Source organism: Euprymna scolopes, chromosome 21 (assembly GCF_053919585.1).
Source record: "Euprymna scolopes isolate OS-2025 chromosome 21, ASM5391958v1, whole genome shotgun sequence".
In the NCBI taxonomy this organism is placed as follows: domain Eukaryota; kingdom Metazoa; phylum Mollusca; class Cephalopoda; order Sepiida; family Sepiolidae; genus Euprymna; species Euprymna scolopes.
Genome location: NC_136502.1, coordinates 98769470 through 98833718, shown reverse-complemented (window position 1 = coordinate 98833718; position 64249 = coordinate 98769470). Strand labels below are relative to the sequence as shown.

The following is a 64249-nucleotide window of genomic DNA, read 5'->3' as shown; positions in this document are numbered from 1 at the left end:
AAAACTAAAAAAAAAAACTATAAAATACTAGCAGTTCAGCCCGATTTTGTTTGGGCCATATGTACTGTTCATAACTTGATGCGCATATATATATATTAAAAATTTGACTCATGTCCAAGAAACCTAAATCTAAAATTTCAAGTGTTTAGACTAAAAATTGGCGGAAGAGTTTGGTAGAGTCTACCAAAGGCAACTCTTTCAACTTTCAGCCAAATTTTCGCCCCAAAACTGATTAAAAAGCTTGTTGCATATCTGAATACCCTCTATGTAAAATTTCAAAATTTTAGACTAAAAATTGACTGAATAGTTTGCTAGAGACCGTAAAGGTCAAATCTTTTGTACTTTGATTCCTTGGCGGACAAATTTTCAGCCAAAAACCGATTAAAAAGCTTGCCCTATGTCTGAATACACTTTATGTAAAATTTCAAATGTTTAGACCAAAATTTGCCTGAGTAATTTGGTAGAGACCACAGATCAAATTTTTTCAAACTTTGACCCCAATTCTGACTCCATAACATTTATTGTTTTGGGCTCAAATCAAATTAAAAAGTTGGATCCATGTCCAAGTAACCTACGTCTAAGTGTTAGACCCAAAATATGCGGAGGAGTTTGGTAGATTTTTCAAAGGTCAAATCGTTGAATTTTAACCCCTTGACAACCAAATTTCTGTCCGAAAGCCAATTAAAAAGATTTTGCCAAATCTCAATGTCCCTTATATCAAATCTCGAGTCTGTAGACTGAAAATTGACAGAGTAGTTTGGTAGGGAAATGTACACACACAATTTCACTTTTATAGATATATAGATAGAAAAAACTATAAAAACAGTATAAAATATATAAAATTATTTTAAAAAACTATAAAATATTAAAAATACTATAAAATAGCTAAAAACATATACTATAAAATATATAAAATTATAAAAAAAACTATAAAAACACTAAAAATATATAAAATTATTTAAAAAACCATAAAAAAACTATAAAATAGATTTAAAAAAAAACTATGAAGTATATAAAAATTAAGAAAAAACTATAGAATATTAAAAAACCTCTTAAAAAACAATAAAAATTTGTTTTTTAATGTCTATATGCCTAAATACATTTCAAAATCCAAGGCAAAGTTTCATGGCCATCATGAAAATGTCAAAAGTTTCTACAGTTGACCTTGTAGATGACCTTTGGTGTGTGCCATTGTTGTTTTTCCACTAAATATTCAGACCAATCAGTTGACCACGGTCTACTTTTACAGAAGATGAAAATGTCACTTGCCACTCCTTCAATTTTATTATTTCTCTATTTAAATTAAATGAAAAAACAAAACAAAACTAAAAAAAAACTTAAGTGTAATCGCTATTTGCTTATTTCCGATAAAAGTAAATTGACCCCAGAAAATTCTGGGATGGAACTGGATTTTGAAAACCAACAACAGATATAGTAAAAAAAAAAAAAAAAATATTGACTCATTTTTATTGCAAACTAGCAGGGAGACTCAATGTTGCTCGGGATTAAATGTTTCATTTCTATTACTTTTATTGTCATTGAAATTGGTGAAATCACCCAATTGTCAATACATATCGATTGATTATCTACTCTAGTCAGGGACCCACCTCAATGCACTGGGAAGAAGTGCACATACCTCCCTGCAGTGACTTAGTTCACAATATATTGTAGTTTAGAGAATCTACTGTTGATTTTATAAAATTATTTATTTGCTTGAAATAAAGTTTAAAATGATAAAGTCAAATATCTTGGTTCACATGTTCTCTAAACAGAAATACTCATTTCAAACTCACCTGTCTTATCAAAGAACCTACTGTTGATTTTATACACTGGACCCTTCTGCTTTTGCAGCGATAAAACTTCTTAAATACACTCGTCATGTTAGGCTTTATAGAAGCATTCTTTGGTTAAAATCAAACTGTTCCTTCTTTAATCAGATTTTTTTGATTATCAATACTTATCGAAGGCATTCTGATACAAAACCTATCCAAGAACGCTCCCAGACACATGAAGTAAATTTGTGTGACATTTCAAAAATATCGGACCAGCCATTTTGCAGTCCATAGCAAACAACCTCACACACAGACAAAATGCCTTTTATATCTCTGTCTATATCTATATTTTATTTATATTGTTACGACTTTGCTATCTCCACTGGGGACTGTAGAGATAGGATCGCAACAATAATAAAAAAAATAATTTTTCCTGGGATTAAAAAAAATAAATATGGGAAAGGATTATCCAAATTCTTCAGAGACAACGGTAAAATACAAGACAGAAAAACACAACCGAAATAACAAACAAAAGGCCGATGGGAATTATGAATGAAAGTTTATTTATAACAACACAAAATAAAAAAAATGTAAAAAAAAAAAAAAAAAAAAATGCAATTGTTTTGATAGTTTAAAATGTAATGCATGAAAGAAAATAAAGTCTTTATCGAGAGAGAATGTTCAAATTAAATATATGCCAAACCTAAATACGACATTTTCGTACTGGTCATTGTTGTCTACTCAGTTCAAAACAAGAGAGAGAGAGAGAGAGAGAGAGAGAGAGAGAGAGAGAGATTTTCACTCACTGTCTTAGTGTCTTTACTTTTTTCTTCTTCTTATCCGATTTTCTTCCGAAAAAACTGGCTCCAAAATATCTTGAGTAAACGCCTTTTCAATATTCATCGAATTCTTTTCCGTTTCATCCGGCTTCCTTTTGCAGAAACTTATTCCAAATACATCAGGTGGACTCTTTTCCAATGTTTATTAAGCGCGCCATCCTCGGCTTTATTAACCGCAATGCTATATTACTGCTAATATTACAACTGTTCGCAGTATCGCCATTAACGACTGCTTCGCTCTGTAGCGAGGGGCAGACTCCGTTTTTTTGTCTTTCGTAAGCGCACAGGTTAAAACGCCCCCTCTCTCCATATATATATTTTCACCTCCCCCTCTCTATACAACCTGCCAGCGTTCGCTAGCTGGTTTCTTTCTTTTTTTCTTTCCTTCTCCTCTACTGTCAGCGCTTGTTAGCTATTCTCTTTCTTTTCTACTTTTGTCCACTCTCTATATATCTCTTCACATCCTCTCTCGTTGGGATTATTTTTGACTGAGCGCAGACGACAACAAAATTGATGAAAATAAAACAAACAAACTCCTATTCTCTCTCGATTTCGAACAACATATAAAAAAAAATAATTAATTACATTTTTTTTACTAAAAATGTAACAATATCTATTATACAGGGTGGCCCACTTAAAGGTAGCTCGATCTCTCTAATCTTTCTCTTAACGACCAACTGACACCACAAGACAAAATGCAATTCTTTTTCCAACAAGATGGTGCTACATGTCACACGTCTCACTGACATGAGTTCATGACATGTTTATGAAAGAGAACAATAATCAAAGGTTTATGACCACCGCGTTCCATCATGTAATTTTTATCATTGGGGGACTTAAAAACAAAAAGAATAAATATAATCCTCCGAATCTAGCCCAACTAAAGGAGAACATTACCAATGCTATCAGGAGAATCACCAGAGATCTACAGGCAGTATCTGCAAGCGTTAAGAGTGCCCATAAATTTATAGATGTCAACGGGGTGCACTTACATCATCTTTTATAACTCTACAGGTAATTTAAACAATAAAAGAATGTTTCTCCTCTCTACTACATTTTCTCAGCTTTTTTTGTAAGAGTTTGTTCTGCAACGGCTGGGCTGATTTTTATGAAATTTCACACAAATGTACGGCCAATGATGGAGTACTGTTGCCACATCTGGGCAGGAGCTACTAGAAGCAGCTTATCCTGTCTTGACAGAGTTCAAAATAGACTTTGTAGCTTAGTGGGGGATGCCCTTTTCTCTTCCCTGCAACCTCTTTCCCACAGAAGAGCCTGTCTTTGCTTCATCGTTATTTTCATGGCAAGTGCTCGTCTGAGCTTCAATCTATGGTTCCTCTGCCTCGCCAAACTTTCACGAAAAACACTCGTCCAGCCAAAACCACTATCAATAATTTCCCATACTCTTTATCTGTGCCTAAACCTAAACGTAGATTCCATGAACAAAGCTTCTTTCTTAGACCTGAACTCTCCTCCGTTTGCCTGCTTTCCAGCTGACTATAATTTGATTGTCTTCAAGTCCAATGTAAACAAGTTCTTGATGAACTGTCCCCCTAAGTAATCCAATTTACAAAATTTCCACCACTTATGATTACTACACTATAATCCCATAACTAATGGATACCCAGTAACCCTTATCCTCGAGTGGCCTCTGGGCCTTGATTAGTGGTGACTCCTTTGTAAAAAAATAAATAAAATGTATCTGGCAGTGCTACATTTAAGAAGTTTTATTATCTTTGATAAGACAGGGGCACATCCAAAATGAAGTTTCCTCCTGGTGCGAAGTGGTGGGTCCCCAAAACTCATCTATCAATCTCTCCGTTATTAATTTAATTGCATATCCGCCACACGGTTGTTATTGCAGTATTAATGTGTAATCAATAGCTTGTCCTTGTATTACTCTGTCTGGCTATAATTTTAATTACAAACTAGCGGGATCTATAGAAATTCCATAGGGGACTTGTTCATATGTAATATATTGATGTTGGCATTCTGTAGATGCTTAGCGTAAATGGAGATGCTCTGATATTGTCGTAGCTCTTTTGTTAAAACTGCAAAAGTATTTATCTAAGCTAGCAGGGACACCCAGCGTAGCCTGGTCGTAAAGTATGCTTAAATATATTTTAATTCTTGCAGATTTCATATGTATTATTATCGAGTTAATGTTCTATCAATTTTTATATATTTTAAAGTTGCGATTTCCAAAATAAAAGAACATATCCATATGACTTGGGTGCATCAGCTTGAATCAAAACTGAAACCTATGAAAAAAAAAAAAAAATATATATATATATATATATATAACTGGAATTACTTCAGTCATAATTGCAATTGAAACTGAAACCAAAACTTATGAAGAATTCTTGGTAAAATTATTTATTACAAGAAATGGAAGTCCATGACAATTAAATGACAGTCACTCGGATGTAAGTGTGAAACACAAAATAAATAACACACACGCGATTCTATTAATATGTATATAGATGAAATGGACAGAGTATTTTGTCCTGAAAGATTCAACACTGTATGATAAGTTTGGTTGGTTTGCATCATGAATCAAATTAAATTGGTTTGTTTTAACCAATGCTTCCACTATATTTCCATCTGCATTATTTTAATGTATTAGGATTTAAAATTTATTTTCATCTTTTCACCCAGAAAAAAAATTACAAGCATTGGAAACTTATATTATTTAATTGGAATTCATTATTGCGATGAGTATTATTTAGTTATTGCAGACTTTTTTTTTTTCTAGTTGTTTCACGACGTTTCGGCCAACTATTCCTCTGGCCTTCGTCAGGTGGTAACCGTGATGGAATAGGAACTCCGAATCTCCTAACTGCATCCTCAGCAATTACTGCCTTCCATAGTTGTTGTCGTCGCCTCACCAAGTAAGCCTCTGACTGGTTTTGGGTAGGATTAAAACCGCTATCTCCAGACAATGCTCACCTGGAACTGTAGAGATTCAATGTTTATCCACTGCACCACCTCGAACAGGCTCAAACCTGTAACGCTAAGAGGAAAAGGAGGTGAAAAAAAAAAGCAAACAATTTAGTCGTCTTGCCCACACAATTTGTGATGTCAGTCCTTTGAAATAATGTCTTTTATATATATGTTGAGATTGCAAGGCATGAAAAACTTTGTAAAAAAATGGTCCAGCTGACAGTGAAAGAATTTGTGTTTTTGACCAATTTTTGGATATTTATTGTCCGAGAGATGGATTTTCCTTACGATACTGATTTTGTCTGTTCGTTGTGGTCAAAAGTTTTTTTGGAGACATACAAACACATTTTACCTTTTATATAAATAGTTATTGACTTTGGTTAAATTTATTTATTTTTTTCAGAAAGTGCATATTAGTAAGCAAAATTAAAATGAGAGATCTATCAGATTTTGAAAGAGGACAGATTGTTGGTGTCCAAACGACAGATGCTATTGTAATGTAAGAGGGTGAGATGGTGGCTGCATGGAGAGGAACTCTCTTGCAGGTGATGACAGCCTATGAAACAAAGGAAAACAAAATTGTGTAAGAAAGTTGAGACTGTCTGAAAGAGATCATAGATGTAAGAATTATGAGGAAATGGCACAAAATCACGGCACCCAAAATTATAGCAAAGCTTAACACTAATCTTGTTTCAACAAAAACTGTGTTTGGCACAAGCTTCACAAGATTAAGAGGTCTGCTATAAGAAAACGACTGCTCCAAGATGTTTTCATTATTTTTCCCCAATCCCTGGCCATATTAAAGCTTTAATTTTTTCTGAACAAATTTTTGCCGAACACAGAGCTGGCAACTAATTCAATTTTATACAAAAGTCATTCAAAAGTAATTTGTATTTATTCCACCAGAAGGGATGAGAAGGAAATGAAAATTGCATTATTATGATGACTGAATTATGCAAATCATGACCTAAAAGTTTCAACTCTGTTGCAGATATTGACGGTGTGAGACTAAGAAAGCAATCCTTGTCATGGACGTGCATCAGAAGCGGAGATGCATCAATGAATTCCTGGCAAAAGTGCATTGAGAATGGTGGTGGCTATGTAGAAAAATATATTCTGGAGCACAAAAGGTAACTCACTTCAATGGTACCACTCCCATCTTCGTAACTCTTCAACTTGGAGTAAAAAAATAAATAAATAAATAAAGCTTTACTTTTGGAACAACCTTCATCTGTATTTTATTACCTAAATAATTACATCCAATTATAACTAAAGGGATATTTTCCGTGGAGTTATTAAAGTTTGCACATGTCAATCGGAGGAGACTGTAGAAGGAAAAAAAACAAAAAAAAACACACACACACACAATTAAGAAACTAAAATTTTATTTTCATGGGGGGGAAAAAAAAAAAAAAAAAAAATCCAATCAATGAATTTGTATTCATCCTGCAATTTTTTTTTTTCAAATCAACAGAGATGACCAATCAATCACCAAGTACACTGACCTTTCAATGCCAATAATCAGTTTTTTTTTGGTTGTTTTTTTGAATAGTGTATACACTCAAGAAATACTGCTTTTTTTTTTTTTAAATTTCTTTTTGGCTTAAGAGGACAAATGATAGATTGATTACTGGCTTTTATGGTATGTTAAGTCATTTTACTCTGAAATCATAATCTGAAGAGATTTTTTGACATACAGCATGGGGTCTTCTGAAATAGCAACTCAGGAGGATAAATGAATCATAATCGACCTCGGTCTAAACATTCTAGCCAGAAAATTATTTTCTGAAAACTTAGTCTTCAAAATCACTTTTGAATGTCAAAACTTACCATATAAGCACCGTTGGAAATGTTAAAAGTAATGGCTGCCATAGGAATTTCTTTGTCGTCTTTAAATTAACAGATGAAAAAGAAAATGTAGACGAAAATTAAGCATCATGGTTCATTTGTGCTGCCAAGCTAAAAGGAGCTGCATATTCAAAAGGAAACACTATTCTAGAACAGAACCCCTATTTTTAAAAAATTTTTAATTAAGTTTTTTTAGCCTACTCATATCCATGGCAGTAAGAAATATTTCTCTTCTTTTGCAAATGATCGATGCAGCAAAAGTCTGTTTATTAAGAATTTATTGCAAAATCATTGCTTATTTTATTTATATATCAGATGATTTGATATTTTGCCATACCTTAATGGATATCGTTTCAGAATCTTTAAAAAAAAAAAAAAAAAAAAAAACAACAACAAAAAAAACTAATTTTATGAAATCCATCATATGATGGCAAGGTACTGTTATTTTTAAAATTTTTATTTTTAGCATGCCTCATATTTTGAAAATATGACAAATATCTGTGTAATCAGAAGACAAAATAGAAAATTGTGGCTCTTGTCCATAATTCCTCCTATATTAAAAAATTAAAAGCAAAAATAAAGAAAAATCTGTATGATGTACTTACTGTGATGAAAGAAAAATGTCATATTTCTAAAATCAAGTAGTTGGATTTCTATGTAGAAATCAAACTTTGAGTATCAGCGAAGTGACAGTCTCACCCGACATCCAAAATGTGTCAAAAAGGGAGATAACTTAACTCATACTGATAAGATTTCTTGTAATGCATGCAAATTACCATTAATTGCTAAAATAATTTCCTTTATTATAACAATAAAACTACTTGATCAATGTACATAATTTTTAGAATATGACATTTTTGTTTCATCACCTATTGTGGATAGATTTTTTAAAAAAATTTAATTTTGTCTTTTTTATATAGGGGGAATTCTGGCCAAGATACTAGAGATACAATCTTGATTGCTAATATATTTGTATGTATAAACTCGTGAAGTTAAATTAACCCGTTTATGTAAGATACCTCAGTGGTCAGGCATGCAACTCATCAACTCCAGGCACCAAGCCTAATATATTAGACTGTCATATATTTTTGTAGCACCATAAAAAGTTCTAAAGAAAGTAAAATTTACTTCCATTTTTCAGTAAACATAAAATGTCATGGAAACTGTGCATCGAAGTAATAAGATGCGAGACACCAAAGTTTGCAAAATGTAATTTCCAAAATACCATGCGTTTTTGCTCATGTGTAATCAAACTATTAAGTTGATTACATTTTGTACATGTAATAATAGGTCTCGTTACATTTTGTACATGTAATAATAGGTCTCGTTACATTTTGTACATGTAATAATAGGTCTCGTTACATTTTGTACATGTAATAATAGGTCTCGTTACATTTTGTACATGTAATTATAGGTCTCGTTACATTTTGTACATGTAATAATAGGTCTCGTTACATTTTGTACATGTAATAATAGGTCTCGTTACATTTTGTACATGTAATAATAGGTCTCGTTACATTTTGTACATGTAATAATAGGTCTCGTTACATTTTGTACATGTAATAATAGGTCTTGTTACATTTTGTACATGTAATAATAGGTCTTGTTACATTTTGTACATGTAATAATAGGTCTTGTTACATTTTGTACATGTAATAATAGGTCTTGTTACATTTTGTACATGTAATAATAGGTCTTGTTACATTTTGTACATGTAATAATAGGTCTTGTTACATTTTGTACATGTAATAATAGGTCTTGTTACATTTTGTACATGTAATAATAGGTCTTGTTACATTTTGTACATGTAATAATAGGTCTTGTTACATTTTGTACATGTAATAATAGGTCTTATTACATTTTGTACATGTAATAATAGGTCTTATTACATTTTGTACATGTAATAATAGGTCTTATTACATTTTGTACATGTAATAATAGGTCTTATTACATTTTGTACATGCTCATGTGTAATCAAACTATTAAGTTTATTACATTTTGTGCAGGAAAAGAAAAAGTTTGTATTATTTTGATTCATCAGATTACTGTTCTCATCTTGATTGTTATTTTCACGTTTTGGTTGATGTAATCTCCAACCTTGTTTGGCTGCATTTTGTTGAACTTAGTCGCCTGCATTGAGGATTGAACCATGAACATCTAGAAGAGTGAAACTTACAACTTTATCTACTACACCATAGTGTGTAGCACTCAAAATACAATTGCAAATTACTTAGGATTTCTACCCAGTCATGGCTGATGGAATGAGAGTATACGATTGAACCCTATAGATTAAATAATGGGCTCTGTTCGAAATTGCGTGTAGATTCAAGTTCAACAGAAAGACTTCCAAGGTTTATCTTGTTCAACTCTGGAATCTTTCTGTTGAACTTGGCAATCTGCACAGAATTTCTAACAGAAACCTTTATTTAATCCATGGGGGTAGCATGTTCTCGTTCTGTCAGTCAGTACTGGGTAGAAGTCCTTAGTAATTCGCAATTACTTGCTGAGAATTGAACTTTCAGGCGAGTAACTTTACAACTGAATTTTACCAAATACTTTATCCACTATGCCATGGGTCCTTGCAGTGGATAAATTACTTGATAAAATTCAGTTGTAAAGGGTTCCGTTTGAAATTCTGTGCAGTTTCCGGAGCTTGACAAGATACACTTGAAGAAAATCAAAGATTACATCGACCAAAGCATTGTGCAAATAACTCAAGATAAGAACAATAGTTCGAAGAATCGAAATAATATGAATAATCAATTTTCATCTAAAAATTTAAAAACATAGAAAGTAAAAGGAAAGGTAATTCTTTTGCCAGCAAACTACTGCAGGGTGTCCAAAAAGTCACTGAACGGTTTTGAACTAGATTATTTTTGATGATATCTTTCTGTAATTTTAACGCAATCTAAGACATTGGAAATTATTTAAAAAGAAAAAAAAAAAAAAAAAAATGAATGCAAAATTCAAACAATCTTGTTCCTGATGCTTTCCTTCAATTTTTGCAGTGACTTTTTGGACACCCTAAACCCTGCAAGAATTGAAGGAAAACATCAGGAACAAAATAAGGGAGGTAAATTGCAATCCAGAGATTCTGCAATCGATCATGAATAATGTTTTGGAAAGAGCAAAGCTGAAAAAGAACACTTAAAAGGCATTATTTTTCATCAGATTGTTTAAATTTTGTATGTTTTAAAAATTTTTGTCCCCAAATATCTTGGATTGTGTTAAAATTACAAAAAGATATAAAAAATAAATCTATTTAAATTCAAAACCCTTCGGTGACTTTTTGGACACCCTGTACTTGGTGTTACTATTTTTATGCAAACAAGTATAAATTTTCCAGAGAAACCTTATTCTTTCTCACGACAGATATAAACTATGATTAAGGCAGTAATGTTTCCCTACACAAATATAGCCCAGTTAATCCCTTGACACAATATACAAATGCCAAACAAAATGTTTTTTTTTTGTTTTTGTGTTTTTTTACAAAGTAGTCACCACTTATCAAGGCCCGGAAGCCACTCTGGGATAAGGGTTATTGAGTGTACAGAACGTTAGTGTTAGAGAGTTGAACTGCCAAACAAAATATGTGTACAAAGTATGTAAATATTGTTCGTTTAAAAAACAAAAACAAACTTGAAAACTATTATCCTCATCTTTTTTTAGTTGCTTCACGATGTTTCGACCAACTATTCCTCTGTCCTTCGTCAGGTGGTAATCGCGACGGGATAGGAACTCTGAATCTCTCGACTGCATTCACTGCCTTCCATAGTTGTCGTCTCATGTTTTGGCCAAGTAAGACGGCAACAACTACGGAAGGCAGTAATTGCAGTGAATGTCAATGGAATATTAAATTAAATTCACAAGTGATCTGCAGTTGTATGTATATCATGGTCAGGGGAGATGATGACGTTAAGTTTTTGCCTTTCTTGAAAGGAAGTTTCGATGTCCTCTTACATACAGCACCCATCTGGTACTGACGAGGCTCAACGTTGCTTACCTTCAGTGATCTAATGAAAACAGGTGTTCAACATGATAATGCCTTAATACAATAAAGATGATCTGGAAAGAGGGTAGGAGAAAGTCTGAGTGAAAGAAGTTGTGATGCAAAGAAAGAGTTGTAAGATAAGTGAATATATCCGTGTTATTTTTTTATAAGTTTGTTTCCATACTTATCCATAATTCCATGAGCTACACATTCCACCTTGTTTGAAGTTTATCTCTGTCTACATAAGCAAAATTATTCCAATTAAACTTATTGCATAGGTATTCTGCTTCCTTAAAACACTGTTTTGTACAACTTCCAAACAATCATATTCACCAAAAGATATTCGTAATATGAGGCATGGTAAAAAAAAAAAAAAAAAAAAAAAAAAATTTTTGAAATAAAAGAGAAATTTTTCTTTTTTTAAATAATAATAAAAACAATTATAATTTAAAAAAATTTTATGCAGCTTTAAAGACACCAACCACAGCCGGCCGAACCGTTCGCTGGTGGAGTTTATAACCTAACTTGGTGAGTACTGCCACAGTCCCGGCCTCTTTGCTATCTGTGGGCACCTCGAACATTGCCTCGTGCAAGTAGGGATCAAACTTTTCCCCCTCGGTGGGAATGATCTGTTGAATGCCGTGTTTGTTGAAGACTTTCTGAAGCTGTGATTCCGTCATGGTGAGGCCTTCGAAAAGATTCTTTAAGTGCTCATTTTTGCTGAGCTCTTCCTTTGGGACCGATTCCGTTGCTTTGGTGAGAACATCCGCCACTTCAAGAAGGTCACGACAGAAGCCTTGAATACTGAACAATTTCGCATCGCCGATCTGTTTGTTCATTCGCATCCGAACGTTCTCCGTTTCAGCCAAGGCTAATAAGTACTTGTCCTGAGGGAATAATAAAAAGAATATATATATCAGTTTTCGTGAAAAACTACAAACCAAAGTCTGCAGTCTAATCTATTTTTTTTGTTTGAATCATTACACTTCATAACAATATTCGGTTCTTGTCCAGAATTCCCCCACATTATATATATATATATATATATATATATATATATATATATATATATTTTTTTTTTTGAGTAAAACGATTCATAATATTCATAATTTTGAATTAAAAATCAGTTTCAAAAAGGAAAACAAACAAAATCCACTAGATTGTACAATCGTTTCAGAAACGCTGTTCATTTTATTTAAATTGACAATGAATATCGACAATTATTTGACAAAAGTTTTGTCCTTTAAAAACAAAGTCTCCTCATCAGCAAAAATACGGGAGGGGGAGAAGTTAAAAACATTAAAATAAAATAGAATTTTAGTCGCGTGTAAGGCAGATATTCCTTTTTTATCTCCATTATAAAAACTGTTTTTAATTTGAGTAAATATCTCTTTGCATGCTGTTATATTTTGTCTATATTTTAATGGTGTTTTTATATTTTAATGGTGTTTTTATCAATACTTAAAAATAATTTAATAGTATTTATTTCAATTTTATTTTTAATATTTTGATACAAATTTTCACTGAACATAAAGAATACAATTTTTTCAAAACATTTTCCATATTTTCAAGGTGATAAAAGAAATAAGGCCTTTTCAAAACAAGTCAAAATTCAAGGACTTTTCAAGCTTGTGTGAATCATATTACTTACACACACACAGCATTGCTCGGTTGTAAAATGCACTTAAATATGATATTTTGATTATTTTGATTAATGCAGATTTCGTATTTATTATATTAGACCCAATATATAGTAATGATTTAAAAAGATTAAAGACTTGTTCGTCACTACCGAGAATCAAAATCAAAATGTTTAGCATACGATTTACTTTTTCCTTTGACATAATGCTGAGGTATGAAGACATGTTTGCTACAAGGCTAAAAATTAAACCATGAACCAATAGCTATTACGTTACGCATGCATATTCATGTCAGCGTTCAACTTTCACCTAGCAAATTCCACTTTCTTTATTTTCAGATTTTCGCTGGCTAAAATCCAAATTTAAAGTTTTGCATGGGTTCGAATACCTTATATATTAAGTTTCATGTCTGTAGACCAAAACCTGACAGAGGAATTTGGCAGGCAAAATTTTGAAAATAAATATATGTAGAACCTTTATATGCAAATATTACGCAAGTATAAATCATGTAGAATATCTGCATGAATATAATTACACATAATAGTTAACTAAAGATGATCAGCTCATAAAAACTGAAAAAATAGGGAATTAATTAAAATGAATGTTTAAATGAATATGCAAATTAGTTAGATCTTTTGCAGATGAATGCAATTCCGCAACCAATATATAATAAAGTTGTATTTTCTTTTTAAATAAATAGAAAAAAAAAGATTTTTAATATGAATATCAATCACACAAAAAAAAAAAAAAAAAAAAAAAAAAAAAAAAAATTTATAGGCGTGTGTGTGTGTGTATATATATTATATAATTTCCTGTCAAACAAAAAAAAAATTAGTGAACAAAACAAAGTGCTGGATGAACCCATTTGAAATATTTGTGGGAATTGAGAAAGAAAATACAGGATGACACAAAAAGAATAGTCATGGCCTAAACTTGAATAATTTTTGAAATAATCAATTCTTTTTATTTTTTCAGATATACCAAAAATAATTAATGTTTTAAAAATCTAACAAATTTGCCCTTCAATATGCCATGGACTCCTGAAAGACAAAATAAAAAAAAAAAAAAAAAAAAAAGAAAAATGAAGAAGAAAGACATTTGAGGCATATTATACAGCTCAATTGCAATTCAAAGAATAGTTTAGATGTGAATTTCCTGTTCGTTCAATGATCTACAGATGGGTCAACAAATTCAGAACTCATGAGACTGTGCTACCAACAAACAATCACACTGTGGATGACCAAAATCAGCAAGGATACCACACAACATTGCTGCAGTTAGAGACTGTTGTTCACAGTCCAAGCAAGTCTGTACAAAGTCAGGAGCTTGGAATCAACCGGGAGTCTGAGTAAAATTTTGATCGCAGATCTCTACCTATATCCTTAAATTAAACAAAAGCTTACACCTATGGACATGAGGAAGCAAGTGATCAGATCCCAGTGGTTTACGCTGTGCCAGACTTCTCGACAATGTCTGGTTTTCGAACAAAGCACATTTTCTGCTGTCAGTTCATGTCATACCATCTTCTGGGGTAACACACCCCCTGAATACTGTCTGCAAAGACCATTACACACTCTGAAATGCATTGCCTAGGTCGCCATCTCCAAACATAGCATCATTCTGGTTTGAAGACAACAATGAGTGGCATGTGACAATCAACAAGTGATATGACCAGGTGCTTGGCAAGTTCTGGACAGTACGAAGAAAGGTTATGAGGGTCCTCCAGTTTTTTCAGCAGGATGGTGCCACCCTCACACCTCAAACGAATCACTGACATGGCTACAGCAGCGTTTCCCTAACTGACTGATCAACTGCAGGTGTGACCCAGAATGGTCGCCACATTCACTGGACTCACCCTCCCTCCCTAGATTTTTAAATCTGTGGGGATAACTTAAGGACAGGGTATATGGCAACAATCCCCAGACTATCCTTGACCTGACCTGACCATGACCTTACCCGAAGGCAGCAATCACAGAAACAATAAGAGCGATTTCAAGGGAGGAACGTGGGAGGGTCATCAAGAACTTTGCCTGTCAGATCCAAATGTACCTACAGCACCAAGGAGCTTATTTGGAGCACATTTTTTGAGGACCAGTGAATCAAAGAGTTTTTTGTGATACAGATTTTGGAGATGTCTCTACATAAGCTTCAATTAATATAACTGAAGTTTTGTGCCAATCTAAATAAAATGTTGGAAGTTATTTGATTTTTGGTGATGACCGGTTTGTTTTTGTTGTGTTACTCTGTAATAAATTACACCTTTACCCTCTTTGCCTTACATCTATTTCCAAAGTTAACAGAAAAACACCAAGTGCATACGTTGAATGGGAAGAAACAGGAAAATGGAAATCCTTTGATGAAACAAAAATAATCTAACTCCTCTACCCCAATCATGAACTGCTTGATGTCTTAGCCATTACAGCAAAATCAACATTTTCAGAGGGGAAACCAGCCCCACCCCCCTCCCCCAATAATTGGCAATATTATCCATTTGGCACATCACGCACCAATACCGTAACTTCTTTTCCAGAAAATCTAGAAACTGATGCTCGTTCTAATTTGATTACATTTTTTTATTTACTTTTTTACTTGGTAATCACCACTTATCAAGGCCCAAAAGCCACTCAAGGATAAGGGTTAAGGAATGTAAGGTGGTAGTGTAGTAATTGTTAATGGTGTAGATTGGGTAGAATTTGATTATCTATAGGGACAGCTCAACAAGAACTTGTTTACATTGGATTTGAAGGCTACCATGTTGTATTCAAATGGGAAGCAGACCAGCAGAACAGTGTTCCAAAGGCTGGCAGTTCTGGGAAAGAAGCTTCGTTCATGGAATCTGTATTTAGATTCAGGCAGAATTAGAGAGTGGGGGAAATTGTATATAGCGGTTGTAGATAGTCAAGTGTTTTTTTTTTTATGAAAGTTTTGGCGAGGGGAACCATAGATTGGAGCTCAGTCTCGCACTTGTCATGAAAATAAAGTTTGTTATTTACCTTCATACTTTTCAAATCTTTGTTCAGTTTTTCTTTCTCTTCCAACCACGCTTTCGTATCGATGACGGATTCTCCTTCTTCCTTCGTTTCAGTTTGGTCAGTTTTGTTAGTCTCTGTGGCTGCGGACATCAGGCGGATCGGTCTAGAAAAAAAAAAAAAAGAAAAAAAACAAAACAAAACTTATTCGTGGATCACAATAGTCAGCAACCATTCTTTTTTCAAACATTTAAATATTAATTAGTGATTTACCTGGCGCGGATGGAGAAATATTGCCAGATGAACGATTGAGAAAATTCAGAACATAAGTTTCATTCAATAATAGTATACCTTTCTAGATGTACCCGTTTTCATACATGTGTGCACCAAAAAGTAAAATAACTGTCTTTATTTTTAATGTTCATACAGGTTATGGATGGGTTATTAGTTGTCTAATCCATCCATAGCCTGTATGAACATTAAAAATGAGATCTTTAAACAATGTCCCCATAAAAGGAAATTCCTCCTCGCCAAATGGCCCAACAATAACTTAACCAACATGCACCCAAATTAATACGAAGTCACCTATATACCATACGCACCCTTTAATCTGGACCCACCTACCAATCCTCTTCTAAATTATATCTTAGCTCATTTCTCATTACCTAACCTCCTTACCATATCACAATACAATCATAATACTTGACCTAACACGTAGTATCTGCCCCCCCTCATTTTTGAAAAAAAACATATATAGAGTAGTTTATATTCAAATTGCTCAAACCTTCCTAACCTTTCCATTTCCCCTACCTGACGATGTAAATTAGAACTCCTTTCTTAATCTAAGTTTCAGATTTGCTTACGTATCAAATAATCGCTCTACCCCCCCTCTCAGGTATTGTTATATTTATTATTATTGGCTCGCAAGGAGCTTTCATACAGGTCATCAATGATCTGATTGAAGACAGCTTGTGGTGTTCCCTGGAAACTGAGTGACAACAAGTCTCCCCAGATTTTCCAGTACTCTCTACCTCTTTCAATAACATTTGCAAATAAATTTGCATTATTGCAACAGCTGCTTACCATTGATTTCTTGTTGGCAGCGACCATCGATCTTTACTGGAATTTGAGTGGCAATAAGCCTCCCCCAAGGTCCAAATTCTCTTCGCACTTATACAGTGGAGGTCTGGTTAGTGCTCACCTTGTTGGCCTTTACTTCCTGGAATGTGCACTAACCAGACCTCCACTGTATTGTTATTATTCTTATTAGTAGTAATAGCATTCTTATGTTTAAGATATATATATATATATCTTTTATTTTTTAAATATTTTTTTATTATATATATATGATGGACTCTCCGTCGATTTTCGACGTATGAGACTCCGACAATTGACCTGAAGGTCTAGAACTCAGCGTGTCGACATTCACTTAGACGTATGCGGCACTTTAGTCCTGCTAGAGACTTGCAATGGCGACCGCAGTGGTGACAGACATATAAATGCGAGAATTTAGCTCCACACTGCTCAGTATTATTTTTTGACTTGACTCTCGCTTCTTTTAGTTTCGATGCAAAACGCCGAGAATTCCTTGATTTTTCTGTCACACATTTCTATCCACTTTCTTCTGTCTTTTGCAGTTAGCTCAATGTTGTTATATTCAATATTTAGAACCTGCAAATTAGACTTTATTTTGTCTTTGTAACGCAACCATGGTCGTCCCACGTTTCGACGGCCTCTGTCTAATTGGTCATACAGGAGTTGCTTCGGTATCCTATCATCATCCATATATATATATATACACACACACACACACACACACAAATAATCGTTCATCACCAAAAATAGTAACCTAATTTAAAAAATATTGAATGTAGATTTATAAAAAAAAGATTAAATTGTTTGCATCCAAATTTTATAAAAAATAAACCATGCAAATAAAGTTCTGCAAAATTGAATGGTATTTCACTAAATGTATCCATTTTTGCACTTTAAAACTTAATGATTTGTGATATCTATTAAAGTTTGCTCCTGAAAAGGAATACTAGAATTGTAAATTTCGAAGTTGCCATCACAAATTTCCTTGTTGAAATAAAACAAACTTTTCCATTCAGCTCATCTGTCAAAAGTATATTTCATATATACTTTATTAATGTATTAAGCAATTTAAATTAATTAGAAAACACACACATATATATATAACAATGCATGCATGTGTGCACACACACTACGTTATTAATACTATCAGAAAAGAAACTTCAAAGCTGGTAAAATAAATTAGGTGATGATTATTACTGTATTGAAAAAATAATAAAATAAAGGAAAATTAGTTATTAATAATCCAAGGGAGATGACTCTAGGTTTCTCAGAACAAGTACACAAAATTTGTTTTCTGGAAAATAAAACAGCTAATTTTCACATTGAAATATGACACTAAATACTAAGGCTTTAAAAAAAAATATATTTTGGTGGTATCTTATTTTTCACACGCGCGTGTGTGTGTGTGGCAGTTGTTAAAGCAGAGGTTAACTTTGGTAACATTAAATGTGACCTTTGACTTCATTCTACTACAGACTGGAGGTCATGTTTTAAGGATTTATCATGTACAGGCATTTGATTTGCTCTCCTTTATCAAAGGCTGGAAGGAGGGGGAGAGGCACACTCAAGGATAAAGGTTAAAAAACGATGGGTGGAATGGGAACAAAATTAGAAGGAATTGATTATCCAAGAAGATGGTTCAAAAAGTGTTTGTTTACATTAAACTTGAAGATTATCATGTTGTAGTCGTTTGGGAAGCAGATTCATAGTATCTTGTTCCACAAATGGGATGTTCAAGAAAAGAAACTTTGTTCATGAAAGTTGTTTTTCTTTTTTTTTAAATTAGAAAGAGAAATGTAGATGTACCTATTTACAATGCCTCCCCATGGGACAGAGTTAGACACCAGGGTCGTTTTTTAACGTGGAGAAAAGGTACAAAAATAAAAAATTGTCTCGGTCGTGAAGGACTGATCCTTCACCGAAAGAGAACAAGAAATGGGAGTGCAGCATCTGAAGAACAGATGCTACACTTTGATCTTGTTTATATATTTTATTGCTTTTAAAATTTTGTAAATACAATTAAGTAAAAAAAAAAACAAAAGATTTTCAAACAACAAAATTAGGCACAAGGCCCTACAAGAAATTGGGGAGGGGAAGGGTTCAGGGTCTTTGTGACTAAAGTGATTAAAAAGTAATAAATGTAGACTTTGGAGTCTTACTCTTGACTGGCAACATTTACCAAAATACCTCATTCACTCTATGGATCTTAAACTAACTAATAAATCCCCAGCCTTTAAGAATCAAAACCATATTTACAATTTATAAACAGTTGTCTGTGTGTTTGTGTATGCATTTTTTTTTTTTTTATTAAATTTTGTGTGTGCATGTGTGAAAAAATAAAGTTCAATTTCATTAGAAAAATAAAAAGATTTTGAATTAGGAGAAAGATTGCTCGTGGAGAGGGGAAAACTAATTAAAAGTGTTCATATCAAAAACAAAAAATAAATCCTACTGGGTTGTTAGTGAGACCCCCCTGTACAAATCTAGGTGACTAGACCCCCACTGTTTTCCGGGGAACCGAAAACAAGCAGGGCGATCCCTAATGGGGAATGGGGAGAATATCTTAATGGAAGTGGGAGAAAACAAAGCAACGGGTGGAGGGGGGTTGGAAGGTGACCTCTGCGTAGGGGAGTGACCGGGGATGTTGAAAAAGCAAGGATGTGGCACAAAGGGGATGGGCAGACTCAGAGGTTCTCTAGTACCAAAAAATAAAATCAGGAACAGGATCTCATTTGTACCACCAGTCAAGAGTCTTCTTAAAATGACTTGGCTAGAACCTAAGCGGGATGGGTTCCGAAGGACCCAGCACTGCCCGTGCCATGCTTAAGGAGAAAACACGTATTGAAACTTGGCTCCTCGACGGATGCACAAACTAGTGCTGTGCACCCACCTCTTGTCAAATTCCACTCTAGGCAACCTCCTCCAATCGCATCTGATCTTTACTTTAAGCAAATGTTTAAAGTAAACGATCAGATCCCGATCTGGAACAGATGTCCCTTCGCGGACCAACTTGAGGCGCGTGATCCAAATCACCATGCGCGCTACTGCCAGGATCGCCAGGACAACCATTCTTTCCTCCCTGGGGAACAGCGGCTCCATGTTGTACACAAAATAACCTTCGTCGAGATCGAGCGGACATTCGGCATTGATGCGAGCCGTTACCCCCTCGACGTACTCCAATGAGGGCTGGATCCGGCTGCAACTAAAAAACGCGTGCCCGATCGTTTCAGGCTCGCGTTCGTCACAGCGCGGACAGAAGCCCCTCGTATGTTCTTTATACCGGCAGAGTTCGTCGAGAAGGGGCAGCGCGTTACGGACCAGTTGCCAGGTGAGGGAAAATTCCGAGTTGTTCAGAATCTCCCGTCCCGGCGCCCAACTCCAATGAGAACGGACAACTTTCATCGACCATCCCATCCGCCTACAAAGTGGATCCTTCGCGGTCCCCTCCACTAGCTCCGGATATAGTTTCTTTCTTGGCTGATCGAGGACACTGGTTCCCGGCAAAGCTCTAAGAGCGGTCTGGCATTCGGAGAAGAACTTAGACTCCCCCCTCGGTCTACGACGACCTTCTACCGAGGGGTTGGGTTTGAGATTGGGAAACGAGTTCTCAACCACAGGGACCCAAGGAGCATCTTCTTACAGCGAATGACCCAGGAAAGCAAATCTCTCGGCATTTCTATGACACAAGAGACTGGGCTGACCCAGGCCTCCCTCGCTCGGACTCTGGACACAGACCTCTCTGCAGACATAATGCTTACCATCGTTCCACAATAGTGAATCGAGGCGCCCTTACAAGCGGGTTTCTGCAGGGAGAGGAAGTACAGACAATCGGTAAAGACGTATGTAGCACACGCCTCCGCCCGACCCTTCAAGGACAATTTCCTTCCAATCCAAGTCTTCACCGACGATTTGACCTTGCCATATACTTCCGACCAATTCTTTTCCAGCTGACGTCCCGGTCCAAACCAGACACTGAGAATACGGACCAGTCCATCGGTCCAGCTGAAAATACCTGGAAGCGAGTTTACCCCGGTCCAGGCCCCCAGACTTGCTGCGGTTGAAGATGGCCCCTGTGACTTCTTCGTATCGAGCGAGCGCCTCGACCACCGCTTGAACGTCCGTGTGGCAAGACACGAACACGGTGACGTCATTAGCGAACGCGGAAACCCTGGCTCGTGTGCCTCCAGGGAGGGCTATTCCGCGCAGGACTGGTGTAGCCGCCTCGTCCCTTAACTTGCGAAGGAGGGGTTCCAACGCCAGGACGTACAACAGAGGCGACAGCGGACAACCCTGACGCACCGACCGAGAGACAGCGAATGACTACGACAGCTTACCGTTGATCTGCACCGCTACCGTCGGCCTATCATACAGGACAAAGATCCACTTGCGGAAGTCCGGATTAAATCCGGCGGCCTCTAGCACAGCTCCCAGGAACCGATGGTCAATCCTATCGAATGCCTTGGACTGATCTAAACTGATCAGCGCGGCTTCGGCGTCGTCTTCTGTCCCCTCTATTATCGAGCGTATCAAATGCAAATTGTCTTGAATCGATCTCCTCTTCACAGCATAAGTCTGGTCTGGTTCGATCAAGTCAGTGATGACAACCTGCAAACGATTCGCAAGAATCTTTGCCAAAATCTTTAACTCTGTGTTTAGCAGAGTCAAGGGCCTAAAATCGTCGAAATTTTCCACCCCACCATGCCGTTGACCTTTCCTCAGCAATAAAGGCCAAGTAGAAAATGTAGATGTAAATAGACAAGTTCTTGCTGTGAGTGTTTTACATGAAGTGGATCAGGGACTGGAGTTCACTTGAACGCCTACCATGTACTTCATGATAGTAGCGAGTGGTTAGTAACACTTCTCCTGTGTGACAAAAAGACTAAGGATGAGAATAAATCATCTCCCACTAGATTGCAAAGTTGATTTTGTACTTTGTCAAGACTAGCAAATCTCCCAAATATAAAAGATTTTTATCAATGCTCTTTGAAGTGCTGCTCTAAACAGTTGTGCCGTCTTCATATGAATGATCTCAGAATATAATTTGGAAGCTAATTTATGAAGATCAAGAAGAGGGTTATACAAACTTCTGGATTATTGTTCTAGGAAAGAAACTGCTTATGGAAGTTACATTTGGTTTGGTTTTTGGTATAGAGAGAGAACTTTTAGTTCTCTGCTGTGGTTGTAGCTAGACGAGTTGTTGCTATGAATGTTTTACTCCTATAAAATGGAAAATTCCATGTAAGGTTAGTTAAGCAAGAAGATAAAATTTTCCATTAGAAGTCACATTAGTAATGAGCTACATGTAAAGGAAGTTGAATCATGGGAAAAAGTATGTGGCAAAGACCGTAAATTGGTGTATCGTCTGGATGAATGATCGTGAAATATACTTGGGAAGCAAATTCAGGAAAAGCTCATTGTGGTTTATTCAGCATGTTATGCTTGTTGATATCTGAAGACCAAGTTTGAGAATTGATATCCAATTTTTAAATCTGAAAAATTTGTTAATTTATTGCAATCAAGGTTGGATTTTTTGCTCTTATAAATCCATATTTATTTATTATTTGATCTTCCATTTATAAGACCAAAATATCCAACCTTGATCACTCTTCAGGGCCAGTGGCGCATTAGATAGAGACATTGGTTTGAGGTAAGAATTGTCTGAAGATAGCGGTTTCAATCCTACCCAAAGCCGGTCAGAGGCTTACTTGGCCAAAAACGTGGTGAGACGACAACAACTATGGAAGGCAGTAATTGCTGAGAATGCAGTTAGGAGATTCGAAGTTCCTATCCTGTCGTGGTGACCACCTGACGAAGACCAGAGGAATAGTTGGGTTAAAACATTGCGAAACAACAACTAAGAAAGATGAGGATAATAGTCCGCAATAAAATTAATAATACTCATCTCAATAACGAATTCCAATTAAAATAATATATATACTGAAAAATTGTATTCGCCAATATTTTTTTTAAAAAATGGAGTGTTGTAAAATAATTCCTTCGATTTGTATTATTCGAACTACTGTTCTCATCGCGAGTGTTATCTGGCAATGTTTTGGCTGATATACAATGAAGAAGGTCGAAGGTTATATCTTGTCAAACTCTGGAATAGTCAGAAGTCTTAAGTAATTTGTAATTATATTCTTGTTATGGCTCACAGAGTGTCACAACTGAATTTTACCAACTACTTACATAGTGTCACAAATCCTGCGAACAATCCTGGTATGAATTCTGGAACCTATCCTTATTTTGAGGTGTACAATTTTACTGCTCATAACATATGTTTTATTGTCAATCCTTATCTAATTCAGAAACATTTCTTCAAAGGAAAATAGTAATACTACTATTAGGTTGAGAAGAAAATTCTTGCGGAATTTTTAATTTTGATTTCAAATAAATTTTAATTATGATACCTTTACATTACATAAAGAGCGTTTTTCACTATCTAATCATTTAAATTACAATCGTTTTAAAACAATTATGTCTTTTCAGAACGTCAAATACAAAACGGAAAAAAGCAAATTTGCACAATTTTCTTATTTCAATTCAAGCTAGGTCAGAAAGCTGTTGAAACAGCCCATAATATCAAAGTATTTGGCCCAGGAACCACTACTGAACGCATAGCACAATGGTGATTTAAGAAATTTAATGGCGGTGATGAGTCTTGAAAATGATGAGTGTAGTGGTCGGCCATCGGTTGTTGACAACGATCAATTAAGAGCCTTAATCGAAGCCAATCCACGTACAACTGTTTGAGAACTTACTTCTGAATTAGATATAACGTATACAACAATTTCTAACCACTTGAGAGATTGGAAAGACAAAAAAAAACCCTTATAAATGGGAGTCTCACGACTTGAACGGCAGCCAAAAGAAATGCTGTTTAAAGTGTCATCTTCCATTCCTTTAAGCAACAAGAATGACCCATTTCTTGACTGGGTTGTGACTTGCGACAAAAAGTGGGTTCTTTATGACAACTGGCGATGCTCAGTGGTTAGATGCTCATGAAACTTCCGAAGTCTGAGTTGCAGCAAAAGAAGCTCATGCTAACTGTTTGGTCGTCTGTAACGGATCTCATCCAATAGTTTTTTGAATGCAGTCAAAACCATTATGGTGATGAAGTACTGTCAACAAATTGATGAAATGCATCAGAAACCTTGACAACACCCAGCATTAGTCAACAGAAAAGGCCCAATTATCCTCTATAACAATGTTCGACTGCACGTTGCCAAATCGACCCTGCAGAAGTTGAACAAATTGGGCTACGAAACTGCCTCATCCACCACACTCTCCAGACCTCTCACCTACCAACTACCCCTTTTTCAAGCATCTTGACTACTGTCTGCATGAGAAATGTTTAAAAAACCCAAGCGATATCAAAAACGTCTTCAGCAACTTCGTCGCCACCTGACTGCAAGATTTTTTACATTACTGGCATAAATACACTTGTTTTGCGTTGGCAAAAAGGTGTTGATTCCGATAGTGCTTATTTCGATCCATAAATTTGAGCTGAGATATGTTCCATTGAATTTAAAAGTTAAAAACCTGAAAGAACTTATTGTAAACTTGGTATCATAGATTTGCTTGAGAGAAAGCAAAGTCAGGAGATTAGCTTTTTTATTTTTATTTTTTTATTAAACGCATGGAGTTAAAAAACAAAAAACAAGGAGAACAAAACAGATCATGTATGTCATATGAAAGAGGAGCACAATATTACAGTGAGAGAGGAGGAAAGTGATAGACAGGATCGTGAAGAGAGATGAATGACCTGATTAGTTGAATGTAGGTTGCAGCTAAATAGTTTTTCTCTTCAAATTTCATGAATATTTTATATGCGACGAAAATATATAGGAAAAAAAAAAAAAAAATATATATATATATATATATATATATATATAAAAAGGCACTTATGTAGGTGTGTGAGTTTGTTTCCTATGGACTTCAAAATGGCCCTGACGATTTATTTTAAAATTTCACATACATGGACTTTATGTGGGAGTGTTCTTAAATAGGTTTTGTATAGCAATGCCTCTGATAAGTATCGAAAATCAACAAATGCAAAACTTCGATTTAAGTAGGAACAGTTAGATTTTGACCAAAGTTAACATCCTTAATCAACCTAACCTCACAACTGAATCTGAAATGAAAAGTTTTATCACCACACAAGCAGAAGGGCCCCCACATATAAAATCGGTAATAGGTTCTTTGATAAGACAGAGAGGAGGTTTGAAATAAATGTTTTTATTTAGAGCACAAGTGAACCATGATACTTGACTTTTACATTTCAAACTTAAATTCACGAACAGTAAGTTCTCTACAGCACAATGTAGACTATAATGTATTGTTGTCTACATCTCTGCAGGGAGGCATGTGCGGTTTCCTTCCTGTGCACCACGGTGGGCCCACAACTAGAGCAGACAATCAATTCGATTGAGAGAAAAAAAAAAAAATGGTGATTTCACCAAATTCGATGACAAAAGTATTGCAAGTGTGAAACATTCATTGATTCTCATTCAATCCCGGATAACATTGGGTATTCCTGCTAGTAATTTTACTCAAATTATCCAGGTTGAACCAGCTTCTTCCAAAGGAGGAAGTTTCATAGGAGTATAAAATTCACACGCAGTCCCCAGTCAGGGGGAGATGATGATGATAGGTTTTTTGCAGCTCTTGTAGGAAGATATCGACACCCTACATACAGCACCGATATTCCCAAATGGTCACCTATCTAGTACCGGGTCGGTACAAAAGTAAATTTTTTAAACTAAAAGTTATAAAGACCACGAGTTGCACCATTACGACGAGCACCCTTTTATGTTGCAGTACTTATTTTCTACATTCTCAATGCACTTCTGCCAAAAATTAAATGATGGATCTCTGCTTCCGACGCACATTTATGACAAAGTTTGCTTTCTTAGAGTCTCGTACCATCAATATCTGAAACAGTGATGAAACTTTCAGGTCATGAATGCATAAGTTCGGTCTTCATAATAATGCAATTTGGAATCCTCTCTGACCCTAAAGAATAGTAAACATTAATTTCTTCTAAACCGTTTCGTAAATAGTTGTGTGAATTAGGCAGGCAAAGTGTCTTGTGAATTTCACACTGCTATGAAATACCTTCCAAAGGACACTTCTTTGCCCGTCTAATTCACACAACTATTTTCTCCATTTTCCTCCACTACTTTCTGTGTGAGCAATGCTTTAAAAACCCTATCGATATCAAAAACGTATTCAGCGACTGCATCGCCACCAGACTGCAAGATTTTTTGGTTACTGGCATAAATACACTTTGCGTTGGCAAAAGCGTGTTGATTCTGATGGCACTTATTTCGATCAATATTTTTTTGTTTGAGCAGAGACATGTTTATTTGAATTTAAAAGTTAAAAACCGTTAGAACTTTCTTGCCAACTTAGTATTAGAGATTTGTTTGAGAGAAAGCAAAGCTATGGGATTAACCGAAGGAAGAATTTTCATAGGAGTATAAAATTCACAAGCAGTCCCCAGTCGCATGTATATCCCTGTTAGAGGAGATGACGTTAGGTTTTTGCAGCTCTAGGTGTCGACGTAGAACATTAACTCTATAATAATATCTATGAACTCTACAAGAATTAAAATATCATATTTAAGTGTACTTTGTGACCGGACTTTGCTGGGCATTCGTGCTAGCTTCGATAAATACTTTTACGGTTTTAACAAAAGATCTACAATAATATCAGAGAGCCTCCATCTACACTGAACATCTACAGAATGCCAACATCAATATATTACATATGAGTCCCCTGTGGAATTTCCACAGGTTCCACTAGTATAAATGAATAAATTAGAAAAGGTTGTTTTTCATTCATCACTCTTCTATTACCATCAAAACGATTACTCTTATTTAACTCAAAAAATATATTTATATATTGTAAAGATGAAAGGCCTAAAAACACGTCTTTGCCTGCCTAATTCGAATAAATATTTTCTAAACAATTTATAAGAAATTAATGCTTGGTATTCTTTATTTGTAATTTTATTGTCTTATTTTTTTTCAATATATATGCAATAGTTTTGTTGATATTAACAGTACTTAAAGTGATTTAATAATAAAAATAAAGGATAAATTATTAAACCTTTCGGGAGATATTCACAGAAGGTAATTTAAATTTAACTAGCAAGAAAGATATAAAAGGCATAAGCAAGTGTTCAGAAAGAGACCCCCCCCCCAATTAGAAATGCCATATACAGAAAAAGGGTGAATGACTTCTCCCTCCCATTAGCGAACGATGTCATTTTTTATCATTTTTAAATTCAATGGAAAAATTCTAAGCTCAAAAGGAGCTCAGGCGAATTGATTTCCTCTTTTCAGTTCTGTATTTAAAAGACTACCAAAATGTTAAGATTTATTTCTATGAATAAATGCAAAAGTTTTTATCTTATGTTTACAATTGATTGCTGATGCAATTCTCTATCTATATAAGAGTCAGGTACGTCCAAGGATGGAGTACTGTTGCCACATCTGGGCAGGAGCTGCTAGAAAGGACTTATCCTGCCTTGATAGAGTTCAAAATAAACTTCGTAGTCTTGTGGGGGATGACCTTTTCTCTTCCCTGCAACCTCTTTCTCACAGAAGAGATGTTGTGAGTTTGCTTTATCGTTATTTTCATGACAGGTGCTCGGCTGAGCTCCATTCTATGCCCCCCCCCCTCGCCAAACTTTCACAATAAACACCCGTCTAGCAGAAAACACTATCACTAGCCCCCCCCTCTTTATCTATGCCTAAACCTAAGCGTAGATTCCATGAGCAAAGCTTCTTTCTTAGAATTGCACGCCTATGGAATTGTCTTCCGTTTTTCTGCTTTCCAACTGACTACAATATGGTTGTCTTCAAGTCTAACGTAAACAAGTTTTTGATGAGCCGTTCCATATAAGTTAACAAATTTACCGAATCTCCATTACTAACGGTTACTATATTGTCCAATTTCTACTGTACACTCTTTAACCCTTATCCTCGAGTGACCTCTTGGCCCTGATAAGCGGTGAATTAAACCTCGTAGTAAAAGAAACTATTCACACAAATGCATTCAGCATGTAAAAAAGTTGATAGAACCCCATCTTTCATTAACATCAGGGGGTTGCCAAACTATGGCCCACGGGGCAAATCTGACCCGCAATGTCTATTCATTCGGCCCACTGACGGTACTTGTATTTGCTTGATGAAACGTATGAAACTTTGATAAAATTTCAATTTGAATATTATGTTTAGAATATTATGTCTATCAATGTTTAGAACTAGGAGATGTTCATGCTTGCAGAGATCTCCTGATTGCTTTATTCTTTAAATTAGGCATCTCATTTCTCCCAGCAAGTATTGAATAGAAGGATTATGCGGTCCGCATCTGTCAATCTTTCAGTTATCCGACCTGTAGTAAAAAATGTTTGGTGACCACTGATTAACGCCATGATCCGCATCAACTCTAATTCACAACTTCGATGTTTTCTCTTAGCTGTCAAACACTCGACCGATACAACATGGCTTCCAAGGTTGGACAGAGAGAGAGGACACAGTGCTGCACAGATCAATTCTTTTTACAGTTCAAACAAATGTGCTGACACTTGTCAGTAGTTTCTTCTACAACATTTAATTCTGCCTTTATATTTTAAAAACTACAGGCTTCAAATATTTAAAATAGTGAAATTTGTGAAGTGATTGCAAGCTGGCAAAGTCAGCCAGTATATGTATATACTATTGAAACTTTGTCTCCTTGCACACTGGCTAACATCAAAGGATTGATGTCATCAATTCAAACAAGTTGAATTTATGACATAAATGCGGAAGTAACAAAAAAGACATCCATTAAAACAGAAAATAAACTAAAATATAGTCAGGTTTATTATTATTATTTCTAATTAGTTTTAGTTATCTTGCATTTTATTTTTTTCAATAAATATTCAATTAATAGAAAATTAAAAAATAATTCAATACATAGTTATGAAACTTACATATCGGAAATATTTTCCAAATATTTATGAAAACCTTTTCAGAATGTATAAATATTTACTTACTTAACTTTGATGAACTTATGGGAGTCGGTTTGTCAAAATGATTATAATTTTAAATTTTAAATTAGTTTCCTATCATAATAATATAACAGCTGAAAGGCTTTAAAATCACTTAAAAAAACAAAACAAAACAAAAAAAAAAAACAAAAAAGAAAACATTTTAATCATTATTAATGAAAATAGACAGCATGTATCAACAGCCAGAATTGTTGAATTATGAAAATGATTTTGAAGTCTTTAAACCGTCAACTACTAATTAAATTCTCAAAGAAATCTGAAAGTCAAAATATCAGGTTTGTATCATTTGTACATCTAAAAATCCAAGGCCCCTCCTTCCCTCCATCCATTTTATCAAAGAACATGCAAACAAAACTAAAACATTGGTTCCTATTTTTTAAATGATGAAATTAAAGAAAAAAAGGAAGATGATGAAATAGTAGCATTTTGTTTCCTATAAATGAAATGTAGGTGGATGGAAGGGGGCGCCTTTTATGGGTTGGTTCTTTAAAGAGGTGTGAAAAAAATTTACAGCTGGGGGTGTTAGGTCTATTATAGTTTAATGGGGTTAGTACATGGCAATACTTATACTTTAGGGGAATTCTTTGAAAAACGAAGTTTGGCACCATTTCAAAACAACTGCGTCTTGTTTACCTGCTGACTGGTGCATAATGGTCGATTATTTCAGGGGAACTGTGTCAAAATTTATCTATTTCACATTCATAGACAAAATTGATTGATCTAAAATTCTATTTTCAGTACAGAAATAAAATTGTAATTTACTTAAAAGTTCATTTTATTTGCTTTTTGTTATAATGCAGTCAGTTTACGGATAGTTCAGGGTCATTGCACTTGATATTTCAAAGGCATTCTGGTCTTTAATATTAACTTAAGGGTTATGATATTGATAGTGAAGTTCTTGACATCATTAGTTTTTTTTCTTTCTGATCAAATCAAAGATTATGAGTTCTCTTTTCCTAACAACGCTAACGTTCGTTCCTCCTGGCTATTTTTTGCCCAACTTTTTTCTTTTTTTTTTCCCCTAGCATGTGGTGGAGATATGAAAAAGTACCTCAAATTGTTATAAACTAGAACTAATTTGGTTTAAGATTGTTTCAATGGCAGCCATCTTAAAGCTGAAAAGTTCAAGATAACCAAAATGATTTATTTATTTTTAGTAAATTTGTAAATTACATTCCATTGACCTCAAAATATAGAAAAGTACCTTTTTTTTTTTAAAAATTGCATTTTCACCCCAAACAAGGCATAGTGCTACTGATGTAGGGGGCTACTATCTGGGACATAAATTGCAACGACACTATGTAGAGAGTTGAGCAGCAAGATATCTTCACATTACACTTGAATTTCTGCATGTCGGTACAGTCTGAGAAACAGGAACCCGAAAGTGAATTCCAAAGTCTAGTAGTTCTGGGGAAGAAACTATTGGAGTAGAAGGCTTTCTGGCATCTGGGGATCTCTACCCTGTAGGTGTGGGACTTTGCTGCTTGTCAGGGGTATTTATGTCATGGGCGGGGTATACAAGGGCTTGTAGTTCGTCATAGCATCTACCATTAAAATACTTGTAAAACAGGCAGAGGGATACATTTCACCAATGGAACAGAGGCTGAAGCCCAACTGACAGTTCAGGACCAATTAGGTTAGCGATTCTCTTTTGAACTCTGTCCAGAAGTGAACTATTAGCAGGTGCACCAGCCCAAATGTGACAATACTCCATACATGGTTGGATAGTGGCCTTGTAGAGGTACAGGATACTCACAGGCATAAGTAACTTTCTGGCACGGTAGAGAGAGCCCACCCTCCTCACAACAAACGTGGCAATGCCTTTGATGTATCTGTTCCCTAGGGGATGTCAAATCCTGGTGAAAGTGAACAAACGGCTTAACATGTAAATTTGAGTTCTGCTCCATGCAAAAAAAAAAAAAAAAAAAAAATTACCATTGCCCCTCCTCCCCATTTAGTTCCAAAAGTCCCCAAGGCCTTAACATTTAAATTTGAGTTCAGCACCATACAAAACTGCTAAATAGACATATACAGAAAATTTTGGACAAATATGGTAAAATAGTCCCAAAAATGGTGTGCTTTTATTAGCCCTAAAAGAGCCCCTGGAGCACACCCAAGAGTTATCGCAAAGTATAGACAAACAAAATTAAATAGAAATCAGTTAGTTACAACTTTTCAGAAAGTTTTATAAAGATCCAAGACATCAAGCATAAAAGTGTCAATTTTAGCCATTTTAACCTAAAAGGCAACCCTTAGGGCGACAACTGGAGTTTTCCCGGAAAATCGGTTCTGTTACTTTTTTACTCATATCAGTTTTAATGTTTGTACAAGATTAAAAAAAAAAAAGGAAAAAAAAAAAAAAAAAAAATCCAAGGCGTAGTTATTGAAAAAAAAGTGTAGATGGACGAACGGACAAAGGTGAATTTACAGGTATACCCTCCTTTTGTCGGGGGACCAAAAATTAACATCTCTGCTGACTCTAATCTGGCGTTGCTTTTCACTATCAGATCAGTTGAAATATGTGACTAATCTAGAAGTTGACCGTCGGGTTCAGTTGTAGATTAGGGTGCAAAATGGCTCATTTCGTTTAATCCTGTTAAAACTCGGCTTGTGGCTTTGAATCAGGAGTGTTCCTTTTCTTCTAAAGATTTTCATGGATGGCCCTGCTCATGAGACTTCAAATCTTTCTTGGAGTTCACATATTAGATCCACTGCTCTTTCCGCTTCTCATAAAGTCGGTTCTCTCTATTGTTCTAAACATACTCTCACACCTAAAGCTATTCTTTCTCTATAAGTAAATCTATCAGACCATGTATGATGTGCTATTGTCAACATTTTAACTTTTGTCCGAATGTCACGACCTGTGCGACTAAGATAATCAGGTTAAAGAGAAGATCTATTTATGTCTAAGCAAGCAGATACCTCTAGAAGACTGTCATTAATGTTCAACAACACATAGGACTGGAACTTAACATTATACATTTAAATTTAATAGCCTAATTAAAATTCTCTCAAAGTGCCCTTCTTAGCATTAAAGAGGCTACAGTTCAGGTGTTTGATCACTCCTAAAAGAGTAAGTCTCCACCTTGTTCTGTCCCTAACTAGGCGTGGTCATGTAACACAGAGTTGATTGTTAATCCGACAGGGATTTAGTCTCCACTTTTGGTCTTTTCCATTCAATCATTCTATATGTCCACCTGTAGTCTGTCGATCTTGAAAGGTAACCCTGCCTATCAATGTTTTCTCGTTTGTTTGGTGAAAATAATGTCATTTACTCCAGCTGGCTGTCTGATACAGGCGTTTCCTTTTTTTGTGTACAAAAATGCAAAGCATACGGCAATCCATTTTGCATCGTACAATTCTTAGATTTGTTTTTATCATTTCATGATTAAGTGCTGATTTTGTGACCATATGGCATGACAGAAATGATGTATTCATTGAACAGTTTAGGTTTAATGTTTATAATGAACACCATCTCTACTTTGGCATGCACACACTACTGCCACGAGACATTTTTTTTATACTTCCCCAAAAAAGTTGATCCAAAAACAAAATTTTATGAGAAAAATATAATCAATTTCATAAACAAATGAAAAAGATTAGCTATTGAAAAAACGATAAGTTTTTTTTTTTTTTTTTTTTTTTTTTTTTTGCTAAAAAAGGTTGTGAAATCGTTCTTTTTTAGCTAGACTCCTTCGATTTGTTTATAAAGATGGCGGCTATATTTTTCCTGAAGCGGTTTTATGTGTACGAGGAGACTAATTATAACAATTTTTTTAAAAAGATATTTGTTTTTGAATATTCAAGTTATGGAATAATGTAAGTGTGGCTTGACAAAGGCTTTTTTTTTTGTACAAAACTGTCAGCTGCAAAATGAACAGATTTTTTTTTCATTTTGTGGTCCAATTGTATTTTATTTTAAAATAAGGAAACGGACAAAAAAGGGATAACCCAATTTTTTTTCATTTCTTTAGTGCTTGTTAAGATATAGTTGACAGATCGATTTTTTAAATATGTGGTGTTAAGAAAAACAAAAAACAAAAACAGTATTTACTTAATTTTCATGCCGGAAACAGTAATATCTCCAAAAATTACAAAAATTCATCAAGTACAAAATTATTTATAGTTAAAAGTATTTTTTATAGAAAATTGGGAAAAATTGCATTTTCCTTAAATGTAAACAACCTGAAGATTGTGAATACAGGGAACATACTTATCTCTTTTTGCCACTTTAATGACTGACGTATTTAGATCATAGCGATAGATTTTTCTTGGTGCTCGTTAAGATAGTATCAACAGATAGAGTTTTTAAATATGCCGTTTTAAGCAAAAACAAGGTAATGTTGAGCGAGTCCTTACCATGGGTGTGATTTGGCCCAAGGAAATAGTTTGCATCGAATTCGGACAGCAAAACATCGAACCAGAAATGAAAATATGAAACAAAACATTTCGTACCCCCCCCCCGCATTTTTCTTAGTTATTTATTATTGAAATGAAACAAAATAGCTTTGTTTTTTTTGTTTTTTTAAGTAAAAGGTGCAGTACTTTTCCACCCTCCAAAAATCCTTTAAAATTACTACTTATTATGTTATCAGGTTTTCGGGTGGGGTGGGGTGCTGAAAACGAAAATAATGTTTAAAATTCGAGGAAAGAAATAATTTCTAAGATATGAAGAAATTATAGTTTCCAAAAGTGTAGTCGAAAATCTATAAAAGTGGTCATTTTCAAGAAAATTGTGGAGTTGGACCAAATGTAAAAATTTACCACTTATTTAATTCTATGTGTGAGGTTTGAAATTTACATATTGCAACGCAATTATTAAAAAAAATTCACTTTAACTTTACATTTTTTTTGTTTGTTGTTTTCAAATATTTTGTAGCACTTATTTTTAATTATTTTATTGTAGGACATGTGAGGTTTGAAATTTACATATTACAATTATTAAAAAAAAAAGAAAAAAAAAAGTTTTGTTAGGAAAGAAAAAAAAGCAGTGAAAAAAATGAAGATATTGACAGAAATACATTGAAATATTTATCTCACCTATTTTTGCTCCAAAAATAAGACAACGTACAACAAAGGCCTACGTTAAAATTGAACACAAATTTTATTAATTCCTCAGTTGCAAAAAAGGAATGCCCATTTAGCCCATGAAAAAGAGCTGTTAATCTCGAAAGGCGATAGTCTTATCTTCATCACGAACTGGATGCTGGTTCATCTGTCTTTGAAGATCAGAGATTACAATCGTTTGAAGGGGGTTGGAATGATGCCTTCTGATGAAAGGATTCAATTCTCGTTTTGAGTCGACATTACAGAAGTTCAGAATTAATTTATTTATTGTGGATTATTATCCTCATCTTTCTTAGTTGTTTCACAACGTTTCAGCCAACCATTCCTTTGGCCTTCGTCATGTGGTAACCACGACGGGATAGGAAATCCGAATCTTTTTTAATGCCATCCATAGTTGTTGTCGTTTCACCACATGTTTGGCCAAATAAGCCTTTGGCCGGCTTTGGGTAGGATTGAAACTGCTATCTTCAGACAATTCTCATCTGGAACCATAGAGATTCAACGTCTATCCACTGCGCCGAAGGGCAATCAAGGTTGGATTTTTTTGGTCTTATAAATCCATGTTTATTGATTATCTGATCTTCCATGGTCGGATCTGTACCGAATGGTATTTATATTATTTTAATTGGAATTCATTATTGAGATGAGCATTATTTATTAACTTATTTTATTGTGGACTATTATCCTCATCTTTCTAAGTTGTTGTTTCATGATGTTTTGAAAACTACTAAAGATGAGGATAATAGTTTGCAATAAATTAATAATACTCATCTCAGTAACGAATTCCAATTAAATATATATTCATAATGTTCATTGAAAGGAACAAGTCCTAAATAACAGGTCAACAATTCAGACCTTAAAGTCTCTGGAAGGCACAACTGAGCCTAATCATTTAGGCTTAAAATTGAAGTCTCAAGGAGACGAAGGTTAGAGCCGCCCAAAATACCTCATGCTGAGGAGGAGTTCCATAGGTGTGTTCTTCTCGGCTGCTTTCTGGAACTAGGTTCCATCCTTCTTGTTTGGCTGTCTTAGTGGAACTCTAAAAAGGAAGTAACATAAAAAAATAAAAAAAAAAAAAAAAACGCCAAGTGAATCGCGCCACAGTGAATAAAATCGATCAATCTGATTGGTAATGGTCTAAAACAAATACAGTGGATTGCTTGTTTGCTGTAATTTTGGAATTTCTGACAGCATAAAACAAAATTATTTTATGCATTTCTGTCAATATCTTCATTTAAAACAATTAAACAAAAACGAAAATTCGACAAACCAAAAGATTAAAATATTTAGCAGCAATTATTATCCAAAATATTAGGTGATTTAAAAAAAGAAAAAAAAGTTTTGTTTCATTTCCTTAGAGAAGGATTCCATGTTTTCGTTCATGAATCAACTTCCGTTCGCAAATAGAACTATTTTACATCTCGGAGCCAGGTAAGGACTGTCGACATTACCAAAAACATTACGTACTTAATCGTCATGCTGCAAATAGTAATATATAAAAAATTACGAAAATTCGAGTAGAAAGTTAGGCACTTCTGTATGACATTAGCACCAGAGACGAGTTATCGACCCCTGTTCTTAGAAAGAGAACTGCCATCTAGCGGCCATATGAACCTCATTTATAAACAAGTGTTTACGATAACGCAAAAATATAACGAAATAAACACAAATATGAAAATCAAAACAGTGTATAAAATATGTATCAAAATATAATTTTAATGTATTAATATAGTTTTTTTTTTCAATGAGCGATTCAACTGAAAATAAAATAAATATAAATACATGAAATTTTTTTTTTTTTTTACAGTAAGGTTGTATAAAAATGTAGCAAAATATAATTTTAAAAATATGAAACATTTATAGACGTTAAAGAATATTTTTATTATTTTTTTTTTTTTGTACAGAAAGATTATATAAAAATATAATTTTGGTTTGCATTAACTTTTAGAAAAGGAACAGTTATCGATCCCTGGCAAGCGACATCTCTCGGCGGTTCTTGAAACTAAAATATACACATTCGCCTCATGTAGAAGTGCCCTTTTCTAGTTAAAAGCAATTTTTACGAAAAACTGAGTAAAATCGAATTTTTCTTAGACGTTTTAAAATAAGCAGTAGGAGGCTGAAAACAAGGGACATAATTCTTAAAAGAATATTTTAGATTACTTGAGCGATACACTTTTTTGGGCACTTTTTACTGAGTGTGGACCCAAGCAAAAATTTTTTTTTTGCTTGGGTACGCATGCGCGCAATCGTAAGTCTGCGGCCAAAAAAAAAAGTCAAATACACATTGAACACATTGACCTCAACAGCGATTTTCTGTAGATGTACCAACAAGTTGAGATTTTTTTTTTATCCAAAGTGAAAGGAATGTGAAATGATATTTTTTAAGTGAAAGAATTGTGAAATGAAATTTGTAAGAAATGTGAAAGTCAAATTTGGAGTCTTGAAAAAAGTTCTGAGAGATAAAATCGCTGTTGAGGTCAATGTGTATTTGACTGCACTTCCGGTTTTTTGGCCTTTTTTTTTCCGCAGACTTACAATGGGTACTTGTGCAGTTTGGCCACCACGAGGAATACAAACTTAAAATATATTAAACTGTTTCTTCTTCATTAAATTGATAGATGAAGTATAGTTAATCCCCACCTACCTCATGTTAAATAACACAAAAGTAAACTTTGTGACACAACAGAAAATAAGCTTTTAATTTATAGCTTTAGCAGTATTTGGCGAGTTCCGAGAGATAAAATCGCTGTTGAGGTCAATGTGTTCAATGTGTATTTGACTTTTTTTTTGGCCGCAGACTTACGATTGCGCGCATGCGTACTTAAGCAAAAAAAAAATTTTTGTGCTTGGGTCCACACTCGGTAAAAAGTGCCCTTTTTTGTACTAAAAACAATAGTTCTACTCGAATTTTCGTAATTTTTTGATACATCACTATTTTCGACATGACAATTAAGTCAGTACTTTTGTTTTTTCTTAAAACCACATTTTTAAATTTTTAAAAGATCGATCAGTCTTAAAAAAAAAAAAAAAAATCACGGGGTGAACAAAGTTTAATGTATTTATTTGCTTCCCCGCCAAAGCAAATTAGGCACAAGGCCGTTTTTAATGTGGGGTCAAAACCAGCTCCCCTAAAAGTAGGCAAAAAGGGGGCACTCTGGTTACCAAAAATAATGATTGTCCCAGTATAGAGGGTACAAATTATCTTAAGTGCAGCACTGCAAGTGCAACATCTGCAGAACAGATACTACACTTAGTAAAGTTTCAGATTAGGTCCACCGCAACAAATTTCTTTCTAAATGACGACTTTTTACGACTATGCTGAATACGAAAATCGCATTGAAATTTTGCAGAAATAAGTAGCTATCGAGATTAAAAGTATTACGCATTGTATTTTTGGTGGCCATCTTTTACGCACGTGCGCGCGCCATAAACAAATCTACTAATTTATGACTGACACTACACGCGCGTAAGAAAACATGGCCGCCAAAGAATACAATGCATAATATAACTCTTTATATCTCGATAACTACTTATCTCTGCAAAATTTCAATGCAATTTACGTATTCAGCATAGTCGAAAACCCATAAAAGTTGTCATTTAAAAGAAAATTGTGGAGGTGGAGGTGGACCTAATCTAAAAAAATACCCTATACTTTGATCCCGACCCGAAGGCCAAGAACAACAGGGTATTTATTTGCTCCCCCACCGAGCAAATTAGGCACAAGGCCGATTTTTATGTGAGGAGTGAAGGGGAAATGGGGACCAACTCCCCGGGGAGTAGGTGAGGTGAGGTGATGTGACCTGTATCAAAATTTTTGTAGGAATTTTTGACACCCCTAACACGAAACTACGAATAAAATATAAAAAACTCGTAATTTCTTTTAAAAGTGGGTTGTTTATTTTCTTTATGGATTATACTTCTGAAATAAACTATTAAAGTTGTTTTAAAAGTAATAGTAATGTTTTTTTAAACTAATGAATTTTACGAACTCAATATTTTTCAATTTTTAAACTTTAAAAATCTAACAAAGTTTTTCTATTGAGTCTATTTTTACGATATTTTCAGGGTCAATGTGAAATTTTATGCTCTTTCCAATAAACCGAATATAATATTTTAGACAAACGTTTTTTTTTTAAATTCACGCCCCCCCCCCATTTTCTAGTGTCTATTAAAAAGTAAATAATTTACTCAAAGTTTTATATATCACAAATTGAAGAGAAAAGGTCAATAAATATATTCAAATTTAAAACAAAATAAAAAGTAGTGTTTTTTTAGAAATTTACCTGTAAAGTTCGAAGTTTAAAAACTTTTTTTTTAAAACCACGTTGTTTGTTTTTTTTTTAATGAAACCTTGGTCCTTGCTCCTTTAATTGAAAAAAAAAAAAAAAAAAAAATAGGGCTTGAATTACATTTTTCGAGTAGTTATAAGCTTGGAAAGATAGGGGGTCGAATAATTCACGGCTCCCATTTTTAAATGTCTATTAAAAAGTAAATTAATTTACTCACCAAAGTATTATATATCACAAATTGAAGAGAAAAGGTCAATAAATATATTAAAATTTAAAACAAAAAAAGTAGTGTTTTTTTTTAGAAATTTACCTGTAAAGTCCGAAGTTTATAACCTTTTAAAAAAAAAAAAAAACCTTTTTTGTTTTTGCTTTTTTTAATGAAACGTTGGTCCTTGCCCCTTTGAAAAAAAATTAGGGCTTGAATTACATTTTTCGAGGAGTTATGTCTGAAAAGACGGGGTGGAATTATTCACTATTTTTCACGAAATTTGACATACCTAGTGACCTGCTGGATAGTGACAATTGGTATGAAGGGTTGCCCCTACATTGACCAAGGTCATATGTGGGGTTGCCCCCACATATGGTCTTTGCTTGCAGTATCTGCCGGAACAGATATCTACACTTTGATCCCGGCCCGAAGGGCAAGAACAGCAAAAAGGAAAGCAAGTTTAAGATAATCGTAGAAATCCACTTTAATCTAATTTGTGTGGTTGAAATTGAAATAGGCCGGTCGTTATTATGTTGTTTACATGTGTTTTTGTTATATAATTTAAACTCCAGGTCAAGATCACAGTGTAGTATTCTGATGTCACACTTCACCTTTTCTATCCTCGGTCAGGCTGAAACAATTTTTTATATTTTTGTTCCTATCCAGAATGCACCTATTTTTTTTTTTGGGGGGGGGGGGCTGAATTTTACCCCCACATTAAAAATCGACCTTGTGTCTAACTGGGTTCGTGGGGAGAGAAGTCAATAGGAACATTACGGATTTCAAATCAAATTAGGAATAAAATGAGTGGATGGTTGTGGACAAATAGAGAGGAAAAACGTGGTTTCCACTTTGTAGCCAAGTAAAGTTCCTTTTCAAACGAAGGTCAAATCCGGAAACTCCAAGAGAGAAGTTTCCATGCTTACGCAGAATAATTAAAAAGAAATTATTTTGAAGCGGTTAAAGTTTATCAAGTAGTTTAGTCTGATTTTCTAAAGAGTTGTTGACGCATTAATTTGTCTGAATTTTATAGATTTGTTTTTAATATTGGTGCTAATGCACTTACTGATCCGCGCATTTTTTTATTTTTAAATCGTATTTCCAAGTTTAATTAACGTTTTGGTATTATTATACAAACACCGTGACAGCGAATTAGTAAAATCTTTTACGTAGTATTCTGTTACGTTTCGGTGTGCTGAACACGAATCTGAAAACTGGGTTAGGGTTAGGGTACATTTTTTTCTACTAATTCGCTGTCACGGTATTTGTATAAATTTACCAAAGTTTTTTGTTTTTTTATTCAATTATAAGGTTAAAGTACAGAATAGGTACAAAACACCCTCGCCATGTTAAGAATGGCTTTTTAAATAACGTTATTATTGCCGCACGGATCAATGAGTGCACTGCAGTACTACAGTGCAGTAGTACCTTAATATTTTGTAAATATTTATCGTGAAACTTGAATTTAACTTTAAACTTAAAAAAAAAAAAAAAAAAAAAAAAAAATTGTGCATAAGCACCTTTTGTTTTCCTTTGTGAAAAGTATTAAAATGATTTTTAATTAGTTTTATATCACCCCCCCAAAAAAAAATGTGGTTTTAATAATCAGAAAAAATATTTCGTAAAACTTCAAGAAAAAAACAAAAACAAAAAAAAAAACAATGTAGTAACAAAAGTATATAAGCACCCAAATACACGTTATAAAAAGGCAAGAGAAGTTACTCTTCTACCTATCTGGAAAAGTTTTTACTTTCTAAATAACGCTATTATTTCAGCATGGTAAATTCTCTGCATAATTATCAAATAAAAACAATCGAATATACGGATAAAAGTTATCAAAATTTCCACCACGTGTGTCACCAACGTGAATGAAAGGATAATAGACAAAAAAATTCCAAGTTTAAGAATACCTCCCCAAAAAATGAAAAAAAAAATGACGGTTTAAACTGTTTTTTAATTCAACAATTCAGTATAACCTATATTTTATAAACAAATAAATCAATTTTGTCTCCCAAATCTTTTTTGAAAGATTCATGACATGACAAAAAAACAAAATATGAACTACGTACTATAAAGTAACCGGTCACAATATGGGGGATCGGTTTACAATATAATCCTATATACAAAATGATCACTCACTTCTCAACAGTGTTACATCATCTTACACGTTAAAATCAGATGGATTATGAAATCGATTTTGGGACAAAATTTTACGTTTTTGCAAGTTCATTATTTAAAGACTCATGGGGTACCTGGAGTTGTTGACGGAACCAAGTCGAAAACGGCAAAAGTTCCATATCACAGCAGGCCGGCTTCGGCTAATCCAAGTGGAGAGCGCCATTTTGAAATAAATAAGACCTTTGAAGGTCAAATTAAAAAAAATAGCTGACGTCACATAGCAAGAAAGATAACTCTTCAGTCCTAAACTTTATTTGAAGGAAATTGTTTCCCTTAGAGCAAATGGATTGTATAATTACTAACTTGCCCTTTCCGTAAGACTTGCTCGCCTAAGGGGCGTAACTCTATTTTACTAAGAACATTCGAGTAACTGCAAGAAAAATGGAGTGATTCTTTTTTGGGACGCCAGGTTGCCAGCTCGCCAAAAAGTACACCACGGGCAAAATTTCATTCCGTCTTAAAAACAACATCTTATTTTTACACTTTTATCTCGCGAATAAACATGAAATTATATATTGAAAACTGTGTTTATATTATTTTTAATATCCAACAACGGAGTTGAAGTCAATGATTTAAATTTTAAAACAAAACTAATTTTTTTTGATAAATCTCTGTTTGGCGTACTCATGAATTATTTTTTTTTTAAAGAATAAAATTGAATAAAGTTTATTTTTACAAGAATGTTTAGAATAAGCGAATAAGCATAAAAATATATATGAAAACCCGCGTTTATTATTTTTAAAAAATCAAAATTATACACAGCGTATGAGGGTGGTCTCTTTTTTTTTTCCTGAACGAAACAATTGTGTTTGGCGTACTCCTGAGTTATTTTTTCTAAAGAATAAAATTGAATAAAGTTTATTTTTACAAGAATGTTCAGACATTTACCTAGCGAATAAGTATAAAAATATATATAAAAAACGCGCTTATTATTTTAAAAAAATCGAAATTATACACAGCATATGAAGGTGGCTTCTTTTTTTTTTCCTGAACGAAAATTGTTGCGGGATTGGTATTATAGAAGGAAAAGGGAAATGTGTTTTCATCTCACGTTCGGGTCACTATCGTTTGTTCGCGTGTGGGAAAAGAAGTGAGTGATGTAGTGGAAAATGGGAACGATAGTCCAGCGTGTAGACACAGAAAAATATAGTGGGTTAAGCAGTACGCCATGTTAGCAGTCAGCTACGCGAAGGTATTCTCAGGGACAAGTTGTATATGTAGAGCGAGAAAGAGTGAGAATGTGTACGTACGGTCTGTTTGCCCCACATAGTAGCGAGTGGTGTGAGGCTGGTCTGAAAAGGAAGATGCTGCTTATTGCTCTTTCTTTTATACTTGTTTCCGGTGGTCTTTTGCGCATGTGTGGATTTCCATTGAAAGGAAGTGACGTCGTCCATGCGTGCGTGTATGTGAGTACATGTGTGTACGTTAGCGTGTGTGTATATACACGTGAATGTGAGTGTATGTACGCGAACGTGAATATATGTACGTGTGTGGATGTGGGCGCGTATGTTTGTGTGTGTGTATGTATATGACAAGTAATATAGCTTGAAATGTGAATGTGTGAGACTAGGAAAGGCTCGCGCAAAGTGACTTTGTTTGTTAAAATTGTGTTTGGCGTACTCTTGAATTATTTTTTCTAAAGAATAAAATTGAATAAAATTTATTTTTACAATGATCTTTATACATTTATCCCACGAATAAATATAAAAATATATATAAAAATGAACGAAAGTTATTTTTACAATTTTTCACCTCTGACAGAACAGAAGATGAACATAGCTCAGGGCAAGTTGTGAGGAAAAGATCAAGGAGACTTGTATACTGACCGTCAGTATCGGGCATACGGGTGGGTTCGTGAAAAATCTGAGTGAGGTCATAAGTAATGGAGAAATTGTGACAGAACCTCCTCTCATCATCGATCTTGTTTGAGTGACCTTGGGTCTAACTCTGCCATCGTGAGGAGGCATATAAATAGGAACACCAACAGACATCAAACTAGCATCACCAGCGAAAATACTTTTTTGCAAGACCCCTTGCCAGCCAAATTTTCGGCCAAAAACAGATTAAAAAGCTTACCCTATGTCTGCATACACTTTATGTAAAATTTCAAATGTTTAGACCAAAAATTGGTTGAGTAATTTGATAGAGACCGCAGAGGTCAATTTTTTAAAAACTTTGACCCCAATTTTGACCCCCTTTACATTTATTGTTTTGGGCGCAAATCGAATTAAAAAGTTTGATCCATGTCCAAGTAACCTACATCTAAAATTTCAAATGTTTAGACCCAAAATTGGCAGAGGAGTTTGGTAGAGAATCAATACCCTTTATGTCAAATCTCGACACTGTAGACTGGAAATTGATAGAGTAGTTTGGTAGGGAAATGTACACACACAGACAATTTCACTTTTATAGATATATAGATTAGCGGATGGGTGCCCTGCCTTGCGTAGTCGTAAAATACGCTTAAATATATTTTAATTCATGCAGATTTCATATTTATTATTACAGAACCAATTCTCTATTGAATATTATATTGTACCTAATATATAGTACTGATTTCAAAAGATTTAAAAAATTGACTTTGGTGCCATCAGCTAAAATCGAAACTAAAACATGTAGCACTCCAGTTGTGTTCCCTACTGTTTAAGCTATCGACAAATAAATAAAAAAAGATTTAAAATTAAACCACTTCAAACTATGAATGAATTTGCACATGTGCAAAAGTAATAGAAATATGTCGGGAAATTGAAATGAACATTTTGCATTTCAACTTGCCAACATATTTCTTTACACATTATTCATCCATCCAAACAAAGATTTTACTCGTTATAAACCAACCTTGGTGTATGGTTACTATTTCCGCTGAGATTTCAGTGTTATGTGATCAATAGTTTAAGAGTATATTGGTTAAATATTTACAGACAGACAAACAGATACATCTGATGTTTTATTTATATAGATTACTTGTTATTATATAGTATTACTTTAGTGCACTTGTTTTGTTTTTAACTAAAAGTTATGCAAAACGTTGACATTGTTGGATTAGGTCGTTTTGAATTGTCCTTCCTCCCTCAAAAGAGCTCTTAAAAAATGAAACCCAAAAAATTGTGTGAAGAAAAACATGCACACGTTCAAAAAGAAATCTTCATGGTGTCAAAGAAGAAAAACAAAAGAAAAAAAAACAAAAATTAATATAAAAGACTCTCAGACAACGTATAGATGTAATGTGGCTGTTACTACTTTTTAATTATGTCGCTACAGTTCAAGCCTCTCTCAATCCCAAACACTGTCTGATATTTGTGACAACAGTCATGGAAACAAGTGTGTGACACTTAAACTTGAAACCTGACCGATAGGAAACGAAAAGGTGACAGATGCAAATTAAGACGTGGTCGAGTTTGAGCATATAAAAAGCCAGTATTTCTTTCATTGGCGAGAAATTTTTTTGGCTAACTCAGAGTCATTTTGTACGTACAATTAATTTGCGTGTCAGTGGGAAAAAAAGAACGACAGATTTTTTTTGTATGGTCAATTCACATGCGAGTTGGAAAAAAAAAACAGTACAGTCAATTCACCTGTAAGTCAGAAAAAAAGAATGGTGAATTTTTTTTTTTTTTTGTGCGGTCAGTTCACTTGTAAGTCAGAAAAAAAAAAAACAGTTATGTTCAATTCACTTGTAAGTCGGAAAAAAAGAATAGCGGATTTTTTTATATTTTTTGTACAGTCAATTCGTGTGTAAGTGGGAAAAAAGAATGACAATTTATTTTTTTTTTTTGTGCCTGAAACAGTATTTGGCAATTGAAAATTTCCAATTTCAACACTACAGTACTACTGCAAAGGAAGAAATAGAATCCGAATCAGCATGAAATGCATTTATGCGTATTTCTTCTAAAACGATACATTTCATTATACTTCTAAAGTCTTTTTGCACACACATATGCTTTTTAAAAGTCTCTGTTACCGCCACCTCACGCAAATGCTAGTCAGCACTTTCTCGCTCTCAACTTTCATATGTCTGTCTTGTTTGGCATGCAACTTGCTTCTTTTCTTAACCACGTGATGTATTTTTTTCCTTTTCTTGTGATGCAAGTTCATGCACAGTTGCTAATTTGCATATGTGCTTTAATGGCTGCTCCTAATATTTTTGCAAGCCAGCTATCCTACAACAGCTGCTGATTTTCTCACATGCACTTATATGCGCTCAGTTATATAGATACAGTTCATTTTTGTTCATAAAAGGGTGGTCTCCCTTGGATAAAAAAGAACTTATGTAATTTTTAACCATGCATTTTAGCGTTATTTGTGTATTATAATGTAGTGAGCAATAACGCGACACTCAATTTGATTGGATAATCCCAGAAATTGCCGAAACAGTTTACGAAAAGGAAATGAGTTAGAAAATATACTAAATAAAAAATTATCATGTTTCAGGACTATCTCTTATAGAGACGAGATTTTTTTTTCTTGCTTAAGATTGTTTCACTGTTCAACGGATTATTTTAATGTCTCAAATTATCTCTTGCAAAAAATGCTCCTTTTTTTTTTTTTGCTTAGTTAGTACTTGTTATTCCCCTTAGATAATCGTCTCGTATTTCATAAGTGACCCAGGCGAGGATTGCAAGGTGTAGTTTCTTAATATAGTATCGCCTCCGTTCAGTCTCGATAGACAATGGATACCCCTTGTAAGGGTGATTGTGTGTGTAAGTGTAACTGTGTCAAGTCAACCCAACAGCAAAACTAACAAGTACGTAGATTCGACACAAGATACCTTCACACAGAGACTATGCACGTAAGTACACCTTTGAATATAGACATTAATTTGGTCCATACGATTTTGCGAAGGGTTCTTATATCCTTTATCTCTACAAAGCCACTATTCGCCCATGCATGCAGTATTGTTGACATATCTCAGCTGGTGTATCAGCCACCAGCCTCGCCCTCTTGGATCCAGTACAAGAAAGAATCTTTAATCTAACAGACTCCGCACTGTCTACCAAGCTCCAGCCACTGTTCCATCGCCACAATATTGCATCTTTACAAGTACTTCCACGGAATGTGCTCCAACGAACTTATTGCACTTTTATCCCCTCAACATGAATACCTCTGACTAACTTGCCTAACAGCATCCTCTCACTTTAGAGATGCCTAACAGCATCCTCTCACTGTAGAGATGCCTAAATGCCGGAAAACTTTCTATTCCAATAGTTTCTTTCATGGACTGTTTACTTTGGAATCCCCTCCTTTCTTTCTGCTTCTCCAACTGTACCAAGATGCAGAAATTTAAATGTCATGTGAACAAACATCTTGCCTCACTTGGGATGCCCCTTTTTAAATCTCGCCTCTAATCACAGTAGCTCCCTACATCTCAATCTACTTTTTATAGCCAATTACATGTTCTTTTATGGCTTTGTCGGTCGGACTTAGAGTTAGTGGTAAAATATTTAGTTAACAGCTCTAAAAAGTTAGAATGATCCAGAAAGCATTTTATGTTAAATTTATTGTGTTAGTTACAACTCTACTTTCAACCGAGTCATTGTTTGTTTTGTTCACCACACTCTTTTCTTCTACCTCTTCTTTTACACACGTCCGTTCGCTTTAGTGACTAAAAATCGTCTCTGCTCCCGCTTTCCTTTCCTCGTTATTTATGAAACCAGGGTACGAGATTCTCCGAGATTCCCCGAGATTCCACAAGACTTTTTTCCACATAAAAGCCTGCGGGCGCCATCTTGATTCTCAATTTGTGCTCTGCAGACACAAACGCGCAGCCGCTTTAATGGTAAGCCACTTCTTTCTCCATACTCCCCCCTGATCTCATGATCACAGAGACGGCAGGGGGGTGGCGATCGCCGCCGTCGAGTGCTTCTGCGAAGGGGGACAATGCTGCTCTCATCTTCGCGTGTGCTCTCATCCACCGCCTGATGGTCGGGGAAGGCTTCATCTCCGTGGAGGCTACTGATATCAGAGTCACTGCTTGATAGGGGTGGTGCAAACCAAAGCGATGGCCCACTCGTCTCAGAGTCAGAGTCACTCTCATCATCCACTGGAGGTGGTACATGTGTTGCCGGCCATAGGTCCGTAACGTGACGGGGTACGCCATCAACCTGGACGCACTGCTGACTCACCACATCAGTCACTGTGCCCCGTTTATACTTGTCAGTACATCAGTTTCCTGGCGGCTTCACCAAGACAGCATCCTCTTTGGCATATCGATTCTATTCTATCTCAGTGGCCAAAGTTGTATCGGGGTGGATTCCTTTTTCTTGGACACGGTACTGATAGATTGCGTTTGCAGGCGCCGTTCCTGGAGAGACGCCATCCTTTGGCATGAGATTATACCAGTACTGCGATGGTGCACTGCTTCCTGGCTGCAATTGTTTTGATGCTGCGATGGCTTCTCTCAGCTATACCATTGCCAGAAGGCACATAAGCGCATCTAAGCCGCAGTCGCACACCCCATTCTTGTAAGAACTGCCTCATCTGATGGCTGCAAAAGGCTGGGTCGTTGTCCGTCAGCATTTCATCGGGCGCACCTCTTTCACAGAACATGGATGACAGCTGGCGAATAATGTTGCAAGAGTCCTGGCGCCCGAGGAGTCTCCAGACCGTGAAACGTGTAGGCCCACAATCGATGAGGGTAAGGAAGTGGTTGCCACTGTAGTGTGTGATGTCCATGCCCGCTCTCTGCCACTTACCACTCACTTCCAACTCCCCTTTCTTTCATCGTGCTGGAGCTGGGTCGATGGTTGGCAGGCCTCGCAACTTTCCCACACTCTCCGGATATCTTTTTTTTCTACTCCTGGATCAATCATCTTGACAAAGTACAGTGTCCACTTGATGCCAGGATGTCCACACTGTCGATGAATATCCATGATGCGCGCTGCATCCACATTACACACAACTGCTGCACATGTGTTTTGCAGATTATCAGAATCTCTCTGAGCACCAGCCAGAAGCCATCGTTGAGGGACTCTTGTCAGAGCATCTGCTCTGTTGAGCACAGACCTGATCAACACTACGTCCATGGTCAGGTCATACTCTGTCATGGTGTCGACCAAGGTGGCAAGCCGTCTTCGAATTAACATCTCACTCAATGCTCATGTCGTCAGCCGTGCTCTTCCACTAAATGCATCGGTTATCCACCGATGAGTGCATGCCGAGTCAGTCATGATATGTAGAACCTTGGCTTGCCATTGAAGTGCCAAGTTAACACCCTTCAATGTGGCATTAAGTTCGGCCAGGTTTATGTGCCTCGAATCATTCTCTGGCCGAAGCCTATAGGCATTTTCAATAATGGAATCATTAACTGCAAGAGCAACTCCAAGGGCCAGTGAACTAGCATCCACCCAGACCATGAACTCATCCCCGATGACGCACCACTTTCCCTGAAGGGGGTCATCACTGCTCACCCTGGACACAGTCTCTGTCAGCATGCTCCTTAGAGTGACATCGTGTACTGCATCGTCCCATCCCGACGACATGGCTGTTGCACATCTTTTTATGGCTGCCACGGCCACCCTGAGTCAACCGCACACAGGGAAATGGCCTATCATCTTTTCACAAAGCGAAAACACTATTCGTCGAGTGATGTTTGATGGGACCTTGGGGACGTGACTTCCTCTTCTCCAGCAAAGTCCCTCCTTGCTATTGCGCACATGCAGGCTGTGAACTTTTGCTCCATCACACAGACGCTCTGGTTCCTTACATGTCAGTCCAAAGCTCTCAAAGTGCATTCTAACCGATTGCACTGACATGAGGCTCTCATTGACAAACATATCATCGATGTATGAGGATGATGCCTGTTGCACTGCCTCATTTTGCTACCGGATAGCATGCATGATTGCTGTCATAATGGCTGGTGCCACATTTAGACCAAACCCTAGCCTGGTTAGACAATATCGGGTTCCTCCAATTTCCGCAGTCTGAAATGGCCACAATTTCCTCTCAATGCGTATTTGCAGATAGGCCCTGCATAGGTCCAGAGTTGCCACGTTCAATCCCTGCTGTTGCCACTCCCTTAATTTGAGTGCACACAGATCAGCCCTTGCCGTATATGGGTCGACATGCTCATTGAGCTCACGGTAGTCTAGGACGGGGTGGACCTTTTGTTTGGTCTCTTGTACGACGGCTATCAAGGGAATCAGCCCTCGCAGGGGGCCAAGCTCATCCTCTGGGTATGGAAGAAGCCAGCCATTGTCGATCCACGTCTGCAGTTCTTCTTCATACTGTTCCCTTAGCCACATGGGTGGGGGATATTCCGATAACCGGTTCTGCAAGGATATTGGTGGCTGATCGTTTGACCACTTCCAAGATGCCGTCCATGCATTGGTGTTTCTATCATACTCTGCACGAAAGTCAGGCTCGTCGAGAGTTATGGCAGCACAAACGTGTTCCTCACATCGGGAGAACTGTACCTTGCCGGTTCTGTCCACAGTAATTCCACCCAGTTGTGTAATTAAGTCCATACCCAGGAGTAGGTCATACCCAAGAAGCTCTCCCTCCACAACCAGGGCTCGCACGGCTACAGCTTGCGTGGATAATGCTCACCCCACAAGAGGCTAGTGAACCTCCGCCTACAGTTAGTACCGGAATTCTCTCTGCTTTCCAAGTGGCACAGCATATCTTTCTCACGAGAGTCTGGGTGCACCCAGTGTCCACAAGCGCGAGGTGCTCACTTCCATTAATGTGTATGCTTACAGTGGGTAGCGCCCTGCTCAATGACGATCTGGGGAGAAGACTGGCGCTTCTTCCCCTTGCCCATTTCCCGGATAGGTGCGGGCCAGGTGTCCGCGTTTTTTGCACTTGTAGCACTGCGGCCCGTCAAGTTTCCGAGTCGGTTGACGTGACGAAAGACAATCACGAGCCAAATGGTTGGGTCCTCCACACTTATAGCAGGTTGTAGCTGCACCCAGGTTCTGCAATCCAACCTGTGATGGTTGTACAGCTGCCGCTTGGTCTATAGTGTTAGGGCTTTTCTTTATTATTGCTCGTGCCCGCGCCAATACTTCCGATATGTCCATCTTGTCCACTTGTATGAGGCATGGAGCAGATCTTCCACACTCTTAGGTAATCCTGCAACAAAGGCGCACACCAAGCCTTTGTCTGACATCCCTCCAAAAAGGACCGATAGCTTTTTTAGTTCAGCCAGATACACATCCACCGTTTCCCCGGGATGTAATTTTCGGGCCATGAATTCCTTCCATGCAGTAACTGGATCTAACGCAAATGCTGTAAAAAGGGCACGCTTGATGCAGGCGAAATCTGTTTTCTTCTCATCAGCCAACTGCTGGTATACTGCATATGCTCCCCCAGTGAGGCGCATTGGGACCACGTATTCCATACGCTTCACCCCACTGAGCTGACATATTAATTCTGCTTTTTCCACCCATTCCTGCACTGAGTGATCAGTGCTACTGCCATCAAACAGGGGAATTAGCTTGGGGCCAAATCCTGACGTCATGCCGAAATAGCTTGTGTTTGTTACAACTCTACTTTCAACCAAGTCGTTGTTTGTTTTGTTCACCACACTCTTTTCTTCTACCTCTTCTTTTACACACGTCCGTTTGCTTTAGTGACTAAAAATCGTCTCTCCTCCCGCTTTCCTTTCCTCGTTATTTATGGAACCAGGGTACGAGATTCTCCGAGATTCCCCGAGATTCCAAGAGACTTTATTCCACATAAAAGCCTGTGAGCGCCATCTTGATTCTCAATTTGTGCTCTGCAGGCACAAACGTGCAGCCGCTTTAACGGTAAGCCACTTCTTTCTCCACATTTATATACGAAACTGAGCTCCCATTTTCATTTCTAAAATATTTGTTTTTTCTTTCTTTCTGCCAAGCTTTTTTAGGGTATGTAATTGCCTAAAAACGTAGAATCTCCTTTTTTGTGTGATTTAACTGACAGTGTTAATGTACACATTTATCTTTATTAGATTTTAATTTCTATATTGTTCAATTTGTAAATAAAATGATGTAAGGTGTTATCTTTATTCTCAGTGGATGTCCATTGCAAATGTAGACCCCACGGCATTATTGTATATAAAACAATCATAGCATAAAAATTATATCACCATCGGATTGCTCGAAGCATTTTACTTGCGAAAATTGTACTTGATCTTGGTATAGTGCTTTGTTTTTAAAAACATCTTCGAAAGCAAATGCAGTATAGTTATCAGTTATATATGTGATGGTGAGGCTCACGCTTGCGGGGTTTGGGGAGTGTGGAGCCACCCTTTAATTGGCATTGCCCCCAGGTCCACTCTGACCCGGAGTGGTAGTACCTGTTAGGGTTCCAACTATGGGTTAAATAGAAACCGACTTGAAAAAATAAATGTATTCTATTAAAAAATTGTTCTTCAAAATCACTGGATTCGGCATTAAATAACCTGAAAAGGGTTGATATGCCGTAAAACAAAAACAACCAACCAACCGTTAGTTATCACGTTTATTTCATTATAAGTTGCTATAGAAAATAAAATGAAGGTAGGATGGAATATTTGTTCAGGGGAAATAACTCTAGAAATATTTGTGGAGTTATTTCCCTTGATGAACAAATTTGCTCTGGTGATTGAAATTTTTGTTTTAACCCCGGTCATTACTTCGCTCCTTGATAAGTCCACATTAATGAACATTACAGAATGTTTTTGTTTTTTAAAAATAAAAATCTACCACAAATTATACTGATTTGACTTACTTGATTTAAGTGTATACTATATATTACTTTAAACCAATGACCGTCTCCAGTGTCATGTTTGCTTGAGATGTGTGCAAGTAAGTCACTGGTAGGACTGAAAAGTCATCGTTGGGCACGGACTTTCAGTGACTGAGGGAGTAGCACTCATCTTACAAGACATCGCAATCATCATGTATGTATGCATGCATGTATATGTATGTATATGTATATATGTATATATGTACGGCATAACCACATCTTTAAATCTAAACTACATTTTAAAGAATTTATTTAAGTTCAAAACGCTTTAGTGACTTTTTGGATACCCTTTGTATGTATGTATACATATCTCTCTCTCTCTCTCTCTCTCTCTCTCTCTCTCTCTCTCTCTCTCTCTCTATATATATATATATATATATATATATATATATATATATATATATATATATATATATATATTTAGCCTTTGAGCCCCTGGAGGGGCATAGGCCATCTACAACTTTTGTAGATGTTTTTATAGTGAGGAGTTCTTTTTACAGGGTGAAGGTGCTGGCCCCACACCCAACCTTCCCAGAAGGTACATACAGCACCTAGCCTTCCCAAATGGTCACTCATCTCGTACTGGCCAGGCTCAACGTTGCTTAACTTCGGTGATCTGGCGAGAGCTGGTGTTTCAATGTGATTGTGCCGTACTATATATATATATATATATATATATATATATATATATATATATATATATATATATATATATATATATATATATATATATATATATATATATACACACACACACACACACAGGATGTTCGTAAAGTTACTATACAGTCTTACAAGTTACTATACAGACACCCTGTAATATATTAACAGTACAGTAAGATATTGTATTAAAATATTTATTTGTAACAAAAGAAATAAAAAGACATAACACCTTTATGTTTATAAAAATCTCACAAAATACACTATTAATACAAATATAATACAATAAAACAATAAAACTGTATAGTAACTTTACGGACACCCTGTATAAATAAATATATATATATATATATATATATATATATATATATATATATATATATATATATATATATATACATGCATGCATATATATATATATATTTATGCATGCATACATATATATATTTATATATGTATAAATATATATATATATATTTATGCATACATAAATATATATATGCATACATACATACAAACATACACTGCGTGTCAAATTATTAACGAGATAACATTTTTTTACCAGTTTCAGAAACTTACCAGTAGTTTCGTATCAAAAGCTTTGGAAACATTAGCAATGCTGAGCTGCACATACTGTGAAACTTTTGTACTGTTCCGCACAATGTAAACAATTTTCCATCGTAACTGCTGAATCCATGGTATTTGAGGCATGTCAAATTATTAACAAGGCAGTTTGTTCCGTCAATAAAATGGGTCGTAAGGGTAGATTGAGTAGTTCTAAAAAGAGTAATATTATAGAACAGCTAACAAAAGTTAAAACTACCCTCAAAATATCGAAAATGATAGGAAGGTATCATCAAACTGTGAAGAACTTTGTCAAGGACCCTACAAAGGTACGAAGAGAGCTGATATAGGTAAATCTAGAGGTGTTTCACGCCGTTCTCTACTCCACATTAAACATGAAGTTGTTAAGAACCCTGGGCAGACAAGTAGAGAAGTCTTTGACCAAGCCAGATTAAAGAATGTCTCAAAAAGTACTTGATATCACCGTCTGAAATAAGTGGCAAAGTCTGTTAAGCCTGAGACAAAGCCTCCATTAAAGCAACATCACAAACAAAACCGATAGAAATGGGCAGAGGACAACATGAAAAACGGATTTTTCCAAAGTTTTGTTCACGGATGAAGTGCGTGTCACTCTTGATGGCCCAGATGTGTCCTACATAGACAACATCGTCATCAGCGTTTAAGGCGCGAACAAGGTGGTGGTGGGATAATGATTTATGCTGGGATTATCGGAGATACTTTAGTTGGTCGATGGAGAGTCTCAGAAGGAATAAAATGACAACAAATGCTTACATAGTTTTCTGGAGGAACACATGGCTGAAGAAGTAAAGTTTGACATTCAGAAGAACCATTATTTTTATGCAGGATAATGCTCTCTCGCATGCAGCAAACCAAAGCAGAGAGTATTTGCAACAAGTGGGGTTCTCTGGGCGACAGAAGATAGAGTGGCCTGCAAATTCACCAGATTTGAACCCAATTGAAAACCTTTGGAGTATCATGAAGCGATGCCTCTATGCAAGTGGATGCCAATTTAAGAGCAAAGATGAGTTGTGGGATGCTCTCCAAGAGTTCTTCCCATGTGTCGATGCCGATTTTTCCTAGTTCATTTACTGTTTGAATATCATTTCAATAAACAAGTTACCCTCAAAATATCGAAAATGATAGGAAGATATCATCAAACTATATATATATATTGTGTTTTTTTCTCAACCTCGTTAATAATTTGACACACTGAAATCAACAGATATAGATATCTTTTGCCATAGTTTCGCTAATACTGCTTTAAATACTTTTATTTTCAGACTGGAGTAGCTGAATAGTATCGTAAGTAGTTTCTGAAAGTTTCATGATTTTTTATTCACTCGTTCCTTAAATATTTAAAAGAATGTAAGCTCATTAATAATTTGATATGCAGTGTATATTTATACATACATACATACATACATACATACATACATACATTTATGCGTACATACATTCATACATACATACATACATACATACATACATACATATATTTATACATAGATGATGATGCTGATTGCTGCATCTTTCTAGATGATCGCCTTCATATTGAGTTCTCCCAATTTCGTCGTCCATGCCATTTCAGATGACTGTTCACTCCCACCACAGATTTGCAAATCTTGAAGCAGATGTGACATACAAATTGAGCAATTTCCATCGAGTTGACTTCCTCTGGAGGTTGAAGGGTATTCCTATGAACAATCACATGTCTTCTCAGACCAGCAGTAGACTTGCAAACTTTGCTGCATATTAAACAGATCGTTTGGTTCGGACTAACAGGTGCAAAGTTGACCTAAACAGGAAGGAGTTTTGTGCAACTTTAGGTGGTTGACGTAGCCAGCTTTTGACAAAAGCACTCGTTCACAAGTATCGCATTTCCAGCTCTGTGTGTCATGGTTAAGACCATGAATTAAACCTTTGCGAAGCTCTTGCTTCAGATTGCTGTGGGTCTGCTTTCTTTTCTCTAGAGCATCACAACTTTCACGTACAAGTTTTCGCCACTTTGGCCTTTGCAAAGTAAGTTCTTCCCATGTGTCAATGTCGATTTGTAAAACTTTCAAATTATTCTTTGTAGAATCCTTGAATTTCTTCCTAGGCTTGTATTGAGGGCGCTTGCAATTTTCCAGCTCCCTGTAAAAAATTTGTTTTGGCAGCCTACAATCTTTCATTCGAACCAGGTGGCCCACCCAACGCATATGAGATCTGATTTTAAGGGTCTCAATACTAGAGCAACATGCTCTCACAAGGACTTCAATATCGGGTACTTGTGCTTGCCATTTGATGTTAAAGATACGTCTCAAGCATTTTTGGTGAAATCGTTCAAGCCATTTAATGTGCCTTTGATGCAATGTCCATGTCTCCAATGAATACAACAGTGTGGTTACCATACAGTTCTTGTAAACGCAGATCCCAGTCCTGTCATATATATATATATATATACATACATACATAGATACAGATAACAATCAACTGGTATGAAAACCTGTGATTATAGGTCTTACAAAATATTATTGGCAGTAATATTCTATAAGGACTATCCTATCTGAATAAAGATGGCTCGATATACAAGATAGAGCAAATAAATCAAATTTTAGTCATTCAATAAAATTAAAAAGTTTATGACGTGAAATGTTTGTTAAATTTCAAATCAAAATATTTTTTATTATTTAATGTAAGACAAAGAATACATTTGAAATATTATTTCAAATGTATTCTTTGTCTTACATAAAATAATTAAAATCTTTTGATTTGAAATTTAACCATTTCACGTCATAAATCATTTAATTTTATTGAATGACTAAAATTTTATATATATATATATATATATATATATATATGCATATATATATGATATAATATAATATAATATATATATATACACACATATATATATGTATATATATATGATATAATATAATATATATATATACACACACACACACACACACACACACATATATATATATATATATATATATATATATATATATATATATATATATATATATATATATATATATATATATATACACACACTTTGGGTTGAGCACTTTGTAAATATATTTTCACCGATTAAGCGATTAAGCGAAGCCCACTATTAATTTGTTTGTAAACAAGCTGATGGTTCGAGCACTTTGCGACGAGAGGGTGTGGATTTAATACACACTCTAGGAGAAATATTAACAGCAGTGATTCGTAGGCGTATGGCGAGAGCTGCCGATTGTCAATGCGACGGTTTTAGGTTCAATCCATGGCTGAGGAAAGGTGTTTGTCTAGCCGCACTGATGAGTTGTGATACAACGAAACAGTGCTGTATGTGGATGACAATATATAATATAATATATATATATATATATATATATATACATACATATATATATATATATGAATAAAATAAAGCAAGATATAAACGATGCTTTAGACGTTATGTGAATAAAAAGAAAAAACCTAAAAGAAATAAAAACAAAAATAAAATCTCATCTTCCAAAGCCGGTATTTACGCCATCCCATGTAATGATTGCAAAAAATCATACATAGGTGAGACACAGCGAAATTTGAATATCAGACTAAGCGAAGATAAAAAGGACATAAGAAATGCCAACCCCTTAAATGCACTCTCTTCCCACTGTGTCGAATATGGCCACTCTTTCGGCTTTGGACGTGCAAAAATCTTAAAATCCATCCCAGATAGAGCAAAATGGAGACTTATTGAATCTGCTTTAATTTCAAACATTAACACCATCAAACAGAGAAAAAGAATTTTATAATGTAGCCCCAATCATAGGTAATATAATAATAAATGAACAAAACATTAATTTAGATTCTGGTTGATAAAAAAAAAAAAAAAAAAAAAAAATGCATATATGTATATAACCCGACCCCCCCCCTCCACACACACTAGATATAAATTCTCTTTTCATCATGAAATTTTTTTCTCTCCAGAACAGAAAGAGAACTGAACTTCTCCTCTTTCGCATGTGATATATGACCGTCTTCCTGTACATCCTCGCCTAGAAATCCTGATGATGTCCCCTGAAATAGGGACGAAACGTTGATTTTATTTTTGTTTTTATTTCTTTTAGGTTTTTCCTTTTTATTCACATATATATATATATATTCACATATATATATACACACACATATATATATACTTATACACATATATATATATATAATATAATATAATATATATATATTTATATATATATATTATATTATATATATATATATATATATATGTTGCCATTTATTTTCATAGCTGGCATCTGGTTAAACTATATTATATACATTTTTATTCAATAATGAATCTCTTTATATAAAGTTTGTTTCGTATATCTGTATTTATTAGTTACTTTTTATAACATTTCAATTTAAAACATTGCAAATATAATTCATGTTTAACTTGCATATATGACAATAGAAACTATTAATGCATTGTAAAGTCTTGACTCCAGAGGTATTCATATATCCTTCCTGAACCATATTTTTTCTTTTAGACGTCCAAACGCAGAAGTTGGTTTTTCCTATTTTTCTTTTAATGTCAAATAGGGATTCTGAAACTGCTGAGCTAAGAAACACAAACTCTTTGGGGGGGATTTTTATTCAACCGAGTACAGAATGTAGTTCTAGGTGGTTCCGATTTCGGAACACCCAAGAAAGTTCAGTAGTGTGGCCTTAATCGCCTATATGATGATGAGGTTTGATATGATCTCTGTTACTCCTCGCTTTATAAGTGGTTCGTAAGTAAAAGAATAAAAAAAATAAAAAATAATTATAAAAACTTAGAGGAAAAAAAAAACAAAGGAAACAACTCAAAATCTCCAGGGAAATAGGATTGTCACGGGCCACAGTCTGGAACTGGCGTCAGGTTTTCTGTCTTTTTTCTGCTTGCTGTCTCCTGAAAGAAATTTACTGAAATATTTGAATCACAAATTCAGTAGGTCATGAATAAAATAAAACTCATCCTCAGTTCTTGTTTTTATAAAGATTAATTATTAAATAAACTCCTGACTACAATATTTGCTTTTATACAGTATTGTGTGTGTGTGTATATATATATATATATATATATATATATATATATATATATATATATATATATATATATATATATATACGAGTTCACCAGATTTGAACCCAATTGAGAACCTTTGGAGTATCATGAAGCGACGCCTTTCTGCAAGTGGACGCCAAGTTAAGAGCAAAGATGAGTTGTGGGATGCTCTACAAGAGGTATCGCGAGGAATAACTGTTAAGGAAATCACAAATTTGACTAATTCTGTAGATTAACGTCTTTTAAAAGTCATTCATAAAAAAGAATTGCATATACCCTACTAATTATGTCAACGTAGAAATTGCTATGTAGGTATTGTGCTCTAAGGATTTTTCCTAGTTCATTTAATGTTTCAAAATTATTTCAATAAATAACTTATGGGTATATTGTGTTTTTTTCTTCACCTCGTTAATAATTTGACACACTGAAATCAACAGATATTGCTATCTTCTGCCATTGTTTCGCTGATACTACTTTAAATACTTTTATTTTTTGACTAGTATTGTAAGCAGTTTCTTAAAGTGTATTCGATTTTTATATACATTTATATAGATGCTACACAGACCCAGATATATTCATATATATATACACTTATATGTATATATATTAATAAATATATAATATATATAATATATATATATATATATATATATATATATATATATATATATATATATATATATATATATATATATATATATATATATATATAGTGATGATCATATTTATTGGCACGGTAAAATAAAAGTTAAATTTTGTCTAATAAATTCTAAAAAAGGGATTAAATTAAAGAAAATAACAAAGTATATTATGTATTTTTAACTGGCCTTTCCGATGCAGCAATCGGATTTTAGAAAAAAATAAATAACAAAGGAACAACAAACATAATTGCAAAAAACCCTTGTTCAAAATTATTGGCACGATTTATTTAATAATCAATTGTATAGCCTTTGGCCTTGATTACCTTCCTCAGTCGCTTTTCATAGTTTACAACCAAGTTGTTGCACTCTTCAGTAGTAATTTTAGCCCACTCTTCCTGACAATAATCCTCCAATTGAATAAGATTCTTAGGCTTCCTTTGCATTACCCTCAATTTTAATGTTCTCCATAAATTTTCAATTGGATTAAGGTCTGGGCTTTGTGATGGCCACTCCAAAACATTAATATGATTGTCCTCAAGCCATTTCTTAGTCAGTTTAGCCGAATGCTTTGGGTCATTATCTTGTATGAACCACCAACGACGACCAAGTGAGAGCTCTTTAGCAGAGTCTTTCAGGTTTTCATCCAATATTTTAACATAATCTTCCTTTTTTATGCTACCTGTGACCTTAACAAGTCGCCCTGGTCCAGAGGCAGCAAAGGATCCCCAAAACATCAAACTGCCTCCACCGTGCTTCACTGTGGGTATGGTGTTCTTAGGCAGGAAAGCTTCGCCAGATTTTCTGTAAATATAAGACACTTTATTATGGCCAAATAACTCTATTTTCGTTTCGTCAGTCCATAGAACACGTTTCCAGAATGCAACATCTTTATCAATATGACGTTTTGCAAAGGCTAGCCTTGCTTTCAGGTGCATAGGCTTCAATAAGGGAGTCTTTCTCGGACGACATGCTTTTAAACCAGCTCTCTTCAAAACTCTACCAACTGTATGTCGAGATACATTCACTCCAGAGGTGCTCTGTTCATCAACAATCTCCCCAACAGAGATCCTTGGGTTTTGTTTTACTTGTCGAACAATTTTCCGTTCATCTCTTGGGGAAAGAATCCTTTTTCTCCCTCTACCCTCTAAACTCATAACGTGGCCTTGCGATTTGAACTTGTTTATTATGGCTCTAACAGTGGATTTGGGAAGGTTTAGCTTCTTTGAAATCTTATCATAGCCCTCCCCATTGGTATGGCATGCTACAACAAGCTTCCTGACGTCTTCGCTGTGTTCCTTAGTTTTAACCATGGCGATTGAAAATTATAATTTAGTCACTTATAATAGTTTAAATAAATCGCTATCTAAAAATTATCTGAAAAAAATTATTCACTGAATTAGCGTTAAACAAGCATAATATGGCTATAAAAAAGTTCAGAAAGCACGTAAACCGGAAATTGATTGATATTATACTGATACTAAAAGAAAAACAAAGCCGTGCCAATAATTTTGAACAAGGGTTTTTTGCAATTATGTTTGTTGTTCCTTTGTTATTTATTTTTTCTAAAATCCGATTGCTGCATCGGAAAGGCCAGTTCTTTAATTTAATCCCTTTTTTAGAATTTATTAGACAAAATTTAACTTTTATTTTACCGTGCCAATAAATATGATCCTCACTGTATATATATGCAATTTTCCTTTTTTCTTTCAACAACACAGAGATTTACAGTTGGATGAACAGTTCGCTCAGAAGAAAAAAAAAACATTTGCAATGCACGATAATCCCTTATTTTTCTTTTCTTTTATCTTCTCTCTCTCTCTCTCTCGACCAGTGAGCGGGAGGGGGCGTAGCATCGGAGGAGGGCAGATCAGACTCAACTTTTTACAACAACTGCTTTCAACCCAAGTTAACTCAATTCACCTTACTCTCGCATACCTTCTTATAGCGAGAAAAGGGTGATGAGATCTGGGGTTTCATTCAGCAAATCAACCTTCGCAGCATCAAAATTGAATTCACTCTGATTGGTCAGTTTGGGTAAAATCACTTGTGTATATTAAATAAGTAATTTTCCATCCAAACTTCCTCACACAGAGCAACTGTGAAATTGACCTCGGTCAACTGATTCTCGAGTTTAGACAAAACAATCGTGAATACTACAATATGCCATGCAATGGGTTCTTTCACAAAACAATATTATTATCAATACCCAAATCCACTCAGTTGAAGTCGTTTTTCCTTATTTTAGTTTGAGCCACCAACCAAAGAAATGGAATCAGCAAAGCCCAGAATTACTCAAATAATAAAAAGCTCTAGCTCAGCTCTATTTTAAGCATTATTGATGTAAATTTCGACCATTACAGGTGGTTGGGTCACACCTCGACTTAAAATTTACAGGAAATATGAACTGAAACAAATATACTGAGGACATTGTGAAGATTGCTAAAAGGAAGGTGGGTTCCCTCTATCATGCTAGAAGACTACTCACAGCTGAGAGTATCCTGTACTTCTACAAGGCCACTATTTACCCATGCATGCAGTATCGTTGCCACATCTGGGCTGATGAATCTACCGCTAGTCTCTCCCTTTTGGATAGAGTCCAAAAAAAGTCTCCAATCCAATAAGTCCCCCTTTGTCAACTAAGCTCCAATCCCTTTCCCATTGCTGTTGTCTCCCTGTGCCTGTTTTAAAAGTATTTAAATGGAATGTTCTCTGATGAACTCATTGCACTTGTGCCCCCTTGATGTACATAATCCTGAAGAATCTGCTTAGCAGCAAAATCACACCCCTCCACTGTTGAGGTCCGTAAATGCCAGAAAGCTTTCCACTCTAATAGCTTCTTTCTTCAGTTAGCTAAACTTTAGAATTCCCTTCCTGCTACCTGCTTCTCTGACTGTACTGATATGCAGAAGTTTAAATGTAACGTAAACCAACATCTTGTTAATCTTTCTTAGGCATGATCCCAATTAGTAGCCCCTTATGTCCAAGTGGCGATATGCATTGTTTGAGATGAAAGTGAGTAAAAAAAAAAAAAAGACTTCTATCCGGGCATGGCGTATGGAACAAGAACAACCTATCCTTGTGATTCCATTTGAGTTCCATTTGAAATTCGTACAGATTCCCGAGTTTGACATAAAAATTGCTGAGTTTGATAAGATGCACGTGAAAAGGTCTAAGGTTACATCGGCTGAAATGTGAGAATAACAAGGAAAATGAGATTTTAAAATTTACATTTTTATTAATAATTGTTCAGTTTCGGAATTTTTTTTTCAAATGAGATTTGAAAATTTGTATTATTTGGATTATTCAAACTACTGTTCTCAAAGAATACACATTTTCAATCGTGATTTAAAGAAATTCCAAAACTGAACAATTATTTATTCAAATTTATTCATTAAAACCTATATTTTAAAATGATTATGTAAATGAGATATTTCATGTACTCTGGCAACGACTATTTTATTTCTTCAGTGTTTGAACGTTCTCTTTGTATTTAATTGACTTCACATGTCCATTTCTCTAACTTTTGAAAAATTTTTCTTTTCTCCTTTTTATTTTGTCCATTCAATTTTTTCCCCTAATGATGATTCAACAAAGAATCGAAAACATTCGTGATGCATATTGAACATACATGATTTTATTTTATTTTTTAAAATTTTATCAGAGTAAATGAAATATCTCATTCAGATAATGATCTTGAAATGTACATTTTCATAAATAACTGCTTAGTTTCAGAAGCTTTGAGATGAGGATGTCAAGGACTCTGGGTGTAGGTAGTACCTTTCAAGTTTGGCAAGCTGAATCTTACCTAGTAAAGTAGATGACATGACTGGTTCTTATTCATCTCCTTAATCTCTTACATATTGGCTCCATGTGGCATCCTCCAGGAGTTAATGTGTCAACAAGCTACTCCTTTTCTTTCTTTGTTCATTGGGCTTACTCTTTACTGTCCTTCTTCTTCTTCTTCTTCTTCTTCTTCTCCTCACTTCTTTCATCATGGATTTTTACATCAAAATGCAGACGAATGCTAAAAAGCTAATGACTTTAATTGCTACCCTTTTTCTTTTTCACACTCTGGTTGAGATCTGCTCTCTTCATCAAAAGAAAGCCGGGTTTTCACTGAAATGTGTCAATTGAAAATATTTTCCAATCAATAAAAAGTTGTTTCAAACTCCCAAACTAACAATCTTGTGTGAAATTCAACAAGCCTACAAAACAGTGGTTTAGTGAAGAGAGGCTGGGACATCAACAATTACCATCCTAGAAGACTGAAAGATACCATGCTGAAATTCCTTTATGCCTGCTGCTCTCTCTCCAGTAAACACAACCCCCAGAACACACACACACACACACACACACACACACAAAACCGAACTTTGAAACAAACTGCCTGATGCTTTTTTCTACTTCTTATTTAAGAACTTTAAAACTTCTCAACAAATGTATATCTTTCAAGTAATTGTATGGCTTTCAAATATTTTTTTGTAATTTCTGTAAAAATGGCTGATATAAATATATTTTGTTTGTTAATTCATGTGTTATTGCTTTCATTCCAGAATTCCTGCTGTTGAGTTAGCTCTTGCTAACTGGTGACCCATTCATAACATTCATGTTTTTATCCATTTTTATTATTCGTCAATTTAACCACATGTATATTCAGTGACGTGCAGAAATCTTTTTCAGGGTAGATGCTCAAGTGAAAAAAAGCGGTAAAAATATAGTAATGGTGGGGCACAGGCCTATAATATATTCCTCTGAAAAGGGCACTTTTAAAACAGGAATAAAAAGGACAGGTGCTTGGGAACCCTTAGAACTCCCACCCCTCTGCATGTCCCTGTATATATTAGTTGTTAGCGCTGTTCTTGGCACTTTCCAAGATGAACTATCAGCAAAATATACTACCTGTAGCCAGGAGTGGCATTACAGGCCAACCATGTGAGGGACTAGAATCAGAATTGAAAAAATCGGAGCTTTTTGGGGTCAGAATTGATATTGGAATCGGAAAAGTGTATGCCTATTTTCCGATGCCAAAAACAATTCTTTTTATTGATTTTATTTCTTTGTTTTTGTTTAAAACTTAATTTTCCACCGTTTGTATTAATGATGAAATGATAAAGAGTCATTGCTTTTAAAACCTATAGGTCACACCCATTATTTTTGTACATTTTTGAAAATATTATATGTTTTTTTTTTGCACACATTACATAGGTTTTTGCACCTCACCCCACAAAACAACTCTATATTTGGAAATTTAAAAAAGAATCCGAACCAATATCGGTAACTGTATCGGAATCGGGAATTTAGAATAGAATCAGTAATTTTACCGGAATCAGGAAAAATATTGGAATCGTCTCATAACCACTAGATGCATGAATTTTGTTGATGCAGATCTCTGACCATGGCAGAAGAGTTTCAAGGGGAACTTCAATAACAATGTGAAATCCAGCCATTGGATTATGGCCGCATTACCCTTGTGGGGGTCCTTTTCATTGGCTACTACATTAAGATGTAGGGAAAGGCGCCACTTCTTCCCATGGATTGCTCCACTTACCCTTGATTTTCACTTTATAATATTAAAGTTAATGAGCATACCAACAAAAATTAGACAAAAGAAAGATAACCCAACAAGTAAAGATTATATATATATATACATATATATATATATTTTTTAATCCAAATTAAAAAAAAAAGACATTGTCT

The 64249-nt window shown here is 35.1% G+C and overlaps 1 protein-coding gene across 2 annotated transcripts; it reads right to left on the bottom strand.

The window, feature by feature from the left end:
• Nucleotides 1–11833: 11833 nt before the first annotated feature.
• LOC145242619 (grpE protein homolog 1, mitochondrial-like) lies at nucleotides 11834–41135 on the bottom strand. 2 transcript variants are annotated; one of them, XM_080105732.1, is made up of 4 exons: nucleotides 40978–41117; nucleotides 38512–38592; nucleotides 16027–16168; nucleotides 11834–12280 (listed from the first exon to the last, which is right to left on the bottom strand). In XM_080105732.1, the coding sequence occupies exons 1-4, from the start codon at nucleotides 41064–41066 to the stop codon at nucleotides 11852–11854; spliced, it is 741 nt and encodes a 246-aa protein (XP_079961858.1). In that variant the 5' UTR covers nucleotides 41067–41117; the 3' UTR covers nucleotides 11834–11851. The 2 variants fall into 2 exon arrangements, with proteins under 2 accessions (XP_079961858.1, XP_079961859.1); XM_080105733.1 differs by lacking the exon at nucleotides 38512–38592 and having other exon boundaries at nucleotides 40978–41135.
• Between the last annotated feature and the right edge of the window lie 23114 nt (nucleotides 41136–64249).

Coding starts and splice junctions, on each gene's coding strand:
- LOC145242619 (XM_080105732.1), bottom strand. CDS start 41,066: ATGGCGCTCTCCACTTGGATTAGCCGAAGCCGGCCTGCTGTGATATGG. Junction 38,593..40,977: donor GGTTCCGTCAACAACTCCAG/GTACCCCATGAG, acceptor TTTCAATTAAAG/GAGCAAGGACCAAGGTTTCA. Junction 16,169..38,511: donor TTAAACTTCGAACTTTACAG/GTAAATTTCTAA, acceptor TTTTTTTTCTAG/ACCGATCCGCCTGATGTCCG.